General features: G+C 34.0%; 1 protein-coding gene across 2 annotated transcripts; it reads right to left on the bottom strand.

The window, feature by feature from the left end:
- Window positions 1–10,670: 10,670 nt before the first annotated feature.
- LOC143229827 (uncharacterized) lies at window positions 10,671–66,334 on the bottom strand. Of its 2 annotated transcripts, XM_076462637.1 has the most exons (10): window positions 66,017–66,323; window positions 64,248–64,290; window positions 53,875–54,846; window positions 21,742–21,844; window positions 19,308–19,451; window positions 16,885–17,012; window positions 14,968–15,117; window positions 13,862–13,963; window positions 13,549–13,620; window positions 10,671–12,141 (listed from the first exon to the last, which is right to left on the bottom strand). In XM_076462637.1, the coding sequence occupies exons 3-10, from the start codon at window positions 54,778–54,780 to the stop codon at window positions 11,938–11,940; spliced, it is 1,809 nt and encodes a 602-aa protein (XP_076318752.1). In that variant the 5' UTR covers window positions 54,781–54,846; window positions 64,248–64,290; window positions 66,017–66,323; the 3' UTR covers window positions 10,671–11,937. The 2 variants fall into 2 exon arrangements, with proteins under 2 accessions (XP_076318752.1, XP_076318751.1); XM_076462636.1 differs by lacking the exon at window positions 64,248–64,290 and having other exon boundaries at window positions 66,017–66,334.
- Window positions 66,335–71,323: the final 4,989 nt, after the last annotated feature.

The raw sequence follows: 71,323 nt of genomic DNA, 5'->3' as shown, positions 1-71,323 counted from the left end.
AGTACATCCATACATCTAGATGCGAAGCACGTTTATATGACAGAAAAGAAGAACCATGAAACGTCAGATTCACAATCCGAGCATGTTTCATCACGAGACCACACACGGCTCAACTGATTTGAGAAGCTCGACAGTGACTGACTAAGTGGTCAGAATAGCTGAAACTCGATTCAGTAAGTAGCTACGAGATGATTTTAGGCACCATATTTTCTGCGGTAATCCTCTGGTAACATCTGTGAAACCAAACTTCTTGGCGAATACGTGCAACAAACAATAACTGAATCGAAGCTACCGTTGCAGGTCCTAATACGTTGATCTGTCAATAGTTTGTTTTGTTTGGTATCACTGTCTTGCTTACAGATGAATGCTGCTTAACAGGTCTTGTTTGTTTTGTGAATTGCACGCAAAACTATTCGAGGGCTACCTGCGTTAGCCGTCCCTAATTTAGCAGTGTAAGACTAGAGGGAAGGCAGTTAGTCATCACCACCCACCGCTAACTAATGGGCAACTCTTTTGCCAACGAATAGTGGGATTGACAGTGACATAAGAACGTCCCCACGGCTGAAAGGACGAACAAGTCCGGTGTGATGGGGATTCGAACCCGCAACCCTAAGTTCACAAGTCGAACTAATTAGTCAATATGTAAATGACTGCTTGCTGTTTACACTACCAACTAATTATATTAACTCTGAAATTTTCTAAACTAGCGCTAATTTGGGGAACACATCCACACAAAAGACTTTATCAGATAGATATTTTAAAACCGAATCCTAAATATTTTTATGCACTTTGGTATTTGTATTTTCCTATTACACACAGATAGATTTAATTTATAATAATATGTTTGCATGCATATTCAGTTTTCCTAATTTATTTTTGATTTCATGTGTCTTACGCAAAGCACGATTTTCTTTTCTATTTTTCTTGCGTTTTGAAAATATAGACTGTAATTAAACTGAAAGTAGACACAGTTTTAAGCTACGTTTTTCCGTAGAACCACTTACAAAAATATAACGAGAGACAAAAACAAATAAAGAACCAAGAATGAACTCAATAGAAACTAATATTGAACCTGGCTTTGCTCAACACATTGATGATTCTGGTGCATGTATGTTAAGAAATATTCCCAAGAGCAAGTTACTATGTACGTCTCTGCGATTATAGGACTACCGGATACATTCTACTTTAAATTCTAGTGTTAATTTTTGTGGGTGTTTTAACAAAACAAATCACTTTTTATCTATATACACGTGTTGTTGTTTTATTCCGCTTTCATTTCCTTTTCGCCAGGTGGTTCGGACGCTCGACTAGTACTTTGAGAGTCGCGGGTTCAAATTCCCGTTCAAACACGCTCATCCTATCATCCGTAGGGGCGTTATTAAGTTACGGTCAATCCTATAATTCCTTAGTAAAAGAGTAAAGCAAGAGTGGGCGGTGATGACTAGCTGCCTTCCCTCTAGTCTTACACTCCTAAATTAAAGGCAACTAATGCAGATAGCTCTAGAGCAGCTTTGCGCGAAATTAAAAACAAACAAACAAACGCTTCCTTTTATTTAGTAGATTTCCCAAATGTTTAAAACAAGTCACACAATGTGGTACTTGATATAATTTAAACAAATATATTGACCTAACGAGATTACCACAGCAGATATTCCTACAGAAACAATTATAGAAGAATGAATGTTTAAAGTTCTGGAAGTGTCGTATGAATTTGGATAACAAATAAAACAGATAAAAATGGAAAAGAAAAGAATAGCAAAAATTACTAAGCATGTTAATTTTCGTTCTCCGCGACTTGTTTGTTTGTTTGGTTGTTTCTTTTTTGAATTTCGCGCAAGGCTACTCGAGGACTATCTGCGCTAGCTGTCCCTAATTTAGCAGTGTAAGACAAGAGAAAAGGCAGTTAGTCATCACCACCCGCCGCCAACTCTTGGGCTACTCTTTTACCAAAAAATAGTGGGATTGACCGTCACTTATAACGGCCTCACTACTGAAAGAGCGAGCATGTTTGGTGCGACCGGGATTCGAAACCGCGACTCTCGGATTACGAGTCAAACGCCTTAACCCACCTGGTCATGCCGGTTAGATAAAGTAACAATGAAAATATACGAAACGAAATTCAATATCTCTGTCCTGGTTTCCTCAGTGATACCTCTTATTTACAAAGTTCAGTGGATCAAATTGTTACATAATTTTAACATTCTAAGTTAACATGTAAAACCAACTACAATAGAATAAGTTACTGTATCTTGCCACATGTATATGTAAAGTCTCTTTAGCTATGAGATAACATTGGCTTAATATTTCAGAATCACGTCATTTCAAATAACTCTGTAAGGTTTACTTTCAAACCAGGTAAAAACATTCGCCTTTACTTTTCTTGCTGCTATCGATATGTTCAAAATTTTTCCACTTTTTACATAGAATAAACAAATATAATGTAGAAACTCGATTTTTAAAAAATGCCTTCTTATATCTTTACCACTACAACATTGTAAAACATAATATAATAACGAATAGCTCAAGTTATTCATCAGGAAACAAGAAAAATAAAATGAACAATTAAAGAAGCCTTTCTTATCGAACAATTTGAATAAATAAACATCTTAGTGTCTCACTTCATATTTCACAAAAAATTACAGTGCTGTTTATTTTAATTCTCTCTTACAGACCATTGCTAATGAAATCATCTTGTCCTTTGCTAAAACGGCTCTTTTGAATATTTTTTTGCATGTGCAAAAATCATTTTTGTGCACAACAACAATTTTTCCAGGCAAACTGTAAACGTCCGCCATTTTGTTCCTGTTTACCTCATTGACGGGTTAAAAAAATCATATTTTTACGTATCTCAGTGGTTTAAATAACTTGTTTAATTCGTGTTATAGAAATATAAATAATATTATGTTATTTATCCTTGCTGTGATTCTGACTTGTAAATGATATCACAGTATTTCTCCCTGATCCAGAAGTGAAGAAATCTGGAATAAAGAGCATAATGTACATTTTCCAAACAAGAAGAACACTGAACAAGTTTATAACAACTCAGTAGAAGTCCTATTATTAATGGAAATGCTTCTTTTTATGGAGCCGATTGGTCTGTTACACGATCTTTCTTCTTCGCTCGTTGTTACATCTATTCTTCAGACTAGAGCCCAATAGATCTTCAGCAGATAGTTCCAAGCTCAGTGGTTGGAACTTTGATTATCTTTAACATTGCATCATTAATTACTATTATTCCCTTGATTATCTGCATGTGCCAGGTTACGAGTGAATGTTTGTATGTGCCAGATTCTGAATGATTGTCTGCATGTGCCAGGTTACGAGTGAATGTGTGTATGTGACAGATTCTGAATGATTGTCTGCATGTGCCAGGTTACGAGTAAATGTGTGTATGTGCCAGATTCTGAATGATTGTCTGCATGTGCCAGGTTACGAGTGAATGTGTGTATGTGCCAGATTCTGAATGATTGTCTGCATGTGCCAGGTTTCGAGATTTGATGCTGACAGACACAGTAGTAATAATAGTAGAAATATTCTGCCAGATCAGAAAACCAACAACAAGGTCTCCAATCTCAAACAGATAATGAAGCAAGGTCACATAATTTTATATATATATATATATAAAGCAATATATAATCGTATGTCTGACCATTACTGGTAAAGTGGTGAGTCTACTCTGAAATCATGTCTCTTTGACTGTTCTTAGTTCTCGACGTTACCATCATATGAATTTCATATTTGAATTCAACATATTTCCGACTTTTTAGAAAAAAACAATTATCGAAATTTCTTGTTCGTTGCTGACTGAAAAAAATATTCTATGTTGCTTAATATAGTTTACTCCATCAGATGTTTACGCATGCAACTAATAATATAAATAATACCTATACTACCGCTATGTAAGTCATATCCCAGCCAGCCTAATGAGCCCTGGTATTAAGTGAAAGGCTTCGTAGACCATAAATCTTGCTAATATATATATATAGTGTGCTTAACATAGTGTTACATATTCGTGTGACAAAGTACGGCAGAGACATCTCTTGACAGTTAAAATCATTAATCATATCATTCATCATCCAGGCCCGCCATCGCCAGGTGGTTAAGGCACTCGACTCGTAATCTGAGGGTCGAGGGTTCGAATCCTCGTCACACCAAACATGCTCGCTCTTTCAGCCTTGGGGACGTTATAATATGACGGTCAATCCCATTATTCTTTGGTAAAAATTTAGCTCAAGAGTTGACGGTGGGTTGTGGTAACTAACTGACTTCCCTCTAGTCTTACACTGCTAAATTAGGGACGGCTAGCGCAGATAGCTCTCATGTAGCTTTGCGCGAAATTCAAAAACAAACAGATATAATAACAATGAGCTCTATGACGTCATAAGCCCGCTTGACATCATAATCACAAGTCAGCATGTCTTTGTATGATAATAAAACTCGAGTGCTTGAACGAGTTTTCATTAAGAAGCTACTATGTGTCCGTGAAAATACTTCTGAAGTGTCAAAAATTTAAGAATACGTTTTTAGACAAATTAATAATTAATTGTCACCCTTATAATGGATAAGTGGCTGAATATCAGTAATAAATCTAGTGCGAGCAAAAATCTTCTTAAACCTAATACGAATTCATCGGCGTTTTCGTCGTGTGCAAATACAGGAACTAAGGTTTGTTTGTTTTGAATTTCGCGCAAAGCCACACGAGGGCTATCTGCGCTAACCGTTCCTAATTTAGCAGCGTAAAACTAGAAGGAAAGCAGCAGGTCATCACCATCGATCCCCAACTATTGGGCTACCCTTTTACTAACTAATAGTGCGGATTGTTCGTCACACTATAACGCCTTTACGGTTGAAAGGGAAAGCATGCCTGGTGTGACGGGGATTCGAACTCGCGACCTAGCCATGCCGGGCCGAAATGAAAAAGAAAATAAAGTATGACGAAACTTTAATTGAATATGGTTTAACATGAACAGATAATGAAGATGGACCTAGTGGGTTGTGTGTTGAATGTGGAACAGTGTTGAGTAACAGTAGTTTACATTCAGCAAAGTTAAAACGGCATCTAGAAACCATTCAATTAAAAAATCCAACTTCCGAGGATTTCAAAAGAAAGTGTTTGCAATTAAATTCAATAAAAGCTACATTTCGTTCGTTTGTCCATCAGGACAACAAAGGTGATCTTTTTGTTTCATATCGTATTAGTTACCGAATTGCAAAAGCAAGTAAAGCTCATACAATTGTAGAAGATTTGACAAAACCATGCGCAAATGATTTGGTAGAGTGCAGAAATGATGAGAAGGTTCTGAAAAACATTAACTCTGTGTCCCATTTCTGACAACTCGGTTTTTTCGAATAATCAAGGATATGTCAACAAATTGCTTAACGGAGTTAATAAGGCGAGTAAAAGCGAGTCCAACTTTTTCGCTTCAGATCGTTTGTTTGTTTGTTCGTTTTGGAATTTCGCACAAAGCTACTCGAGGGCTATCTGTACTAGCCGTCCCTAATTTAGCAGTGTAAGACTAGAGGGAAGGCAGCTAGTCATCACCACCCACCGCCAACTCTTGGGCTACTCTTTTACGAATAGTGAGATTGACCGTAACATTATAACGCCCCCACGGCTGGGAGGGCGAGCATGTTTGGCGCGACGCGGGCGCGAACCCGCGACCCTCGGATTACGAGTCGCACGCCTTACGCGCTTGGCCATGCCAGGCCTTGCTTCAGATGGATGAATCAACAGATGTCGCAGGTTATGCGATGTTGCTTGTTTTTGTTCGCTATATTGACGAAGCTAGTTTTAAAGAAGACAAGCTAACTTGCAAACCTTTGCCTACTCAAACAGCAGGCGAAGAAATATTTAAACTGATCGATTTATTTATAAAGAACATGAGATCTAATGGCAGCTTTGGTCAAATATTTGCACTGATGGGGTTACAGCTATGACTGGAAAATTTTCAGGCGCAGTGAAAGACATAAAAAAGAAAACCCCGGACATCGAGAGTATCCACTGCTGTCTTCTTCGTCATGCACTTGCAATGAAACCAATGCCAGAAGACTTTTAAGAGGTATTGGGTAATGTCATAAAAATATTTAATTATATAAAATTAAGACCACTCAATGTGAGGATATGGCTTTCTTGGGGAAAAGTGCTTGCTCGGTTTTACGAACTGCGTAAAGAGATAGGTTTCTTTTTATTTGAATGCCATTTTGAACCTCCATACAATTATTAAGGAGAAAAACCCAAATACAGAAAACGGCTTACCATTCGGACGAACACACAAAACCTTGAACGTCAAGAGGCACTCATTGAAATATACAATTTATTATTTTCTGCCTTAAGTACTGATTGCTCCATGAGCAAATTGATAGTACTTTTCAAAGATGTGAAAGAATATTTCAGATATTTTACTAATAGTTGAAGGAAGTACTGGCATTATGACCAAAAATATTCTTAGCAAGAAGAGTATGCCCACGTAACGTTGTTTCTTTCATACAAGTTTTCAATCAAGATAAATACACAGAGTGGAAGATTTACAACCGTATCTCTCAATTTCTGTGACACAGTTGGAATCTGCTGTCTCTCATATCTGAATGCCATGATATGAAATTAGGGTTCAATATGGAATCTGGTCACTAGATATTAAAATCTAACTTTCTATGAGCCATTACTATCACCTAATAACTTTCTCTGAAACTACAAATTGATCTTAAGAATAGGGAAAAAAATAAAAATCTAAAAATAAATGATTTATATAAATGGAAAAGTTGTATAATTAACAAAAAAATAACGAATTCATATCAGCTGTTGAATGCAATAAACTCTCAGTGTAAGTAGTGATGAACTAATCCAGTTATGAATCAGCAATTTACCATGCCAACAGGGCATGTTAGTGACATACCAGCTGCTCCTAGATCTAGCAAGACAAATTTAACACTTCTCTTAAGTTGTCCATGTGTCATAACCTAACAGAAGCAAGACATAACCTTATGGCATTAATATCAAAGCAGGGTCATTAATTAAAGATTTCTAAGTCAGTATGAACTCTAGCTGATATTACACCCTGCAAGCTAAGAACTTTTATTTGTTTATGGTATTTCTAAGTACACTTTAAAAGTAATGGCAAAATTTGCATTTTATCAGTTTTTTTCAGTAAATAACACTGCATTCTTTAATTAATATTTGATAGGAGACAAACAACCACTAAAAAAGGGACTTTGAATGAGTCTTACCAAGTCTAGACTTTGGTTATTCATAAAACTTTGCCTACCAGTGTAAATTCTAGAGATTGCATTCTCATGTTTGACAAATAAAATGGTTATGTTTCCTACTACAAGGTTTGTTGTCTTATCTTTCTAGCTTATATTTATATCACTGTAACTGTTTTAATGTCATTTATATTTTGGTTGATGCATTACTGTTTAATCACAAAGATAACTATGTTAAAATCTGTTGTGATGTAAACCAACATGCAAAGTTAAATCAATGTTTCTCATCATTACAATTCTATAATATATACACATTGTAATATAATACGTAAAGTACTTGTTTGTAGTACTTTATTTTACAGTGAATCACTACAGTAATGTCAGGTTAAGTCTTGAAGTGTCTATAATATTTTACATATTAAACATTTTCAGAGGATTTCAGTGTGTACTCTTTAAATGTACAGACAATAAAAACTGGTTATGCTACCACATCAGTTTGATACAACCCATAAAGCAAAAGTAATGTAGGAACAAGATATAATTCTCAGAGAGAATGTACTGGAATAGTTCCTGAAACTCTATACAAAACATTCATTATATGTCTGATGTCTGGCATTAGTGGAGAACTAAGATGTTCTTTCTGTAAAGAGATGAGTGAAAACTGAATAATACAATAGTGACTTTCAAACTGTTTGGTTAGCTAGATGGTGATGGGAAAAACGAACATAATCTGGTGAAAGGATAAGCAAATATAGCTAGAATTACAGTATAAGAAGTAACATAACAAGGTACAATACTTGTAGTCACAAGACACATGAAAATCACCATTAGAGGTTGAATGCTTACAAAAGTAAATCTCACAATATTAAGTATATATGTTTTACAACTGAAATAATTTTATGTACTAGGTATGAAAGTTCTATGTTAAATTTTTAGGGTTTTCACATACTTCTAACAAGTTCTGTCTTCTGGTGCCCCCCAGTGGCACAACAGTATGTCTACAAACTTACAATACTAAAAATCGAGTTTTGATACCTTTGGTGAGCAGAGCACAGATAGCCCATTCCATAGCTTTGTGCTTAATTCAAAACAACAGAAAGTGTCTTTTAGTGTACACTGATGTGTGTGCTTTGTGTTATAATAGGTGGTCTAGATGATTAGTAGTTCATAGATTATGTTTATCTAAAACTATTATTGAGAACTTCTAATCAAAAGCAAGCTAAATATACAGATTATAACCAAATTCATTTGAAAGTAACTTAAATATTACAGGAAACAATTTTGTATAATTATTCTTCCTATTAAAAATTGTAAATCAAAATATCATAAAACTGAAATCTCTAATGATTAAAATGCACTGAATTATCTGATTAATTATTTAAATCACTTGAAACTTTGTACAATCGGTTTTGGTTTATGTTTTATTGAATGCTTCAGAAAAAGTTGCAAAGCCAAACGTTTTAGTGTTAAAAGATCATTTATTTCTAGTATTAATACTTGAAACAGTTTGTACCTAATAACACCATTACTGACAAAACCATGGTCATAATAAATATTTGTAAAATGTACAGTTGTCTTTGTTTTCATCAATTCTGGAATCTAACTCTTAAAGAAATAAGGAAAATTTATTACACACAAAACATTGAAAACATCCATCATTTCTTTTAACATCCTGGTATTTTATAATAATACCTGAACATATTTAAAAATATTCTCGTCTTTATGCTGATCCACAAAGAATATTTTACAAACGTGGGTGTTACAAAACTCACTAAAATTCATAACCAAATGCACACTAGCTGCCTCTCTATGGAACTACAACAGTGTCTTCAATTATTTAAATAATCATGAATGTATGTTTGGTAAACATAACTCAGGTAAAGTATTGATTTGTAGTAGATGTTACTCTGTATTTGAGTAGAGTTTGCACATGCTGACAGATAAAGAAAAATTTGTAGTAATTGCTGCTATGTCGTTACTATTGTTCATATACACATGTTGACAGACACACAGTAAAATGGTGCATCATGTCTACTAATGGTTGCTATGTTATCGCTGTATTAACATATACACGTTTACAGATAAACAGTAAAATATTAGATTGTTTATTACATCTAGTAACTGTGTGTGTGTGTGTGTAATGGCTTAAGACTGTACATACATAACTAGTGTTTCATAAAATACATCTCAGCATATCTGTTGCATGTTCTTTCCATCTTCTAATTTTAGTGCTAAACTAATCCTGCAAGCCTTGTTTATAACTTCACAAATGTTAGAAGACTGTGGCAGCTTCATCAGTCAAAGCATCATATAAAACATTGGGTTAGTTGAAAATACATTACTAAAACTATTATAAATTGTACGATACAAACGTTTGAAAATTATGATTGCTACTTTTAACTTCAGTAAGTTTTAGAGATAAAAACTTTAAGTTCAAATGTGCTTAATAATTTACAATTCAAATTTTATCTTTGTCTCAGAGTTTAGAATCTTTGTGTTAATCCATTACTTAAAATGCTCTTCTATAAACATGTAAAGAAACACTATTTTGAGTTTCTTCTAATGCAGTTTGACTCCCATCTTGTGGAACTCTCATTTAATGTATATAAACTAATGTATAATGTTAAAATTAACAGCATGGATACAAACTTTATTGTCCAGCATAAAATGCTTTTGTAACCAAAAAATTTTTATATCTTCAAATATAAATGCTCATTGTTGCTTAATGGTATTGTCATGGCTTTGTTGGCTGGAATGCTCATTTGTTAGTTGCCTGTGCTGTGATTCACATTTAAAATATTGTACTTATACATACTTTTAAACAGTTTAAGTTTTTTTTTACCAAACCCAGTACTGCTTAAAAGTGTTTGTTTGTTTGTTTTGAATTTCGCACAAAGCTACATGAGGGCCATCTGGGCTAGCTCTCCCTAATTTAACAGTGTAAGACTAGAGGGAAGGCAGCTAGTCATCACCATCCACCACTAACTCTTGGGTTACTCTTTTACCAACAAATAGCGAAATTAACTGTCACAATATAATGCCCCCATGGCTGAAAGGGCAAGCACGTTTGGTGTGACGGGGATTCAAACCTGCAACCCTTGGATTACGAGTTGAGTGCTTTATCCACCAGGCCATGCCGGGCCTGTGTTATTGTTAAAGATGATATAGAAATACTGTACTTTAGATCATGATCAATGTGCCAAAACATTTCCTGTATAATACTTGAAAGGCAATGTTTTTGTTACTGGAATTTTCAACTATCTGATACTGCCAATATCCACCAGAAAACCAGTATTAAAATATTTTACTATATAAGTATATTATTTCCAAGTTGCAAACACAGAGGTAAATTCAATTCTTCACCTATACATTCCTATAGACGTTTTTGATTATTTTACTCATTATTTGTTAATGATAATGCTTCTTTCAAATGTTCTACACATATGAATTAACAACACATTTGCTACACATACTTCAACAGAATTTATTGCACACATGTACAAGACTAACAAATAATTTTGTGTCAACTTTATAACAAAACATCACACAATTTCAAGATTTATTTCATTTTATAAAATCAAGATATTCCAAAAAAAAGCACCTTCCATATGGAAAAAGTTTCCATAGTGTTAGAATTTTATTATATTTCATACATTTGAACAGTAGTATAGTTATAAGTGTATTCAAAAATTTACTAGAAGTGGAAATATAAATCAATGTCTCTTATTTTGTTACACAAAAGCTTAAAAAACGTTTTTAGAAATTACTTTACAAAAATAGCACTGTTCTATAAATGGAATAATATTTGATAAAAAGAAATTGTAACTGTACAAATTCATATTATAAATGAATATATGATATAAATATATATTGGCACTTATCACTTACTTCAAATTACTTAAACTGATGATTATAAGAAAAAAACCAAGTCACCAAAGTTAATTTTTACTCATGTTATATAAAACAAATTAAAATGTTTAAATTGAACAGCAAGTCTATAGTCAAATATTGAAACAAATGTCAACTCTAACTTTGTCCTATCTGTTAATATTAACCAAACATGCCTGGCTGTCTGTTCTGAAGCAATTTATTTGCAGTGACTACATATCAATCACTAAAAACAGGGTGGTACCCTGAAATACCTCTCACATGCATTTACAGTTTAATATTACGTGACAAAAACATTAACCATAATTTTATCATTAAAAATAAAACAGCATTTTTTTTTCTGTTAAATCATGTAAGATTGTTTGTCAGTATGTACATTATGTTTCTATAATAACGTCATATATGATGATTTTCATTACGTAAAAAACTGGAATATTTTGTGGAAATTAGATTTATAAAATTCATGAAACAACCAGAAGCTACAATTTGTTGATCATATTACCAGTAAAAAAACTAGTTCCTTGAAAAACATGAACCAGCACTTTTTAAAAAAATTCTAAATTATAATTTCTAAAAGCATTGGTAGTTCCTTATACAACTTAATTTTTACTTAACAAGACTGCTTTACACATACAGATAGTTATTTCAACATTTCACAAGGAAGTAATCAAATCATTACTTCCTTTAAAAATGCAGTCTATCACATCGAATTACCAAGATTTAACTGGAAAAGTAGCTTGCATGTGTTAACATAACACTGTTCAACAGCCCAGATAAAGATGATTGTAACAAACATCATGTTTCCCTTTCCCTGAGACAGATTTATAAGTTCAGGTTTACTAATTTAATTCACTTGTTCTCGTGAAGCATTTGAAAGAGCTGTAAGAGATTTTTGAGTCCTAAAAGAAACCCATCTTCATGGTTGCCCATCTGCCATGGATCATGATGCGAGATGTGTACTTCTGGTGGTAATGGGCGTGTTTTGGCAAAATCAATCAACCATATGCCAGCATTCTTGGTGTCATGAACAAACAACAGAGAACTTCCAATAAGCTGTTATAACAAAACATTTATTAGTCACCTTTCTGCACACACAATAATGGACATGTTTTAACAAAATCCACTAACTGCTACATGTAGCATTATGTCAGAAACAGGAAATTTTCAGTAAGCTCTTAGTTTCATGAATTTTTCTTAAATAGCAAATACACAAAGATACTTCACAATACTCACTTGGAAGACCAATCATATTCTAACTGCTCTTGTTTAAAAAATGTTACCAAATGATCATTTTCAAACCACAGAAATTGTTCCTTACTAATTTCTTGCTGAACTTAAAAATAATCACTTTTTTAAATGCTATGAAACAAAGAAACCATCTTATTCTTTACAAGTATAATTTTCATACACAATGACTTTATCACTTATTCAGTCAATGTAAAACAAATTTCTGAGTATCTAATAAAACTTGAACCATGTAATTACTTTGAACAATAAAATAAATAATTTCAGGCCTAATTTCATTTATTGACATTTCACTTCTTTTTTTTTGACCTTCAAAGCATCATGGCCAGTGAACCACAAAACACTTGTTAGTGTATTCACCAGCTTTCAATTCACCTTTACTTCTTTACTATTGAACTTCAACTTTGTAGCAATATGTGCAAAAGAGGTATCCTACATATGTGTAGAAATTACTACAATTATTACAAAGATAACAGAAATCCTGTCCCTGAAAAAAAAAAAAAGACTGAAAAGTTACATCTTGATTTTAGATAGAAGTTAAAAATCTCATTAGGGTAATTACAGGCCATAAATTTCTAATTTAATATTCCATGTTATTTTAAATTTAAAGCATGCATGATTTACAAGTTAGGCCTACAGCAAATTGGTATGATGAAACTGGTCAATACTGAACTGATAAGCATAATTATCTAATGCATGGTGGACAACTATACCCCATACTGCAAAAGTTTAAATTTGGTTTCAAAAACTGTGAAATGTCATGAGAAATATGTTTGTGTATGCAATTCCTAGCTTTTAAAGTAAGAGTTTTTTTATTATTGACCTGCTGACACTGTTAATGGTTTCTTTTAGATAAGTCAAAACTTATAATTTTGTTAAATAAAAATATTTGTTTATATAATGCATTAGAAGAAACAAAGAATGCAATCAAACAGCATAATTAATTTAACTATTTCTGTAATAATCTTAATTGTACTTTAAATATCACTAGAGTATAAACAAATTTTGCTTATATGAACTTTGCATTTCAGTTACTGAAGGTTATATGTGGGTCATTACAATGGAACAGTTCAGTATTCCAAATTCCCTCTAATAACAACATCACAAACACATCTAGCATAGAATTAAACTTCTAAATTTCAAAATTATAAATAAGAATTATATACTAGCACAAAATTACATGAATAACAAAAAATCTGATTAAAAATTACCAACCTCATGACTTGCAAAGAACTTAGATTTTTCCAGAACACTGTGTAGGTCCTTCAGGCAGCTTGAGTACTTGTTCTTTGGAATATACAGAAAGAAAAAAAATCCTCATTTTTCTTTTCCAAAGTCACATAATCAAATTATTATTTTTTTATAATACAACCAAAAGATTAAATATTTTAGGAATTAAAACCATCACACAGGAAAACAAAAATTTACATTTTTTAAAAAATTAAACGTTAAAATTAATTTACATCCCATGTCAATTATGTTACTTAAAATTGAGAGTCTGTGTTATCAACATCATGCAGAAACTCACCACAACATCAGAATAGCCATCTGTAAATGTCTTTAATACTGCTAAAACTTCCTCTTTAGTTTTGGTTTTCTTGAAATCCTTAGTAGAAGAACCATCAGCTTTCTGGGAATATTAGTGTAAAATAGTGAGTTTCTATAATTTTTGTTTCCACTATTTTATGTCATACAATGTATAACAATCCTAAATGGTATTTTATGCTCTTCTAATCAAATGAATGAAAACCCATTACAGCTTATAGTATCACAATTTGAAGGTAAAAAGTAATTTAAAAAACTGCCAAATGTTGTAAGTGATATAACAGAAATACAAAGTAGTGAATAGTTTTGTCACCATTAGATATCCTAATGTACCACAGGAGTTCTGATAATAAGCAACTTACTGCCACTAGTAGTTATTTTGTCAGCACTCAGTGCAATGTGTTACCTTCTAGATTGATTGGTATTTCATTTACAAGTTTTGGTGTGTTATGTTTTATTTGTCGTTTACTTTAATTCATTTCAATGCTGGGGAACAGAGTAGTGAAAAAGAAGGGTAGTACTATATTACTAGGTTTTGCACTACTCTTGTCTGATGGAATAGTGGAATTTAACCATCACTCCTATAGAATACTCATAGCTCCAAAGTGCTAACATGTATTTGTGGTACTGGGGCATACATCATGAACTTTTGTTGCTTTGAGGACTATTACAACTCCCTTTCTTAAAGCTACATTTCCACGTTTATAATGGATTTTCTGTTTTCATATGTGTTGGTTTGGTGGTGATCATTTTGTTATTACAATAATTACATCAAGGTTTTCAAACCTTTCATACACTATGTACATTTACTCTAATAGTTTCCACCTTTACCTTTACTTTCTACTCTGGGGATCCCTCTCTCACACACACACGTTATTTTTTATATCTCCTACTTGGTATACTCACAATTCCCAATTGCTTGAAGAAATTTCAAGGGTCTATTTAGACATTAAAATAAAAGTTGGAAAAAAACCACTAAAACAAAGCAGTACATCTTTTTCTGTATTTCCAGTAATGAACTCAATTCATTCATCATTTCTTTTACATTCTGCATGTTATCTAGAGGTTAAAAAAGCAATATAAGACAACCTTAATGCCCTCCACTCTAAAACCAAGTGTAGTTGTTGAACTGATTGTTTCTCGCCAGACCATGTAACGAGGTTTAGTGACTGCCTTCAGTCTCTGCTCTTCTTCTGATGGTTCTGTGGGATCAATGTGTACCATCTTTTCATACATGTCCTGAATAAACAGTAAAAGAAAATATACGGATTTTCAAATTTTTAAAAAAGGCATAATATATCTGAAATAATTTCAAATAAGTTCTTAAGAAGCTAAAGAATCAGTTTTATAACTTTTCTTTTACTGAAAAATATTATATGGATCAGTTTGAAATGAGTTTTCACCTTGTAGACAAGGGTTAGAACATCATTACATTTCAAACATATACATTTTAATGTTTGATTAAAAGATTTTATACATAGAAACATTAATATTAGGTTGGAAAGGAAATAACATCATTATTTTAAAAAACGTTGTTATTGGTTTTGAAAAAAACAACTTGCAAACTTATGTATTCATTAACCTTACCTCTTGTTTTAAAATAAATGGGAGACATTTGGAACAAAATTTTAACCTTATAAACGCCTAAGAAATTATTACAAATGGGACACACATACAACACTGTATACTATATGAATTTAAAAAGATTTGAATGCTTCAGAGACTACATAAAGCATATATACAATTTATATAGAAAATGTGATGAATGTTAGTAAGCATTAACCATTGTTCACAAAGTCCCGATTGGGAGAATTTGATCTCATCAATTCTCCATGTTCTGGATGGCCAAGACCAATCAATAAAGATGCCCTGAAGGCCATAGTTGAAACATATCCAAAGTTGACCACACAAGAAATGGCTCAACAGCTCCATACTACAATTATTTACTCACTTCCACAAGCTTGGAAGAGTTTTGAAACTTGTAAAATGGGTTCCAAATGATTTAACAAACGATCAACATGCTCAGAGGTCACCATTTTTTCATTTTTGAAAACCAGACATGCTAATGAACCAGTTCTGGAAAGAATAATTACTGGCAATGAAAACTGGGTTCTTTATAAGTACATTCAACATAAGAAACAATGGTTGAATCTTTGTCAGATACCTGTTCCAACACAGAAGAAAGGTTTATAACTAATAAAGGTTTTACTCTGTATCTGATGGAATCCAGATGGTGTAGTCTATCATGAAATTTTGGATCCAAATCAAGCAATCACAGCTGAACAATACCTACGTTAGTCGTAACTCCTTACACCAATCAGTGATAAGAAAAAAGAACTACATTAGTTAATTGAAAAGGTATAATGATTTTGCATCACAATGCAAGGCCACACACACTACAAAAATAACCCAAAAAAAACTTCAAGCCTTGAAATGGTAAGTTGTACCTCATCTACCCTATTTGCCAGTTCTTACTCCATCTGATTATCATCTTTCCAGATCCTTACAGCATTATTTAGATGAAAAAAGAAATGCAAGTAACAAGGAACTCAAAACTGACTTAAGATTGTTTTTTGCATCCAAACCAAAGGAATTTTATTCATGAGGAATCCATAGCTTGCTTAAAAGATGGAATTATGTCATAAAAAGAGGACAAATGTTATCCTGATTAAATTTGTAATCAGTTTATTACAGTATTAAAAACAACAATACACTCTTTCAGTCTGATACTTGTTGATAAAAAATGCTAAAATATATTGATATTACAAAGAATAATGAAAACATAATAATGAAATGTATACACACTACATTTATATGTATATATTATAGATTTTTGTGACTTTGGATTGTTATCTTAGAAGGATAAACAACTTTTTAAATAGTTCAAAATTACTGATATAGTCAAGTATCAACTATCAAATTATGAACAGAAGTTGCCAACAAAGTAATGGCATAATGAATATAAATAAAATTACTTACTAACTACTTTAATTAACCCTGTCATACCTTCCTTAATTTGGGTTCTGCTTTTGCCTTTACAAGTTCATCTTCTAAATATGTGCGAAGTCCAATTTTAACATCCATAACACAAGCTTTTTCAAATCCAGCTAGGAGATCTTGCAGCTCCAAAAAAACTATGATTAGATTTAAGATAGATTAATTTTAACTTTTTTTTAACTGTTCTTACAGCACTAATTCACTTTTGTGAACAGTTTCCATTGCAAACTAAACATTATTTGTTGGGAAGATTTATAGTATCACAATAAACAAAAGTGTTATAAAAACATAATAATTTGCAAGAACTTTGAAGCTAAGAAAGAAGATTAAATGAATATAGGTAAATTCTTGAAAAGCAAATAAAAGAAATATGTTAGAGCCAAGTTTTTATACAAAAATCTCATCTCTCTTAAAATTGATTTTCTTATTAAATTCAGAATCAATAGTGTTTACCATTAGTTTCACCCTTGGAAACTTCTTACCTATAGATTACTGGTTTATAAACCTACTACAACAACCTTTCTGTGGACTATAAGCTTTTCATACAAATATGAAAATACTATTCTACAAAATAATACTGAAGTATAATCTTCCCAGTGTTTAAAGATATACAAATAAGCTATAATTACTGCCATAGTATTTATCATTGGAATACAAATTTCTCTGTCTACAATACACAACTTTAATTTGTATCAATAAAAACTAAAATAAAAATCATTTATGGTGTATAAACTCTTATTGAAAAACCCATGAGGAACTAAATTAAAAATGTAGCATTAAAAAATAGAATTATCTTAATACTGATATCTTATGATGAACAAAATTAATAAAAACAACCAATATTATTGGCTTTTTATATTTCATTAATCATGGATCTGATTATATTGCTATTTATATATTTATGGTTAACCACTACAGAAGGTTATATTACATCAAAATTGTTTGGAACATCCAAATCAACAATTCAAGTGACAACTACAGCCAATACAATGTTGTGGTAGAATGATAGGTATCAGAACTATATAAATCATAGTTGTTTGGGAGAGAAGTACATAATAGCTCTTTCCAATGCAAAATATTCATACATTTAGCTTATAACAACATATGCAGAACAAGGATTTAGAATATCCATGATGGAAGATAACCCTTGTAGTTAATGGCATTGTAGAATGAAGAAATATGGATCAACCTGGGATACCAGGATTATCTAAAGAGATACCAACTAATAGTCATAAACCAGTTGTGGTAAAGTTCAAGTTTTTAACACTGTAATAGAATTTACTGCTATACATTTATTTTAATATCTATGTTTGTGTCACTTTAATATATATTTAAATATGTATGCAACAAATATTGTTAAATGTATGTTGCTAAAGTCCCATCTCTTCTCTAAATCTGTAGAAGATTCTATGATGTGTGTTTATAAAATACTAGTGGTTTCCAGTATTATTGCCAACTGAACTTTCAAGAACCTCACCCTAAGCATTTCTAAATTTATGCACCAATTGACAATTTAATACTGTTGGTGTGCTACAGCTAGTATGCTACAGGCCTCATAAGTTGTGATAACTGCTCAACAGTCAGGAAACTACAGATATTTGACTAGGAAAATTTATAGATTTAAAAAATTATAAACTGTTCAACTTCAGATAATTCACTTTGGATGTTAGTACTTCTACAAGGAAATTAAATATTTTTGTGGTGAAAAGTCAGCTTGTAAATAGCTTGAAGTCAGCCAAGAAGAGAGTTAGCTAGCTACCCATTAAGTGAACTGTACTGACATCAACTCAAACTAATTCACTCATCGTGGACTGTCAATAAAACATTCAGTTCCAGACGAGATAGAAGACTGAATATTGTTTGTAAGATTGTAAAAATTCTATATATAAATCATTATTTGTAATAACCATTAATATAAATTGTATTGTTGTTTGCATATTCAAATATATTTGTATTAAGAAAAAATATTGTATGTATCAATATTGGCAAATAACATAAGTTTAATACATATTAACATTCAATTAACTTCTTAATTGAAATTAAAATTTCAGCCTATTTGAAATAATAATATATAAATACACAATATTGAAATTTATCAAAAGTGCATATAAAGGATTTGTTTGTTTTGAATTTCGTGCAAAGCTACACGAGGGCTATCTGCACTATCCGTCCCTAATTTAGCAGTGTAGGACTAGAGGGAAGGCAGCTAGTCATCACCACCCACTGCCAACACTTGAGCTACTCTTTTACCAATGAATAGTAGGATTGACCGTCACTTTATAACACCCCCATGGCTGAAAGGGCGAGCATGTTTGGTGTGACAGGGATTTGAAACTGAGACCATCGGATTACGAGTTGAGTGCATTATCCACCTGGCCACACCAGGCCACATATAAAAAAAGCTGCAACTTTAACAAAATTAACTATATTACCTTCTCCTTCAGCAGTCACTACTCTTCCCTTGAATTCTGGTACAAAGGGTTTAAGACTATCATTCATTAATTTCTTCAAACAAGCTTCTTCTTTTCCACACAGTTTCTTTAAAATTGATCCCTTGTCTCCAACCTTGAAATTTCCTATAAAACAAAATCCATAAAAAGTTTCAAGTGTAATCATAACCATTCCAAAAACGTTTGCTATAAAAATGTTCTGAAAATAAGTTAAAACAAGGAATTTACCCACTGAATCATATTAAAACTAATAACATTAACAGTTCTGATTACACTTAATAAAACTAACTTTAACTTTAAAATGTATGAATCTTATGCAGAATAATTAACAGTGAAGATATAAAGTTAATGCAATATAATCAAAGTTCCAAAGCTACTGTAGAATAAGAGTTATGTATTTCTAAAATATGATGTAATATAATCAGCAATAAAGCTTTAAATATGATTTAAAATAATCAGCACTGCAAAATAAAATGACTGAATATCATTATGGAAAATAACACAATAAACTGGCTTTGAGCTCAGTTCACAAATTGGCATTTATCACATTCAGTGAAATCCAATAGTATAAAAAATGTCTTCTAGTAGTGTATATACATATATATCTTAAGGGACAATTATCACCAATGGGCTTATTAACTAAGCCTACATGATATAACCTATGCTGTATATAAAACTGTAGTTGTGCATTACGTTCATAAAATGCAGTTGAAGCAAAAATATATTCATCCATAAAGTAATTAGAGCTGGATTACTTTTTTAACATTACTTTACAAAGTGAAACTTTGCAGTATTAATAAAAATGGTGTTGAAATGACAATATTACTGGAAGTAATATTAATACCCATTTCTAACTATATTATTAATTTATAACAAGTTAATATGCAAAAGAATTTCTAACAAGTTTTTTTTTTAATTTTATACTACTGAGGGTTATAAATATTATTTTTATTAAATATCAGAGATCACTAGACCAACTAGAGCAAAGTTCCAAAAACCTTTGCATTTATTTTTTTATATCAGACATGAGACTCAAAGTAGTGTTATATTATGCTGAAATCTGAATTACACACAATGTTTGTTTGTTTATGAATTTTGAGCAAAGCTATCTGTGGTAACTAACCCCAATTTATCGATAAAGGTAGCTAGTCATCACCATCCACACCACCACCTCTTGGAATACTCTTTTACAAATGATTAGTGGGATTGACCATCATATTATAACACCCCCATGGCTGAAAGGGTGAGCATGTGTAATGGAAAGAGAATTCAAACCTACAACCCTCAGGCTGTAGGTCAAGCTTCATAACCACTTAGACATGCCAGGACTATACAGTATAATTTTTTTTTTTTTGTAATATGCTTATTATTGTTATTTTGAAATTCTAGAATTTCACTGTATAAACTAAAAGATCTAACAAATAAACAAAATAACCATCAGATAAAAGCACATGGAATTAATCTCTCGGTGAAACACAATTAAAGCATGATGTCACATGTATTTATCTAATAGATAGGACTGAAGAAAGCAAATCAAGTCACAACTTAAAAAAAAAAGTTAATAATATAACTTCCCTTGATATCATGCAACCAACTGAAAAATATTGATATATTTCTTAACTAAAGAATTTTAAACTGGTAATTTTGCAAGAATATTAATAACATTAGCTACTTATCTAATCAATTCACAGCCAACACATCTTAAATCAACATTTCTCGTCAGAGTGGATAACAGAGAAATTTTTTTTAGAGTTACACTGAAATAGCTTTTTAACAGAATAAATTATAATAACACCTTTTGCCACTTACTAAATAACCTAATGTTTATTTAGTCATGTTTTGAAACCATATCAAAAGTTTATTAAAAGCTTATATAGTTAAAATAATAACAAGTAAAATAAAAAATCTACCCAAGTTGTCTTGAACCTATTAAAAAGAAAATTGTTGCCTCTGTAGATACCCAATGACTGATTAGGTTAAGAACACACAGCAGAAAGAGAGTTAGAACACTGTTTTGTTTTGTGTGATCCTCCAAGTTAAATTTAAAACAACCATATAGGATAACAAATTATACACATAGAACTCCAGTGAGGTAAAGAGAAATTGGAAAAATTTATGGTTTCTGAGTGAAACAAAATAATATAAAGCTAAAAAATAAGATAAGTGGCAACTATTTGAACATTTAGACATAAAACAAAATTAGCATGTAACAAAATATTCATTAATCTTGATAATCGAGCAAGTTATATCCAGTAATAATATTTTACATCCTACAAATCTGACTATATAGCTTAAACGAAATAAAAAAAAATTGCACCAATACTTAAAGCTTATCAGTTAAGTAAACAAAGTATATTTAGCCTAACACTTGTAAATATGTTTTAAAACTTATGTTAGTCCAAAAACCTCTACAAACCTTGATGGCCAGCTAGTTGAACCCAAGGATATTTTTGCTTTCTATATGTTTGAAGAAATGGGCATAAATGTACAATATTTCTCACTTTCTTCCATCCTGATAGCTAAACAAAATAAATAAACCATTATCAGTTGAATTTACAAAAGTAAGAACAGTTCCTTTAAATAAAATTCATATTTGGTAAATTTAATTCAAGAAACATCGGTACAATAGTAGTGAGTTGAATCTTCTGTTAATCATCTGCATATTTAGTTGGTTGTACAGTTATATTCTTCATTATCAACCCAAACAATTCAAGAGTTAACTGCATACCAATACTTGATGTATCTCTGTAAAAACACTTTTACACAAAAGAAAAATGCATAGATAATGACTTAGTCTTTTAGCTTTCTGTCCACAACATTATAAAAAAACTAACAGTTCTAACATTCATATTAACTGCCTTTTATGCTGCAAGGTAGTGTCTAAGCATTGGACCCTAAAATATTGTAATCTTAAATTATTACACGTCCAGTGACAGAACATAAATACTTGTAAGTTTATAATCCTATTTCATTTCTTAAAATATTCAGAAAGATCAATCCTGTTTTAGTCCTATCTTTATCCATAATATTTTAAACTATTATCCAATTATTATACAAAAACAGAAGTAATTAAAAAAACAAGTTGGCTTTTAAATAGATAGTGTCAAAACAGATTTATCCATAATTATCAAAATATAACTCTGACCCAGATTTGAAGTAATATTTATATCAATTAATACCAAAAACAGAATCAAGGATAAATTATCCTTGAGCGAATGAAGTCAGAAGTTATTCATTTGACGAATCATTGGAAATGTTTTGAGGTTGTTCTTTCGGGTTACTGACCATTAAAGAGGCGAGTGTTGAGTCAATACAGTGACTTTGAAAACTGAATTGTTAAATCACTTCACTATGACTGTACTTAATATTATAAATAACAATTAATTCAATTTCAGAATATATTTTAGCTAAGACTGATGTGAAATTGGCACTCCTATTTTATTTGGATTACTTTACATTAAAAAAAAAAGGTATATTCCTTCTATAGTTAACAACTTAGCTCTAGCAGTGCTTGACCTGAACAGGAACACAGTACCCACTTTTAAAATAAATATCAATTTTGTCCACTTTTTTAACAAAATTATACAACTTGGTAATGTTTAGAGAGTGAGATTTCACCAACTGCTTTGCCCCAATGGAGGTATGTGTACAGTTACTTCTATCACAGATGCTTATTTTCTTACTACAAAGCTTTACATTTGGCTATCTGCAGTCTACCTACCATGGGGTAACAAGCCCCAGGTTTTTCACTGTAAGTCTATAAACTTACAACTGACCCACCAGGGCATGCTCTCGGCCGTACTAATTCTTTCTCTGTTGAATATTATCTTGATACATAAACATAGATTGCTTCATATAAATACAATTTCAATCTGAATATTTAATTAATGAATGATGTTAATTTTAAACCCACACGAGACTACTAGTCAAATGTACTCTTCTGACGTCATATTTACGGAGCTTCCAACTACAATTCGAGCGCTGTTCTCCAGCTTGCATAAGTAACTAAATTTTTTTCTTCTAATTTCCGATCTTGTTGTTCATATTTAAGTTTGCGTGAAAAGAACAAGTTATTTCAACGTACGTCATCTAATCACAAGCTCAAACGCCAAATTTCAAAATGTCAGAAAGACGTTAACTTTAATTTAAAAAAGTGAGGGGGCGGTCACCAATTTTTTTATATAACAAACAGAAGAAATAAGTCATTCTGCTTTATACTACGTTTGTCTATACTTTATACATGTATGGCAGTTGTGATATAAGTGCAACCTCCTATCGAATGTAGACAGGTGCTTCGAAAACCTTGCTAAAATACTGTTAACCCGGAAAGGAAAAACTACCGCGTGTTTATTACTAAGTTAATGTTTCGAAAATTCCAATAAGAAAAAGTTTGGTGAATATTTTGAGAATCGAGGAAGAAACTGTCTTTAACATAAAAACGAGTATTTCAGCCTCACATATTAAGTTGTTTTTTCCAAGGTGAGGCTACAATGACAATTTACAACGAAACGTAATTTTTTTCTTCAATCGCTTTTTGATGTAACAATAAACATGATTTACGTGGAAATTTTATATCCTTTGAAACACCAGGAAAAAGTTTGTTTTATTCCGAGAAAAGTCAATAAATGTAAAGATTGTGAAACTGCAAATACGTTATAACACCAGAAAGAAAATTTATTAAACATAATTTCGAAAGCACAACACAGCCCAGCATACGTCTACATATTTAAGAAAGAACGTTATGAAATGGAGCTCGCACTTAATGATTCATTACACTATTTCACAATTATAAATATGGTTCATTTTACCACCAGGCTGCTACAAAAAACGAACTTGTCTCACTAAATGATAAATGGACTAGCTCATAATAGACGTGTTTGTTTAACTAACAACAGCTGAGATTTTGTTAGGTGAAATTCATTTGTACCACTAGTATGCAAGATGGGTCCACTATATAAGGGGGGGTTCGATCAGGAAATATTCTGTAGCAATTCCAATTTGTTTTATATAACTGAGTTTACTCGAAAAGAAAGAGAGAACACACATGGAACTTTCTATTCAGTAAAACAAAATAACAGTACGTGTATTAGCACAAATGACAATCGCTTTTATTGGATACAAACTACTACTGTAAAAAAAATGCTGTCATCTTTCATAGATCATAATTGTGCAGATATCTTCCCCATAGGTAGATAAAGTGTTACCTTTTGTGAATGACATAGAACCATACGTAGCTACAAAAGAACTTTTCTCACCGTGTGATAAGAAAAAAGCACGTACATAGAATAAATGAAAAATTTCGAAAAAATCTATATTAATAAATAGGGCAGCAAACATACACCACAGAGCCAGTTCGAGGTATATTTACTCACACTGGATATTTCTGATCAGCCTAGAATAACAGTTTTGAACTGTCAACTGACATCAGATCAGATAGACTGATGATGTTGAATATTCTCAAAATAATTTGAAATAACAATAACCAGTGATAAGTGGTATATATATATATATGAAGTTATCCATAGAGACTAAAACTGTTTGATCTCTGCAACTGGTCACGAACTATGAACCCTTTACTTCACACATTCAAGTGATGTCACGTCTGGTTTGGCCTACAGTAGGAACAGCCATGGTATTACATCAAGATTAATTCAAGACAGCGGATGCTTATTGGTAAAACTGTCTCAGGTGATCCTTCTGAAAGTGAAACACGTGGATAAGATAAACATAAAAAGACACCATTTTGGATGACGTCATATTCACTAAGCTCAAGGTAAGCAGCCATGACTGACTTCCAGCTGACTCTACCATCTCTATAAGCACAGATATTTTGGACAAGATGGTACTCTCCTATAGATATAGCCATCTTGGATGAGATACTCAGTGGTGAGCATGATATAACAGCCCATAGAGGTGTTTTCTTTATCTCATTTAAGTTGAATAAACAAAGTGTAAGAGATTGCCTTTCCATCAGTCAAATTTAATTTAAAGCCATACCATCACACCAAAGTAACATATTTTAATAGTCACCTGGTTTTTCTTTTATTAAACGTCAGTTCAAAAGTGGAAGTTCTTAGAATAGACAGTGATCAACAAATTACAAAAGAAAAAACGCAACTGACCACACACTGGTTTACGAGGCTTATTTCACTCTATGGACTTAGACCCATCCAGCACACACACACTCAACCATTTTCGTTTTGCACTAATCCAGTATTTGATTAAATCTATTCAATAAATACTTTACTTTATTCAATCCAGGTTTTGAAGCTTCCAAATCATCTTACTCACCTCATCCATTGCTTCTCTTTTGGTTGTTATGATGTATTTGTGAATGGATTCGTGTCTATGTTGTAGATGATTATTAATATTTTCAGATAATCTTCTCGAATATTTTCATTATTGTTGTTAAAAATCTGCTGGATGCAACATGCTTAGCACCCTTCAAGATATATCAACTAGATATTGCTTCTTTCTTTCTATTTTATCAGCTATAGCTTGTCAATATGTATAAAACATGGGCCACCATGAGTAATAACATATCTATTTTTAAGAACAACTTTTGTTTAACACTATTTACTCTCAGAGTATAATCATCTTCGTAGCTAGCCTTCCCTTTGGATCTATTAACGTTCAAATAAATTTCCATGGTCAGTTTATCTCCATTTTCGTCCTTGTGTGTGTGTGTGTGTGTGTGTGTGTGTGTGTGTGTGTGTGTGTGTAGTAACTGGAACTAATTTCACTTTGTCTTCCTCATGAGGTAATTTTCTTACTTATTCCAGTTCATGCATAACACGTTTACGTATCTTTTACATTAACACTCCGAGAAGAACATTTCATACAAAACTTACAATCTGGCATAACTAAAAAGCCTTAGCACACAGCATCAAATGACTAGTAACAGATATGCAAGTCAACTTTCAACTTATAGCATAGGTTAGCGTGTCCAATTCTCAGTAAATTACAAACATTTCAAAGCACATGCTATTGACTGACGAGAGACTAAGAGCATCTTATTTGTTTTTGTAGCGCAAAGCTACACAATGGGTTATCTGCGGAAAAACGGATTTTAGTGTGTTTGTTTTAATTTCGCGCAAAGCTACACGAGGATTTTCTGCATTAGCCGACCCTAATTTAGCAGTGTAACACTAGAGGGAAGGCAGCTAGTCATAACCACCTACCGCCAACTCTTGGGCTACTCTTTTACCAACGAATAGTGGGATTGACCGTCACGTTATAACGTCCCCACGACTGAAAGGGTTTTAGTGACTTAATCTATAAATATGCCGCTGAGCCACTAATAAATAGTCAACTGGATGTGGCGATGTCACCCACGAGTGCTGCAGACAATGGGAGCCACCATGTCCGGGTTAACCTAATATGTCGTTACTTGAACCGTCGCTACGGTGATGCCAATATAACTACTAATAGCTTTGACGAACATTGGTGAACATGCTTCATATTTAGAGAGGAACTCTTCATGTTGTTCGATAATTTAGATACAAAGTTTACAATCATCATACAAAAGTCATTCGACTTTCAGATATGTAGCTATTACAAGTTGAGGTGCGTACATTTAACTAAGTCGTTCCAATAAGAATATTGAGAATGAAACAACTGTATATTTAACACTTCTGATACGTTTGTGTTCTTCAAACTTTGAAAACACAAATGAATCGGTCTCTTAACGACGATATTTAGATTGTCATTCTTAAAGCACAATTTAAGGGAAATATCCTATCCTCCCCATATATTATTTTTTTTAAGAATATCCAAATGAAATATACATACAATGCTTAATTAACTGAGCGACTAACATCTTAACTGTATGTAACGAATATGAAAGCAAAGTTTATCAACGATTTAAACCATAGTTTGCGGCTAACTCTGCTTTTTCAGAGATTTTACAAAGTTCACTTTCAATTAAGCAAAAGTGAGGTAATTTTTACCATATGTGTGTGTGTGTGTAAAAGTTGCATGTTTAGAAAAGCACGTAAATAACTCCTTATACAACTTCAAACTACTCTGGTCGTTTTGTTTTATAATAATGTTAGCTACATTATTAAATACTAAGGTAAATCTATAAATCATTACTATATAATATTTCACGAATATTATTACAGGAATTTTTTTCTAAATAACATCAGTGACAAACATTACAAACACGGTAATTAAAAAAAATGTTAATAAGAACATTTAGGAATTTTCTTATATTCTATCTTCAGCGTTAAAATCTCAAAACGTTCGTTCAATTCTTCTATCAATAGACGGCCCGGCATAGCCAGGTGGTTAAGGCACTCGACCCATAATCCGAGGGTCGCGGGTTCGAATCCTCCTCACAGCAAAACATGCTAGTCCTTTCAGCCATGGAGGCGTTATAATGTGACGGTCAATCCCACTATTCTTTGGTAAAAAAGTAGCCCAAGAGGTGGCGGAAGGTGGTGATGACTAGCTACTTTCCCTCTAGTCTTACACTGCTAAATTAGGGACGACTAGCGCAGATAGCCCTCGTGTAGCTTTGCGCGAAATTCAAAAACCAAACTGTCAACAGTTTTCTTCGACAGCAACGATAAGCAGAAGAGCCTTTGAGATTTCAATTAGTCGTCTTGAAGTTCAAGAATTCTGGAATAACTTCATGGTGTTTTAATGTGGTTACAAACTGAACATCAACCAATACCTTCAGAAGTTTCAGATAAAGTTTTTCAATTGTACTAAGTAAATATAACCCATCATATCCACACCACCATGTTAGAATATTTAATATTGGTTCATCTGGCGGAAAATGAAACTATTGGTAGAAGAATTATGCTAGCTTTTTTTTTTTTTTTGTTTTGTTTTTAGATTTTTACGCTGAAGATGGAACTTGGTGTTAGGGAAATTCCGAAAGGTCTGTAATTAAAGACTTTTTTTGTATCACTGTGTTTTTAATATTTATAGCATTTCGTTTTGCACTTTATGGATCAGTTATTAATGACATATTATGAGAAACTTTAGACTCATAACAGGGAAAACCATAGGGGAAAAACGTTTAAAATTGTGGATCATTCGCGTTCCTTTTCAGTCACAGCATATCGGTTCATAGAACGGTCCTAAGTTTTTCATAGATTGCTTCTAAATTTTCTGTTGTTATTTTTTCAAATGCAATCTTTCAGCTCATAGATCCGTCAGCTCTTCACCGATTTAATATCTAATTACAGTTTTGGACTCAGGAAGTCAAACCCTTTTGGCTCTCCAGTGGCACAGCAGTAAATATGTCTGTGGACTCGAACCACTAAAAACCGAAATTCGATACCCGTGGCAGGTGGGCAGAACACAGATAGCCCTTTGTGTAGCTTTGTGCTTAATTACAAACAAACCCTTTTGACTGATGTTGTCAACCAAGCTCAAAGTCTCATAAATTAATTTACTCTTAATCCTGTCTAAACGAATTTCAAACACCGCGGCTACTGAGGGTTCCCTTTTATTTTATGCTCCTAAAGTACCGTTTGTTAACCAGAAGACAAACCTGAAGATGTGCATATCTACCTTCAAAAGGTTAGTAGGAACACACAGCCAATGAAAATAAAACTTTGTTATTTTAAAATAAATTTCCACATGCACGTTAGGAAATTTATGAAGCCATGTGTAAAGAAAGATAAGCCTAAATTCATTTTCACCCTTATGATTTGAATCACCTCTGTTGGAGCTGATATTTCCAAATATCTAACAATGAGACTACATCTCCTTAGATACTTACAGCAGGGAATACCTGATGAGATGGATGGAACGTCCAAACCACCAAGCAAAAATAATATTTATATTATAAATAGTTTGTATTTATAACGTATCCAAATAATTCATATTGGTAAAAGAAATGGTTTGCTTAAGTATTTTTTTTTTAATTTCTCATGCCAGTTTATATTTCTAACAAACCCAAATAATTCAAATGGCTAAAAAAATAAATTACGCAAACGTGTTGTATCTTCTCTTGTCAATAGACGATGAAAAGAAACTGTGTTGACGAGATACGTCAAAATCAATATATCAAATTATTGTATATATTACAAATTAATATCTGATTAGAGCAAGCTATGTAGTGAAAGCAAAACTAGCAATCAGTACAGTTAACCAAATACACTATTATTATATTTCCGGTTGGTTGTTTTGCGTTTATTGGCTCAAAGCAACTAAGCTATCTGCACCAAACAACCAGTAAAAATAAAATAAAAGTAACATCGTTAAAAATGTAAAAAAAAAAAAATCAATGTAAATAAAACTAAATAAGCTTCAAACAGTTGAGGAAAACTTAGAATTAAAAAGGCCAATAGATTTTAACAGTTTATAGTAAGGCGAACAGAGTCACCGTCGCCAATGACACCGTCCAACGTCAGGGGTGAAACTATGGTAAAAATATGTCTAGAACACTGCCATCCCTCAGGGTTGTAACAACGACAGAACAGTAAAATGTGGACTATTGTGATTTAAGTGTTTGGAGAACTTACAAAAGACCCTGTGCAGAGCTAAAGCCCTTGATGGTGAACAGAGTCCAACATCTTCAAGGCCGAGGTCCTGGCAGAGCCATATACCAAAGACCCATGGTTCAGTTTCAATCTTTAACACAGAACATCGATCTGCTCCCAAAGAGGTAGAAGAGAGAACACAATGTTCAGTGCCCTTGTACACTTGACGCATAACTGCTTGATGTGTGGAATGAAAGTCAACGTACAGTCAAATACAAATTCCGGGAACTTTGCCCCAGGGAAAACAGGAAGCACAACTTCTCTGAGACGGAGCTCAGGATCGGGGTGAATGCCCTGTTGGCAACAGAAGTACACGCAAACAGTTTTAAAGCAAAAAAGGTAAAACCATTGCTGTATCCCACGTCAGTAAACGATTGTAGGCAGTCTGTAGCTGCTGCGCAATAAACCTCATGTTTGATGACTGACACGAGAGGTAGAAGTCGTCGACATAGAGACCAGTTGCATTAATCTTTATGATGAAAATTGTGAGATTCAAGACACAGCCCTGGGGACTCCAAGCTATTGTGTAAAAGAACGGGAATGTTTCGAACCCACACAGACTTGGAATCGTCTGACCATTAAAAATGTTTAATAAAAATGGGCAAATGGTCACGCAACCTATACGAGTGTAGGTCTCTCAGGATGCCATACCTCCACATAGTATCATAAGCTTTCTCAGGGTCAAAACATACAGAAAAAAAAAAAGATGTCGCTTGAAAAAGGCTTCCCTGATTGACGTTTCAAGCAAAATCAGGTGGTAGATGTTGGAGCACTGTCGTTAGAGCCCACACTGGGTAGTCTAGAGAAGGTTGTTTGATTTGAGTAATCAACCAAGACGAGTATTAACCATCCTCTCTAAGATCTTAGAGAGACAGCTCGTTAAAGCAACTGTACGATAGTTTGAAAGAATCTTGGTATCATTTCCACGCTTAGAGAAAGGGAGGACAATAGCATGGCACCAAATATCAGGAAAACCACTCTCCTGCCAGATCCAGTTAAAAAATAGCCAGAAGAATAGCAAGAGAGGCGGGAAAAAGACAATGCAGCATCTCATAGTGAATATCATCAGGTTTGACTGATGTATTGCCAGACTGATGAAGAGCAAGCTTGAGTTTCGCCAGTGTAAATGGACGATTATACTCATAGAGATGATCAGCCAAAAAGAAGAGGTAATCTCTCTGCCAGAGGTTTGATGGTTAAGAAGATGAGGAATGAAGTAGAAGTGCTAGATGCACGAGAAAAACTTTTGCCGAGAGTATCGGCAATACTCTGGACATCAACAATTGCCTGGACATCCAAGAGCAAGGTCGAAAGGGAACAGAAATACATTGCCCACTAACCTTTTGAATTTTGTTCCATATGATTTTGTAACTGGTAGCAGAAAATATGCTAGTAATGAACTTAATCTAAGATTCCTTCTGGCTTTGACGTCTTACCTGGCAAGCATGTTTACTGGTCCACTGGACCATGTGGTTTGAAGTATGGGTACTTAAAGAAGCTATCCCAGGCCTGTTTTTTAGTTTTCCATGCCATGTGACAGGCTGGTTCCCACCACAGACGAGGACACCATGAGAAGCATGTCGAGGTTTTAGGAATACATCTGAGCAGCTGCTTGGACAATACAGTCAGTCACTGCTGCCACACAGTCGTCTAGCGATGGTTTACAGACGACAGCAGGATCAAGTTCCGAGAGAGCAGTGAGAAAGGGCCAGTTGGCCTGGTCCAGCTTCCATAAAGACACACGAGAGTCAGATGGCATCGCTCACGGGCAGTCTTTCTCAAAATGATAGGATAATGGTCACAGCTCCGTGGGTCACTGTAAACCCTCCAAGAAGTGAAAGAAAACAAAAGAAATCAACAACAGTAAAAGACTGTTTAAGTGCATGAAAGTAAGTATACACCCGTACAGAAAAGAGAAAGGCTGTGATCTAAGAACATATGCTATATGGAGAGACCACTTCCATCAATATCAGCACCTCCCCAGCGGATATTAATGTCCTTCAGGATTAGAAAGGAAGGCAGCAACTGTTTAATAAGAGCATCAAGGTCCATTTGATCATGTTTCTCCAGGAGACAAGTAAAGACAGTGATGGTACGACTCAAAGAAACACAGATAGCTATGGCTTCCAAGGGTGTATTGAGTGGCAAAGATAGAGCAGACATGTACTGGTCAACCAGCTGTGCCACACCTCCATGCACTCATTCATCACACAACCTATCACTGTGACATAAAGAAAACTGCTATAAGGTGACTATATTAGCAGGTTTCAAAAATATAAGAATCAATCAGCTCCTTAATGTCATATAAATTAGAACGGAAACCTCGACAGTTCCACTGTATCTATGTAGCCATTTTTATTTACGTGCAGGGGAATTGGGCAGAGAGCCCTTCTATTTTTGCACACATCTCTTCTTTTTAATAGAAAGAGGTCTATCCACTTTCACGGATCCTGCCCTGTCTCTGTTAGTAGATGAAGATTCCAGTGACTGAGGGCGTGAAAGAATAACCGTTCTAGTGTATCTCAAGATGGCTGGTATGGATATTAAAACTTTTATTAAAATAAAGTAGAGAACATTTCAACCTTTTTGGTCATCTTCAGGTTAACAAATACATTTTTAATTCAAGTAGGTTTCTCGTCATCAGGAATAATCGTTCTGCATATCGGAGCCGAAGAAGAAGATGGACTCGATAAAATACCAGAAGCTAGAGACAAAGGAAGTGTATCCCCAAGAGCCACTGGAAGAAATGACGAGGATAGAGATAGGTGTTGACGTTACCTCGTCAACTTTCTTAACCCCAACGAGCAAAAGATTATTCACGTGGTTTGAAAACCAGTCTATCTGAGACATGGAGAGATTTGTCTGCACTCCCACTGTAGCAGTAGAATGAAGTGCAGCACCATACATCTGAAATAGAGTGGTGAGCAGTAACTTTCGAGTCTCGAGTATGAAATTTTGTGAACCGTTTTCAAACATTGTACCTATTTTTCTTCCACCCACCTAGGGCAAGAATGAAAGTGAGAGGGGTGAGAACCGCTACAGTCAACACAAAAAGGGTCCATTTTGCACTCACAGGCGTCATGGTCCCCGCCACCACAACACATGATGTCACTCAAAGACTGAACTATTGACATTGGAAACATCCGAGATGGTTTGGAATATATGGTCATACTTTGCAATTTAGATAACCTGCCTTGATGGTGTCACGTGGACGTGGTGATGTAAACGTGAAAATTAGAACATTGGTCAGCAGCATAATTCCATCTTTGTAAATGGAGATACGCCTCACTGCAGAAACTCCTTGGATGGAGAAACCAGCAAAAATCTCTGACTCGGAGATGTTCTCAAATCCCTCTTAACAATAACTCCTCGTGACGAATTCAAAGTTGCATGAGGAGTAACCTCAATGGGTGTATCCCCAATGGGCTTCAAATGCAAGAAGAGTTCACTGCGTTTTATAGTGGATTTTCCACCAACATGATCACAGAACATAGTTTTTAACTGACTTCGGAGAGCCAATAAGCCCCTCTAGTTTCTTGTGAATAAAAAGGGAGGCATTTGTCCTAAAACTTTGTCTGATAAAGAATATATAATATTACAAAATGAGGTACGGGTGTTGAAGTTTAAGATTGCTGTTCAGAATCTTCAAGAAGAGGTCGTTTACCAATGGTCTGTTTTTTCACTATTTTATTTTTGATTTAGAAACTCCATAATAAAGAAAGAATATTTTGGTGCCCATTGATCCCACCAACCATAGTGCCCTACGAGGAGACACTCTACAATGCCAAACAAGGGTTTCGTCAGGGTTTCGTGAGCACTACACTCAAACACGATGTCCATAACACAAGTTGGGAACGTCCAACACTGGTACCCAGTTGGTCCTGACCCAAGTGTACCAGTAGATTAACGCTGGGGACACCTCGAAACCGCCCGTCTACAGGAATACAAGGCCAAAGTGGTATGTCAGGGTTGGACCCCCTCAACCACCACAATCCTCTCCTCCCCCCTTCACAGGTCGCCATGCACGACAAACACGAGTGGATTTTAAATCCCAGAGGAGGTAAACTGAAAGTACAGAACCTTCTCTGGGAGGTCCCTTCACCACGTACAGGAATCCACATCGAGAAAATGTATTGTTTAACAGTTGAATAACTCCGCTTTAAAAAATTTCTGTCGTAATCCCAATAACATCTTACCAGATTCGGCAGTTTGGGAGATTAGTCTTAAAAACATAGACTAAGCTAACAGTGTAATCTCTTTCGTCAATAAGATTATTTTGGGCCAAACACTGATACTTTTATTCACATTTTCATGATGACTATATACCATCCAAAAGCGCGACTGATACACAAATGTGGAATATGTTTCGTGTTACTGCCACGACATTTCTGGTTTACACAACATATAGTCAAAATATATTGGAACTAAACAGAATCATAAAGTGTAATATACAAATATATGTGGATGTTGCTTTGGAAGTATTTAAAACTTTGTGTTAGATCAATCAAGCATTTGGAGTTTCAAACCAAGTGTTTAAATTAGAATTTAAAACAAAACTGTTCACTTTGGTTAACTCTAGAATTATTGAAGTCCTTACAGGTTACCAGCTTTTCAACACTTTTTTCTAAATCATTTACGCACCAAATTACTTATGATTTCATGATTTTGTTGGCTACACAACCCCTAATAACTTAGGAGTAACACAGACACACAAACCATTAACACTTTAATTAATTCAACTAATTGCTGCTGAGGTACCCAAAGGCTGACATCAAAAAATAATGTTACTCGATGTTTTTTGGTCAATTCTTTATACCGAGTGTTGTAACAAATAAAAATAATATTCAAACAAAGCATATGCCAATAGAAATGTCTTATCGGTGACAACATCTCTAACGTGACACAGACCCTGTCATAAAACCTTTTTCCAGAGGATTAATGGTGGTTGTAAGTTACAGCTACGAAGGTAAGTTAAACGAAGATATATTGTTATAGTAGTACTATAACTGAATCTATCAAATAAAGCCCAAATTCATAACCCTCCTTATTAAATCTTGCATGTATTAACGTCTGCTGATGTTAGATATCCAATACCTCAAGGTCCATTGATCTACAGGTAATATAATCCCCGTATTTACTCAGTACAGAATATATATATAAACATAAACACACACATGATGGTTAGACAAATCTTTCTTTCTTCTGGGTCGGGATAGTTGAGTGGTTTGCATGGCTGAACTGTGAACACAACACTTAATGGTTCAGATCCGGTTGTGAATAACAAAAACAAGATGTGATCCAGAATTGGGGCTGTGTATACATTATACGAACGAATGCTAAATCCAACTGTTCAGTCGCATAAAGACAGTAGTCCAAGAGGTTCAGTGGGTGCACGCATAACGTTAATCCTCACATGAATGAGTGGAATAATTCAATAATTTAACTTTTAAAATTAAAAATTACAAACCTAAATTTTCCAATCGTGGTTTTTTCCCACAACATTTAGATGGTACGCTATAATAATGACAGTCACATCCCGTCATTCGATCAGACAAGAGTAGCCTAACAGTTGGCGGTGGATGCTGTTCACTAGTTGCTTTCCCTCTCGTCTATCAATTCAAAATTAGAGATGGCTGTGCGAAGATAGCCCTTGTGTAGTTTTTCGCGAAAATTCTATATACAACAACTCTTTCTACTTCGCAAGCTTACCTCATGTAAGGTACTACAAACTTCTAGCCGAAGAAGTTAAAAACTATAAATAGTCATCTACGTACTAGCATGAAATCACGTGAATAAAACAAAGATACACTATGGTACTCAACCAAGGCACTGTTAATTATCACAGTGACTTTAAGATTAGCTAAATTATGATCCACAATATTCATATAATTCGCTACACTTGGCCGTTTATGCCTCTGTGATAATAACGTAGTCTTACATATCATAAGAGCAATCACACTGAGCAGAGTGTATCTTCTATGTACGGTACAAGTACGTGCTATGTACGTAATGACAGTAAGTGTGGCGAATTTGTATCGTATATAAACTGTCTTTCATCTATATAATATACTATTATTATTCAGAATGCAGAAATGTTTCTGTATATAATCTCTGCATTCATCAAAAACCATGTGTAGTCCGTAACGTCTGCTTCATGTTTAACAAAAAAACAAAAACAACGCTGTTTAAAACTTACAGAGTAACATTATTGTTTTCACCGTGCAAATGGTGCACCTATAATAACAGCCTTTATTGAGTTAATAAATATATGAATGTATAATATAAGCAAAATATACACTGACATCCCAAACACTACACCATGTGATATAAACCTGTTCCTACATCAACTGTTTGACGTCACTACTAACGTCAAAGTTTCCACTTCTCGCACAGTTTGAAGGACACTTTTGCGAGGGAAGGAAATGAAGAAAGGAAAAACCAATCGCAAGATTACGTCCGTCCGCCTCCATTTTGGACATAAAACACACTCTTGCGGATACAATACATACGCACAAATAAAATGCTATCAAGCACAGAACAAATAACTGTAATAAATATGTATTTCTATATATGAATAAACACACATCACAGAAAGGTTAAAGGTTAATTTTACAATCTTTTAACTACAACAAAGCAAAATCATAAGTATAATGTGATCAGCACTTTTCTCGCAGTGTATATGCAAATTAGGAATATAATGACTGGTCATGTACTCTGACATGTAAATAGCTGATTATTCAGTATACAGTCCAAAAGAACTTTTGGAAGAGGTGGCTTACAGTCCACGATTAATATGTAAGCCAGTACAAAAAACATGAGCAGTCTCATAGTGATGTTATATGCAGTTTGTTATTAAGGTTGGCGGTCATTCTTTGAAAAGATGTGTTCTCAAGGCATCTTCAATGTTTGGAGCCACTCGATGAAATGTGAAGTCTCTCCAAAGAGCACACTGGAGAAGTTTGTTAGAACTTCAACGAAATTCCGTTACTATTTTCTTTTCTGCGAATGTGTCAAAAGTTTATTTGCACGATGTGGGTGGGAATTATAATTCATAAGGTTAAAGTCAAAACCAGTTATTTCAGCAAACAGGAACAAAAACTGTCGTAGGATGTAATTATATGAACGGCATTAATGGTACTGATCTGTAGGATGTAGAGGTTGGTGAACTCGAATACCAGTGACTATTCCTGCCCACATCAAACACCCTCTCACAGTAGCACCGTCCTATACAAAATAAGGTTGGATATGGTTCTTAATTGTCCCCAAACGATTACATTTGTGGTGCAGATGAAGGACGACTCATCTGTAGAAACAATATTGCTCTAAATGTCGTCGGTTTACTACAGTGTCGTTGTCCTTGCAAGTAAACTGGTTGGACCAAGGCTAAGAGAACCTATAAAACATAAGTCGGTCTTGTGAAATCTGTTACAGCTGTTTGTGCACTGACTCATGGCTCAGTGCTTCCATTTCGAAACAGTCATCTCAGGATTGTGGTGGAACAGAAACTAGCGTCTGTTTGCTTTTGTTAAAGACAATTTACCTCCAGTAGTTGTCCGAAAAATTGTACTATTTCTATGGTAGCAGCTTCAATATGCTAACAACACTTGTAATTATCGTGTGATTATCAGACTTCATACGTCCAATGGCTTTCCAGTAACAGCAGAACAATTCATAGCGTTTTCTATTCTGCGATTCACTCCATGGTGACAATCGTTACTCATACCACTATATATAACATTGACTGAATATTCAATAGCTTACATTTCAAGTAGCATGACTCGTCGTTAGATAGCTGCCCGATTTTCAGAATATTGAATTGAAGGGGATATTTCATATTATTTTTTAAATGTGATTTTTCCTTGTCATACATATAATATTACAAGTTCAGGTTCATATTATCCGTTGTTTTGTGTCTTGTTTGTTTGTTCTGAATTTCGCGCAAAGCTACACAAGGGCTATCTGCACTAGCCGTCCATAGTTTATTGTAAGGCAAGAGGGAAGGCAGCTAGTTACCACCACCCACCGCCAATTCTTGAGGCCATTCTTTTACTAAAGAACTGTGGGATTGACCGTAACATTATAACGCTCCTATGATATGAAAGATGACCCGGCATGGCCAGGTGGGTTAAGGCGTTCGACTCATAATCTGAGGGTCGCGGGTTCGAATCCCGTCGCATCAAATATGCTTGCCCTTTCAGCCGTGGGGGTGTTATAATGTGAATGTTAATCTCACTATTCATTGGTAAAAGAGTAGCCCAAGAGTTGGCGGGGGGTGGTGATGACTAGCTGCCTTCCCTCCAATCTTAACACTGCTAAATTAGGGACGGCTAGCGCAGATAGCCCTCGAGTAGCTTTGCCTGAAATTTATGAAAAACACAATTAAATGAGCTGAAAGGACGAGCCTGTTTGATGTGGATAAGAATTCGAACCTGCGGTCCTCAGATTACGAGTCTAGCGCACTAACCACCTGGCCATGTATCTACAGCAGTATGAATGAGTATAGATTAAACATATTTCTTGTTCATTGTTATTTTAATAGCAAAACTTCCAGCTAACTTATGTGAGAATTACTATTCTCACACATTTCATTACTCTATGTTTCCTTCTAATGTTGCGTGGTATCGTTTGTGGAACTAGAAAAATGCAAAATATTTATCTGTAAGCACTACTGATAACTGCTGACAATCCCCGTCTGATACCGAAACTAACGGCGTGACGGGTTATCTCTTGCTCTGTTTGCAAGTAGGGCGAGGAAGTTTACAATGATTATTTCAGTAATGTATACAAACACACACGTATGCTCTGTGCACATGTTCCATCGATAACTGAACCTAAGTTTCGTTTGTTTTCAAGATTCGAGTGAAACTAAATACCGAACTGCACTAGTCAATCTTAATATTAAACTGTTAAAACTAGACGGAAGACAACTAAGCAACAGTATCCACGTTAATATAATCGAATAAACGGATTTTATCGCCACTCTTAAAATACATCCATGGTTCTAACGTGCAGATCGTTTTTTGTTGTTTTTCCGGAAGTGAGTCCCAACCTATGGACTCTCCGGGTTAATAGTAACGCACATTAACCATTAAGCCTCTCGATAAACTCAATAAACTGCAGAGCGTGTTTTTTACGAAAACAGAACACGAGCCACGATCTTACAGATTCGCAGTTCGTTACATTAACAAATTTCCCACGTCCAGCTGTACTCTTAGAAATCGTCTATTTTCTACGTGCGTTTTTCATAATACATTATTTTTATATCAATCACATGGAGATAAACTGTTTGTCGTACTCGTGATTATCACTTCCTCAACTCCAAAGGTAGATACTTCATTATTTTACATATGGGATTAGGGCAGAGCATGTCCTAGGCAAGGTTGTAGCCTGGGCGAACAATGTATGTGGCGCCCCAGATCCTGCAAAACTGACAAAAAGTCCGCAACTGGTAGGGTGTGGTCAGAATGACCTACGCCGATTTTTTAAGTATTGCTGTTCTATACCCGATATTTTCTGAACTGTCATCTTCAATCACTTCTTGAGTGTTGAGTAGAGTGAATATGCTATCATAGTTATCTTTGTTTTTGTTGTAATCGTCTGCGGGTCATTCTGACCCCCATTGTATTTATAAGGATAATATATTTAATGCTTATTACACGTGGGTCATTTTAATCCATCCTACCATTTATAAAACAAATATCTTACTCCACCATTTGAATTTGAGGGGTAAAGTAAAAATTGCGAGCATTTACATATATCTGAACGTGCATCAGTTATATAACCGAGGTATATTAACAAATGTTTAAGAATTAGAGGTAAAACAAACTTATTGAACTGATGTACAAAATACGTTGTAATATAGAGGTGTAACAATGGTAAATAAATTGGTTTTGCTGGATTTATTTATCTCATAAATACGTATTTATTTATTTACCTTTTCTCTATAAAAGTTTAGTGCATAGGTACATGATATTTGTAGAAAATACAGACTGTAAAATAATACACAGCACTTGAAGCAATACACTTAACAAGTGTAGTACCAAAACTACATAAATATTTACTTTCTTCTACGACATATATTTCCTTTCACACGAACGTTTGGCGTGGGTTTTACTTTCGAGTTCACTTCCCTTTATTTAAAGAATTTTCTCGTCTGTGTTACAGGCAAACAAATTTAAAATATCGCTTAGTAACAAGCCAACATGTATTAATGTACGTGTAAGCTCATATTTTATACTAGTAAAAACTGTAGATAAAAAAAGAAATATTCTCTAACATTTAGAGCTTTTGGATTAACGTACATTTCAAACGTTTCAAAATTAACAAAAACTGCATCCCCAAATGGTCTCTTTTAAACCAGTGGGTTCCCAAGCTCTTTAAGTCTGATGGTCCGTAGTTGTGAATTTAAAAATAGTCCGAGACCTCTAACCTACAACTTTAGCATGATGACTGAAAAACAATAACGTCTTATTTCAATATACTGTATCATTTAATTACCTGAACACAATGTTTTATCGACATACTGTTTATTTAAAATTAAATTTATTTGGAACACACTGCTTAAACAGTAGCTTCATTTCTTTATTTCAGGTACACCTTAGTGATATATTTATTTTTGTAGATTCAAATCAAATATCAAAGCAAACGTTTATTATGTAATTAAAGAGGAAATTGTATTACAAAACTCCTTTGTATCAAAAGCACCAATTTCCAGAATCCTACAGATTTCTTCTGTGAAGTGTAGATATTCCGCTAACATGGAGATTACTTAAATTGCATAAACCAGGCTGTATCCAACCAGTCTGTAACTTTGTAAACATTTCCACATCTATATAAACCTTATCACATGATGTCACTAAAAACATCAGAATGTTGATGCAAGATATTTAACGGTTTTTTTTTTCTTCAAGAAGCAGTTATGTTATTCACCTTCATAATATTTAATTCGATTTCAAATTTCCTGTAATCGCTGTTACGTAAAATATATTAGTTACTAACGTATAGTATAGTCACAGCATACCCCTAACCTCACATTTTACAGCTAACTGAAATATATAATTTTATCAAAATCAAACTTGACCAATAAAAAGGTATTAAAATCGAGGTATTAAAATGTTGGTAAATTCATTTTTGAGCCAATCAAAAATAAGATAATTTACGATATGATTGTTTGTTTGTTTTGAATTAAGCACAAAGCTACACAATGGGCTATCTGTGCTCTGCCCACCACGGGTATCGAAACCCGGTTTTTAGTGTGCAAGTCCGCAGACATACCACTGTGCCACTGGGGGACTTTACGATATGAATTCAGGGCGGATTTGTACAATAATTACACAGGCTTACAATGGTGTTATTGTTTTTAAAGAGCGTTATAGAACGAGAAATACACCGATAATATATAAATGGTTAACAGGCTATATGACTTGTTATTGCTGGATAGTATTTGTTTGTGCGTGCATTTTGACATAATTATTCATATTATTTATTCGTCACTAAGGCAACAAAAAGCTGCATAAATGCCCAAAACATATTCTATTTGTGGAAATTTGATCCGAGTAGAAGTTTTTCTTCTTTCTTCTCGATTTCAAAAAAATCTTTCCGTCGTAAAAAAAAAAAATCGAAATCTGCGTAACGTGAAATCCGTTATCAAAACCAATAACTTTATGAGGTTTAAATTCGCAAGCCTGTGTTATCAGTAAAAATCTGTTAGATTAACAGTTTCTAATATGCAAAAAAGCCAGTGCGTTTTGCTAACACTAGGTCCCGATTACGGCTTTTATTTTATGTCGCTTAGCAACAAAAATATAACCTAATATTGTAGTTATTCTATGTACCAAAAGTACAAAATCAAATGTACTGATAACAGAAGCGGGAAAATGATGATTTCTTAACTTGCAGTATCGTTGATTAAAATATATTTGTTTCTTAATTAAAAACATTGGTAATATAGCGGAAAATAGTCTTGAGCAAACTGCATGAAATTTATCATGAAAATAAAAATATCGATTGTACTTTAATCTTAAATCGTTTCTAGATTAAACTAAGTGACCCCACACTACGTCTTTACTTTAGGCTTATTATAAAAAAAAAAAAAACAAGGTTTCACAGCCCCCTTGCACCCTCCGTCACTAAAATCATAACGAGCAGACAGTAATTAAACTATTCTATTTGAAAATAGATTTTGGCTTTTATGACTCCCATTACGAGAAATCGAACATGGCGTGACATACACTGGCTTTTATATAGGTTAGATTACAGTTTTGTTTATGTCTCATTCAGTCTTTTTCGACAACAGTTTTACAAACAGATCTCTGGTAAAATGTGCCTACGAAATACATGTTACAGATTCATTTTCTTCTCACCAAAGATAATATTCAAAAGAGAATCATAAATATTACACACAAATCATCATTATAAGCCTAACTGTATTTTTTTGGTTTGCTAACCTAAGCTGTGCTAATGAGCTTTAAATAGGCTAAAATGCAGTCCATAGCAGACGGTTTCACTAAATAATTAGAGCATGAGGCTCTCACGTTACAATTTTACCGGCCCGGCACGGCCAAGCATGTTAAGGCGTTCGACTCGTAATCCGAGGGTCGCTGGTCCGAATGACGGTCGCACCAAACATGCTTGCCGTTTCAGCCGTGGGGGCGTTATAAAATTACAGTCAATCCCACTATTCGTTGGTAAAACAGTAACCCAAGAGTTGACGGTGGGTGGTGATGACTAGCTGGCTTCCCTCTAGTCTTACAATGCTAAATTAGGGACGGCTAGGGCAGATAGCCCTCGAGTAGCTTTGCGCGAAATTCAAATTCAAAAACAAACAAAAACAATTTTACCTTTAGTGAGAAAGAAATGGTTTGTTTTTGAATTTCGCACAAAGCTACTCGAGGGCTATTTGTGCTAGCCGTCCCTAATTTAGCAGTGTAAGACTACAGGGAAGGCAGCTAGTCATCACCACCTACCGCCAACTCTTGGGCTACTCTTTTACCTACGAATAGTGGGATTGACCGTAACATTATAACGCCACCACGGCTGAAATCGCGAGCATGTTTGGCGCGACGGGGATGTGAACCTGCGACCCTCGGATTACGAGTCACACGCCTTAACACGCAAGAGAAAGAAACGGTATCTGTAACACATAAAGACACACATATATGAACATTACATAATTGGTTCCATATATAATATAGAATGATGATTTTGGCACAAGTCATAACATTAATCACACCTAAATCATTTTTGGTTACCTTACTGGTGACTGAAAACGATTTTAAAAATTCATAAATGGCATAAATAATTTTTAAAGCGATGCCCAACTTTTCCATGGAAGAGTTGGAAAACTTTACCAAAATTCTTATGGAACAGGAATGCCCACGAGACATTTATGGTTTTTAATCATTTAATTGAGTTATATACGCCCGCGTGATTTCGCAAAATGTTCAAGAAATTTAACCAAGAAATGGAAACAAATATCATCCGGATATTCTAACATTAAAAAATCAGGGCAGATACCTTTAAACCAATAATTTATCCAAAATTAAATCTAGCAACAATCGGCATGAACATTTCTTCTTTTCTTCACCTTTTGATAATATAACAGCCGCAATAAAAAACTTGACCAAGAACAAGAACTCCACCTCATAACAACAACAACAAAAAATAAACCGACGAAAAATTCGTTTGTAAAACTTAATAATCAAGTGTTACCATCCTGGATGGTGCGTTTCCCAAAACTATAACAATGCGCTCTGTCATCTGCGCCACCCCCATCTCAGTGGCTCAGCGGTATGTCTGCGGACTTACAACGCTAAAAACCGGGTTTCGATACCCGTGGTGGGCAGAGCATACATAGCCCATTGTGTAGCTTTGTGCTTAATTCAAAACAACAACAGCTATCATCTGAGTTCATGGTTATGTGAAAAGAGTGACGGTCATACCCAACTATACAGTTAAAGCATCCCAAAAGTTGATGATAGATGTTGGCCAGTTGCCTTCCCGTTATAATTTATCAATTCAAAATTAGTGTCAACTACAGCAATTTAGCCCTTTTGTAGCTTTATGCAAATTTTCGTAACAAGTTGAGTTAAGCATTATAACCAAGCATATATATAATTATTCCAGTTTCTTTAAGTATTAAAATTAAATGTATGTCACTAGTTTTGTTATCAACCAGGTATAAACAAAGCATGCAACAAAACAAGTAGCCACATTAAAAACTATAAATATCACACAAAAAAAAAAACATAAGAAATAACACGAGTTAAGATGACTGCCAAAACCTATTTCAATACCAAATATAAAAACTTAGATGACTTGTTACATAAAGCTTGTCAAAACTACGGAATGAAAATTATACATCAGACTAGTCTTAACGCAGTTTTTTTTTTTTCGCACAAAGCTACACGAAGGCTATCTGCGCTAACATTCCCTAATTTAGCAGTGTAAGGCTAGAGAAAAGGCAGCTAATCATCTCCACCCACTGCCAACTCTTGAGCTATTCTTCTACTAACGAATAGTGAAATTGACCATAACGTTATAACGCCCCCACGGCCCAAAGGGCGAACATGTTTGGTGTGACTAGAACTCGAACCCGCTGTGTAGGTTTTTTCCGGTTTCCCTTGTGTACGTATGATGGTAGATTTTACATGCAAACTGGTAAACAACATGGAAAATAACACACTCAACTTTAAATCGCAAACAAGTTTGTTTGCTTTTTCTAAGGCAGTGTTCATTATTACGTTGTAAGGTAATGGTACCAAGATTTTGAAACTTGGCATTTCAGGGTTGGACCTGGCCGTTCTTTAACTTTAATCGACAATTCATATTTCCTCATTATACTTTTTATTTTAAAGGTGTTATTAAATCAATTTTTTGTGTTGTCTTGGAAAATAGGTTTTCATCCTCCTTATCTATCTGTGCTTTTTCATGTTGGAAGTGCAATGCTAATTTTTGTACGTCATAGTCTTTGCATATTTATTCGATGTAAAAAAGTCGGTAATTCGTTGTTCAGAAGTGATTTCTAGTTCAAAGCTTGTAGGCCCGGCATGGCCAGATGGGTTAAGGTGTTCGACTCGTAATCTGAGGGTCGCGGTTTCGAATCCCCATCGCACCAAACATGCTCGCCCTTTCAGCCGTGGGGGCGTTGTCATGTTTCGATTAATCTCACTATTCGTTGGTAAAAGAGTAGCCCAATAGTTGGTGATGCGTGATGGTGACAAGCTGCCTTCCCTCTTGTCTTACACTGCTAAATTAGGGACGGCTAGCGCATTTAGCTCTCGTGTAACTTTACGCAAAATTAAAAACAAACAAACAATCAAAGCTTGTATTGTTTTTGTTGGGTTTTTTTCACTACAGTTGCAATCGATTCGCTTTAATTCTATAATTTTTGGAAGCTATGGGCTGATATGAATTGAAATTAAGAAAGGTTTAACTACTTTGAAACAAGTAGTGTATTATTGTTACTGTCGATCCTTTGAGTGACGTTAAGAAAACTGAACCTCTTCATATCCAAGAGATTCAGTATAAATTGGATGTGGGGTTAATGAAATTCAGAACGTCTAAAATTTGATTACTGTGTCTGAATTTCCTGCAAAGCTAAAAGAGGTCTATCTGCGCTTATTTATTGTTTAGTTTACAGCAAAGCCACATCGGGCCATCTGCTGTATCCATCGAGGGAAATCGAATCCCTGATTTTAGCGTTGTAAGTTCCAAGATTTACCGCTGTTACACCGAGATACAAAAATGTGGTTAGAGAAGGAAGACCGTGGTTTCATACTCCAAACGCGTCATCGATGTATTTAAGCCAGGAATCAGGTCCAGTGTTGGTATTTTTACGTTACTTGTCAAGTGTCATTGTTTCAAATGCATGCATAAATATTACAGCATAAATAACAGCGATGCTATTATCCATTGAGAACCACTGAATTGGAGATACACTGTTCTAAAAACGAAAATATCCATTGTGAAGGATGAAACGCAAGATTTTTCTTACAGTATCTGTTGTCAGTCCACGTATGTACAAACTCTTTATGTGATTCGGCATTAATTCACTTACTGCATTGAAGGGCGTCCTCTGTATAGACACGTAAAAAGCTTCGACGTTCAATGTAAAGGGACGAGCATGTCCAGATGGTTAGGATTCTAGACTCGCAATCTAAAGGTCGCGGGTACGAATCCTCGTCACACCAAATATGCTCACATTTTCAGCCGTGGGGGCGTTCTAACGTGAAGGTCAATCCCATTATTCGTTGGTAAAAGAGTTGGCGGTGGGTGGTCATGGCTAACTGCCTGCCCTCTAGTCTTAGACTGCTAAATTAGGGACGTCTAGTGCTGATATCTCTCGTGTAGCTTTGCGAGAAATTCAAAAACAAGGCAATCTAAACAGTATTGTTATGTTGGTCACTAAGAGACATATCCTTGATTTGCGATAGCAAGTCTTAGGTATTATTTAAAGTGCACTAGAATGTAATTTAGTAACGGCACCAAAATAATAAGGATAAACCAAGACAGACTTTCAGTAGCATTTTCACATGTTGAAACTATAGGTCTAGTGGCATATCCGGTTTACATTACTTTGGTAAACCGTGTAATTCTGGGATGCGGCTTCTAGCAGGTTTTAAGTTCGTCCAGTAACTTCTTAAAGGAGTTCGCTTGTTTTGTAAGTTCATAGTCAATCTATTTTGCTTAAAGCTCAACTTTTTTTTTCGTAGGGTCACTTGTTAAATTTATTATCAACATTAAGGTGATCGAATATTTTTTGTTCATAAACGTTTCTGCTCATAATTACAAAACCTTTACATCTGTCCGATTATTTGATGATGATGTTGTTATCTAAGTTTTTTTTAAGAGCTAGTAGCTATTGGAGATTTAAGTTAGGCTTGATGATTTCTATGTCTTTGTCGGACATTCCTGACCTTTACGGTCACATTTTTGTTTCAATATCTTTGTTCGCGTGAGTTTGGTTGTCGCTTGTTGGTATCGAAAAGGCGTTTGGTGAGACATATAGAAGTTTCATGATTTGTTGAATCCGTAGTTGAACAAATTTCAGAAGTGGAATTAATATCTGAACCAGTGTTCACAGTTTTAATGTTGGTTTCTGTTGAGGTTGAGTTTGCGATATTGTGCTGAGTTTTGAACGTTTCTGTATTTTCAAAGGAATAGTTCCATCGAATAAGATACAAAAATGTTTCAGAGAAGACATGTTTAATCAGTCTTGGTTGGAAAGTTCAGCTGGAAGGTCATTTTCTAGTGTTACTTTTTTAGTTCTTGTCATGCTTTTTTGATTGTTATTAACATTTGTAACGAAAACCTCTGGTGTGATGGTTTGTTCGAGACAAAAATCCGGTTTTGACCAATAGGTGACACGATCAAAATTCGATTTTAATTTATTATTATTTAAATCAGTTGAAGCTTTCTACTAACAGTTACAATTTGTTTTAACAAAACGCTCCTAAATCAGCTATAAAGCAAAACGATTTGTCCAATTAAAAAAAATAGTTCTATCGTTTATTTCTAGTATTAAAGTGTATTCTATACACAAATATACACTACGGAAATTAAAGAAAATAGATTTCATAAAATATTAATAGATTCATATAGCGTTACGCACAACCTTAAATATGACAGTAATAATTAATATTCCCCAATTGTGATGTTACATTATGTGTCTAACATTACATCATGTAATTGAGTTACTTGTCATTAAACATTCGTTTTAAACATATTTCAGTACTGATTTATATATACAGTCCCTTAGTGAATTTTGAGAATAACAGTGTATAAAAACAGTAGTGATCCAAGCACACCATGTTCACGTTGTAGTCAATAGATACATCCAACATAGCGTAGTAGGAATGCCATTATTATACGCTCGTCTAATTATTGAAATTCCTTGAGGGACTACATATAGAATGCAGCCTTATAAAATTTAACAGGCCTTAATAATACTGTCTAGTGAAAAGTGACGTAACCATGCTTCGCAAGTTTGAAAACGGGGTTCACATCATAAGAATTGTTGCACATACGTTGTAAATATATCCGTGAGGAATGTTATTTTAAGTACGTTTATTAATATAGCAGTAATTTACAAACCCTATCAAGAGCATAATAAACATGCAAGTCTCTGTAATACCGAACTACTTTAAATAACCTATCATTCCAGAGAATACCACACGATAAAATAAAATACTAAAATATGAATGATACGTGGGGAAAATAAACCTTAAAAGGAAGGCTTCCATAGCAATCCAACTTGAAAACACACTCGGTAGGCCTAGCAGGGTAACATTTGTAGATTCCTATTGAAAACCTTCAAATAATTGGTAAATTAAAAAGTCTTAATGTACTATTAACATTAGGCCTAAGCTTGTCCACACGAAGTCACTAGTTTACATGATAAGGAAAACTTGTACGCTAATTTCAGCATCATATAATTTAAACCTAATTGTACAGTTAGAAAGCCAGTTGCAAATTTAACGGACTGCTTCAAAGACTCGCAAACTTGTTCAATAATAGCACTTCGTGATGTATTTTATACATAAAACGTTCTCTGAATAATACATCTTTAAGAAGAAAATATTTCAAAAACTCGTACCTATCAACCTTATATCATAAAAATATATTTACATCATGAAACGTATTTCTAATTATTACAAAAATAAATTTACACGCAATGCCACTCTATAATAGTCAGTACACAATTTCGCTTTATATGGCGTTCATATAGCTAACTACGTTTTTTTTTCTTTTATATAACATATTTCATAAATACTAAAAAGTTACCAGCATTACCATCATTAATATTAATATACACTTACCTTATTTGTATACGACTATAAAAAAAAATGCAAACAGTGAAGGCGGAGACAAAAATCCGGTTTTGACCAATAGGTGACACCATAATTAAATAAAACTTTAAAAGCTCCAAACCATGGCAGTCCCAATATCATAACCGTTACGCATATTTGATTTCAAGAAAATTAACAGACAAAACACGCGCCTGAATCATAACTACCTTTGTTGTATGTGTGCACACACACACATTTGATTACGAACAGTTATGACCTGCAGCTTCCTTATACTCAATATAATACACATTAAACCTAATCATTTGCTGTAGTTTGTAGCAAGTTCTAACACTAATATTACTGAATAGTTAGGTAACTTCTATATCATTTAAAGGAAAACGTACACAGTTAAACACATGTTTTTACTTTTATCTTAATTAATGTTTATTGTATTAGATTTTAGAATAACTGAATTGAGTATACTATATCAAAACGATTTTAGGTATATAACTCAGCAACTCGCGTGAAAACCACTAAACGGATGAAGGAAGATTTACATGGAAGTGTGGTGTACATTGGGCATGACAGCCTAACGTCGAGGGTGTTTGTTTGTTTTTTTATAGCAAAGCCACATTAGGCTATCTAATGTGTCCACCGATGAGAATCAAACCCCTGATTTTAGCGTTGTACATCCGGAGACGAGGTCGTTTGGAATAAAAACTACCCTGCCGAGCTTTTTTTCAAAATGTAAGGTCGTTAGAACTGGCATGTACGGATGTGGCGGCATGACCTAAGGACGTGATGCAGCCTCAAACTCGTTCTAATATAACGTGACTTCAGCAGAACAAATTGTAATATTTTTATAACATATGATTTACCCTAAACTCATAATATGATTTCACATGAATATTCCTAGAATTTAATTAGATTTATAGGCGGCTCTGTTTGTTCTTTCAATTTCGCGCAAAGCTACTCGAGGGCTATCTGCGCTAGCCGTCCCTAATTTAGTGGCGTAAGACTAAAGGGAAGACAGCTAGTCATCACCACCCACCGCCAACTCTTGGGATACTCTTTTACCAACGAATAGTGGGTATGACTGCACGTTATAACGACCCCACGGCTTAAAGTACGAGCATGTTTGTTGCGACCGGAATTCGAACCCGCGACCCTCAGATTACGAGTCGAATGCCTTAACCCTCCTGGCCATGCCGGCCAAGAGGCTCTGTAGTGAAACTACAAAATATTTAACTAACATTAAATATTGTTATAATTAAAATGTAAAAACATAGCAAATGTACACTAAATATTTAAAATTATTTAAGTTATACCTGAAATAAAAATTTCACCATTGATATAGTTAAAATTTTATTCTCCATGGAAAATACGAATCCCTGAGGGCACTTGAAACAATTTCTTTCAGTATTGAATGAATCTGAACCAATGAAACAGTTTATTATTAAGAGTTTTAATTTAGCAGCAGTTTGTAACAAGTGAGGGTTACTAATTTACTAAACATGGCGAAAAATAACCTGTTCTGGATGTGGAATTGAACTGAATAAATTGTACATTGCATGACCAAAGATTATTGTAACCTCATGATATTTTATTGTTTATTAGTAAGTTAGTAGTTTATCAATACCAATATTTATTCTAAGGGTTTTATAAGGAGATCAGTTGCAAGTTACATGAATTACATTCTCGCTAAACTTAAGAGCTTCCTAGGCTTTGAGACTTGTACCTACCAACAAGGTACTTTCCAAATAATTTTAAATTTAGAGCTATGCACGTTTTCATGGCAGCACTCTGGAGAAGAACACACAGTTTCTATAGCAGTGAGTGAAAAAATTTTATTTAGATCATGTAGTGAAATTCGTGCTGTTACATTACTGCTGAAGTTATGCTATGTCTTTGTAAAAATACTAACGTCCGACGTTAATCTGCTGAAATTATACAGTTTTTAATGTTCGAAATCTATAAACGTTCCTGGTCAGATATACGCAATTTCCCAATTACTAAGCGTTAATCAGAGTCATAAATTCCAAGGTTTATGGTATACCAACTATAGCAAACCAACAACATATATTGTCGGTTTATAAAAGATAAGGCGAGATCCTAGAAATTTCAATTAGCCCAACAATACGACACTACTTCGTCAAATACATATAGCTGATTCTTACACTCGAAAATTTTCAACAAATTTAGGGAATAGGATGGAATTTCGCAATACACATTTAATAAGTTTTATGTATTTCTATGTATAGATTAACTTGCACAAACGTCGATATTAAAGTAAATATATATAATAAAAAATCCGTTAGAGTGCGTCACGATAATTGTTAGAAATTGTACCATTTCTATGATATAAAATGTAGATGTCAATATTTCAACAATATAAAGAAACGTGCGAGACAAGCTGAAGGTTTGTTGTTTTTTAATATAAATACTTGAGCTTCTAAGTGAACTGTTGCAAATCGTTCTGCTGGCTTAATGAATTTACAAAAACTATATTGTTAGTACTCAATTATTTTCATGACTAATAACTCGCCAAGTTTATATGATTATTAAAGGCTGTCAGTCATCTGCCACTTACTTAACCCATTAGACAGCCCGAGTCATAACATTACTTTCATACAGCTTAAACTAATAAAAATGACCCGAAGTAACTGACAAGGATAGCAAACATTTACAACTGCAGTTTGAGATAAATTATTTAAAACCAGAAACTATATCTTCAATCCTCACATCAACATAACAAAGAGAGTCTGGCAAAAAAACAAAAACACAAAAAAACTTTGTTCTAATCAATGCTTATTAAAAGAAAAATTAATAACAACTGTAAAAAGCGGTAATTTCATAATTTCAATGTAAACTATTTTCATTTGAAAACTACAGCAGTTTTAAAAGTTACACAATGATAAATACACACAATAGGATAGTAATACGTTATCGAAATGAAAACTTGTACAGCCATGATGTAAGAAATAGTATCGGTCCCTCTTTCTTCCTCTACAGATGTATGCTAAGTAAACAACAATAATTACAATGCTGTAGCCAGAACAAAGTATTTCTTAATTTCTTGCTTATGGTTTGTTCAATTACTCATAAATTTTGTGCAAAGCTGCCCAAAGAGGGCATAGCCGTCCCTGATACTGAACTGATTAAATACAGGGAAGGCAACTAACTTGTCATTATCAAGATATCCCTATAACTTTGAAGAAAATGATAAGGGATCACTCTATATTACCAACCTCGACATGTGGCCAAACACGGGCACTAGCAAAAGAGATAAGGAAAAAGATACACTCCACACAAAGAACTATATAAAGCAAAATATTTCATATACCACAAGACAAATGGAGAAATAACAGAATAAAAAAAACAACACAAAAACAGTAAGGTTCATTCTAAAAACTAAATGGAAATGGGTTGAGCATGTAGCAACCTATTAGAATAATAAGTGGACATTAATAAAAATGAAATGAAAACCTAGGATACAAAAATGATCTAAGGAAAGGTAAAGAAAAAGATGGAGCAGCGGAAACAGGAATAAAATGGAGACAGTACACATGAAAAACTGGACTGATGGGAAGCTATATCCATGACGGACGACCACAGCTTAGATGGACCTTGTCATTAGCACCCACCTCACTACCTTTATTCAACTGAAAGGTGGGATACTTAGCCGTCACTCTTATTGTGCACAAACAGGCTCAAGATGTGGAGCGCGCTTACGCGGTAATGGAATGCGAACCATGAAACCTTGGATTCAATGTCCAGGCATGCTAACTACTAAGCCACGAAACTTAGTTCAGTCAATTTTGGAACAAAGCTATACTGACTTCTACTGTATTCACTGCGGGAAATAGAACCCCGCATTTTAACGTTGTAAGTCTATAAACTTACCGCTGGTCCACCAGGAGACACCACCCAATAGATTGTTTGTTTGAATTTAAACAAAACAATTCTGTCCACCACGGGTATCGAAACGCAGTTTCTAACAGTGAAAGTCCGTAGACGTACCGCTGTGTCACTTCTGGGGGAGGGAGCAAGACCAGTAGAAAGAAAGGTTTGTTTATTTTTGAATTTCGCGCAAAGCTACACAGGGCTAGCCGTCCCTAATTTAGCAGTGTAAGACTAGAGGGAAGGTAACTAGTCATCACCACCCACAGCCAAATCTTGGGCTACTCTTTTACCAAAGAATAGTGGGATTGACAGACACATTATAACGCCTCCACAGCTGAAAGGGCGAGCATGTTTGGTGTAACGAGAATTCGAACTGGCGACCCTCGGATTATGAGTCGAGTGCCTTAACCACCTGGCCATGCTCGACCTAGAAAGAATGGTAAAGAAAATCACTGTTTATCTGATTATTAGTAAACGAAATGAAACTCCTGTATGAACGTACAAATAATGTATTCGTCTTACATTCAGAGAGAAATGAATTTCTTATATATATATAAATAATTGGTGCCACTTTCTTAGCTCCATCTACATACTCAAAATAAGGTACTACCATTTTTTATTTACTTTTTTTTTTCATTCTTTTATGTTTATATATTTTTTTTATTTTAACTTGGAAGCGCAGTCACGTTCCCACAACTGTCTGCAGACAGTAAAGGGTTATATAGATGTGGGGCATTGTAGGCTTTTGCACCCGCATTTCGTTCTCCTAATTTCTAATTTTCTCATGTGAGACCAGCGAAATGGAAATTAAAACTGATAGACGGTGTATCCCCACCGCAATTTGGGTCCTAATTCCGCAGTCACCTCCAAAACCTAGGATACATTTTATAATCCCACATTGTAGCTTGTACCCTAGGATCCCTTTTAGCAATAGGCAACGTATTTTGTTTCATGTTAATGTGTTTTGTTTATGGCTTAGAAATTTATGGTTATAAGGCCCGTTCCAAAGAAAACAAATAGACATAACTGATTTTACTAGCGTTAAAATTTGATCATAACGAACATTTCCGTCACCGACCAAAGGGTTAGATAACCAATAGTTTTTGTTGTTTTCTTCAAAAGAATTTCCTGCCACTGTTTTTTTTTTTAAATACTTAATTTCATTTTAAGGAAAGTAAATATAAACAATTATGATAGTTTATTCCACTTTACAGATCCACAGGATAATCCCTCCTGCAAAGCATACATGCTAAAAACATTTTCAGTAGTTCAGGCACTTGAGCCACTGTCTCAGTTTTGGTACCGTATTATCAACTAAAAATATACAATTTATAGATATTAAAAACATTCTGCCCTTACCTTGGAACTACTTGCTACCGAGGTCTCGCTGACGTCACTTTGACAAGCATCATCATCATCCAATGAGACAGAAGAAAGACTGGAGATGAATGAACACGTACTGGAATCCGACAGACGACGATTCTTAGAGGCACACACAGCTATATCGTCCAACGTGACCTGAAGATAATCCTGAGAAGGTTTCACGTACCCGTCCGATATTTGAATATCCTTGTCAGTGAAACTGCTATGGTCACTTACGACCACCGAAGGCATTGTAAGCATTGGACAAGAAACCGACTGCATTATTGTCACAGATCGTTTTCTGTGAACCTCTTCTCGGGTTTTCTCATCGTTGCCTGACGTCATCACACAAAAAGTGTTCCTATGGGTTTCAAACGGAAGTGATAAACGTGTAAAACCTTCGTTACCCTGTTCGATGGCAGAGTCTGTACTGCAAGACCTGTGTGTGCGGGCAGTAACTGTTGAAGAAACACACCTCGGAGAAGAATAAATTTGAATACATTGTCCAAAGGATTCTGAAGTCCCCTTTTCATCCAGTGGATAGCTACTACTTCTCAGAGAATCGGGAGACATCTCGCTGTCAAAACTAGCATGACCACTGTCAACACTACATCTTTGAAGGTAAAGATCACTTATTTCTAACGACCTACGAAACATTTTGGTCACATCTTCAAAGTCTGCACCTCTATTCATTTCAATAGCATTATTCCGTGTTTCAAACGTCTTTGATAAAAAGCAGTCATTACCATCCCTGTCTGAGTCGCCCATTTCCACAACTTCCTTGAAGGTTATTTCATTTGTTTTCTCGGATTTGTGTATATTCAACTGCTTTTCGAGTCTATAGTTCCTGGGTAAACACTCAATTGAAGAGGAGCGACCCCACGAAGAAATACGAAGAGACATTGGGCAGTTTTTACACTTTCCTTTCAATTTGTCGATTCCACGTTTTTTTCAAAGACAAAAGATTATCTGAACAAATTAATAAATTGGAATTAGGCACGTGACATTAATACCACTGTTTATAAAGTTTAATTACAAGAAATTACATGAGAATTTGTAACGTCAGCCCTGATTAATGTTGTTTCTACAAATACGAAAAAATATTAACCCCGGATTTCAGAGTTATAAGCATTTAAACTCTGAGCTGAGTCACAGTTAACCATTCAGTAACCGTGTCATCGTGTCTCTTGCCAAGGTTAGATATATAGGTTATACAGGTTCGAAAATTAAACAGCTGAATACATTACATTTTAATGGAAAATGTATTTACAGAAAGTATAAAATATTTTAACATTCAAAATTCAGTAAATGTACATTTCATTCTTGAGGCTTAGCTGTAGAGGAAAATAGGAAAATTGTAACAGTCACGCCACTTGAAATTCTTTTAGGCAAGATTTGAGTAAATTAATCTACGAGGCATTTTTCCCCTTTATATTAGTTATATTTTTGTGTTCCAGCAATATCAAACGTAGGACGCACATATATCCGATTAGATTTTATAACTCATCACGACCTCTACAAACTTATCCTCAAACTAAAATTATTTAAGCAGGATCAAAGTAATCTATAATACACTGAGCGTAGTCAAATATATCAATCTAAAGGATTTAACCAAAGTTTAAGTCCAAAACTGTAATTAGATCTCAGATCGATCAAGAGATGACGGAGCTATGAGCTAAAAGTTTTTACTTACAAAAACAAAAGAAAACTCAGAACCATTCTATGAGTCGCTTAGTCACGTCTTATTTTTAAGAAACAATAAATAGCTTAATGATACAATCACACTTCTTTCATTCTTTACTACAATCAACTAAAGATGATGCATTGATAATAACATGAACACTGTCCGGTATTTGGTATTTCTTCTAACATACTGGCCAGATGGTCTGGTAAGAGGTCCCATGCTTCATGCAGAGTTGTCCATAATTTAGAACTGTGACCTCGTGAAGGACAACTAAGCAATTCGTTTCGCCCGCCATTTAAATAGCTACTTTCAGCCACTTACAGGTTGGACTGCCACATTTTTTTTTTTTAATAACGTCAAAGCTGAAAATGAGTAACGTGTTCAGTATCATATCGTCGGCTCGAACTCTGAAGCTTCCGATACGTAGCCCAAAACATTAAACATCATTTCTACCAATGTGTATTAATTCATTTCCGATAATTTACAAAACTGATGTTTTTAACCCTACCCTTATTTCACACCGTATATTTTCCGTCTGCCCAAGAAAGGCCATGATCGTCACTATGATTTTAAGTTCTTAAATTACAATCCGAAAAATCACAGAATTCGAGTCAAGACGCTGTATATATCCTAGAGGATTAGTACTATAGAATAAGATTTTTTTAAACATTACATATCCCTTTAGTCTGAATGAATAAAATGTGAACGTGATATTAAGCGATGGAAGACAATCATATATAGCGATTCACTGATTAACATTCAAGTAATTTCAGTAAGCCACCGTCTTACAATATGTTACAACAAATAGGTTTCAATTTCAGCTTAGAAACGAAAAACACCAATTTGTTTTTATATCGCTTTGAGTAATTTTGTATTTCTACCAGTTACAACAATCAGTGTACATACACTGCAAAAAATAAGTGAAATAATTTATTTTCTACGTAAAACACATGCAACATGCAGTACTTAATTAGCGTGATTAATATAAAACTAATGGTATTTTGTGTGACTTGTATAGTATTAGGGGCAGTATAAACAATCAAGGTTAATATAAAACTAATGGTATTTTGTGTGACTTGTATAGTATTAGGGGCAGTATAAACAATCAAGGTTAATATAAAACTAATGGTATTTTGTGTGACTTGTATAGTATTAGGGGCAGTATAAACAATCAAGGTTAATATAAAACTAATGGTATTTTGTGTGACTTGTATAGTATTAGGGGCAGTATAAACAATCAAGGTTAATATAAAACTAATGGTATTTTGTGTGACTTGTATAGTATTAGCGGCAGTATAAACAATCAAGGTTAATATAAAACTAATGGTATTTTGTGTGACTTGTATAGTATTAGGGACAGTATAAACAATCAAGGTTAATATAAAACTAATGGTATTTTGTGTGACTTGTATAGTATTAGGGGCAGTATAAACAATCAAGGTTAATATAAAACTAATGGTATTTTGTGTGACTTGTATAGTATTAGGGGCAGTATAAACAATCAAGGTTAATATAAAACTAATGGTATTTTGTGTGACTTGTATAGTATTAGGGGCAGTATAAACAATCAAGGTTAATATAAAACTAATGGTATTTTGTGTGACTTGTATAGTATTAGGGGCAGTATAAACAATCAAGGTTAATATAAAACTAATGGTATTTTGTGTGACTTGTATAGTATTAGGGGCAGTATAAACAATCAAGGTTAATATAAAACTAATGGTATTTTGTGTGACTTGTATAGTATTAGGGGCAGTATAAACAATCAAGGTTAATATAAAACTAATGGTATTTTGTGTGACTTGTATAGTATTAGGGGCAGTATAAACAATCAAGGTTAATATAAAACTAATGGTATTTTGTGTGACTTGTATAGTATTAGCGGCAGTATAAACAATCAAGGTTAATATAAAACTAATGGTATTTTGTGTGACTTGTATAGTATTAGGGGCAGTATAAACAATCAAGGTTAATATAAAACTAATGGTATTTTGTGTGACTTGTATAGTATTAGGGGCAGTATAAACAATCAAGGTTAATATAAAACTAATGGTATTTTGTGTGACTTGTATAGTATTAGGGGCAGTATAAACAATCAAGGTTAATATAAAACTAATGGTATTTTGTGTGACTTGTATAGTATTAGGGGCAGTATAAACAATCAAGGTTAATATAAAACTAATGGTATTTTGTGTGACTTGTATAGTATTAGGGGCAGTATAAACAATCAAGGTTAATATAAAACTAATGGTATTTTGTGTGACTTGTATAGTTTAGGGGCAGTATAAACAATCAAGGTTAATATAAAACTAATGGTATTTTGTGTGACTTGTATAGTATTAGGGGCAGTATAAACAATCAAGGTTAATATAAAACTAATGGTATTTTGTGTGACTTGTATAGTATTAGGGGCAGTATAAACAATCAAGGTTAATATAAAACTAATGGTATTTTGTGTGACTTGTATAGTATTAAGGGCAGTATAAACAATCAAGGTTAATATAAAACTAATGGTATTTTGTGTGACTTGTATAGTATTAGGGGCAGTATAAACAATCAAGGTAAAATAAAACTAATGGTATTTTGTGTGACTTGTATAGTATTAGGGGCAGTATAAACAATCAAGGTTAATATAAAACTAATGGTATTTTGTGTGACTTGTATAGTATTAGGGGCAGTATAAACAATCAAGGTTAATATAAAACTAATGGTATTTTGTGTGACTTGTATAGTATTAGGGGCAGTATAAACAATCAAGATTAATATAAAACTAATGGTATTTTGTGTGACTTGTATAGTATTAGGGGCAGTATAAACAATCAAGCTTAATATAAAACTAATGGTATTTTGTGTGACTTGTATAGTATTAGAGGCAGTATAAACAATCAAGGTTAATATAAAACTAATGGTATTTTGTGTGACTTGTATAGTATTAAGGGCAGTATAAACAATCAAGGTTAATATAAAACTAATGGTATTTTGTGTGACTTGTATACTATTAGGGGCAGTATAAACAATCAAGGTAAAATAAAACTAATGGTATTTTGTGTGGCTTGTATAGTATTAGAGGCAGTATAAACAATCAAGGTTAATATGAAACTAATGGTATTTTGTGTGACTTGTATAGTATTAGGGGCAGTATAAACAATCAAGGTTAATATAAAACTAATGGTATTTTGTGTGACTTGTATAGTATTAGGGGCAGTATAAACAATCAAGGTTAATATTAAACTAATGGTATTTTGTGTGACTTGTATAGTATTAGGGGCAGTATAAACAATCAAGGTTAATATAAAACTAATGGTATTTTGTGTGACTTGTATAGTATTAAGGGCAGTATAAACAATCAAGGTTAATATAAAACTAATGGTATTTTGTGTGACTTGTATAGTATTAGGGCAGTATAAACAATCAAGGTTAATATAAAACTAATGGTATTTTGTGTGACTTGTATAGTATTAAGGGCAGTATAAACAATCAAGGTTAATATAAAACTAATGGTATTTTGTGTGACTTGTATAGTATTAGGGGCAGTATAAACAATCAAGGTTAATATAAAACTAATGGTATTTTGTGTGACTTGTATAGTATTAAGGGCAGTATAAACAATCAAGGTTAATATAAAACTAATGGTATTTTGTGTGACTTGTATAGTATTAGGGGCAGTATAAACAATCAAGGTTAATATAAAACTAATGGTATTTTGTGTGACTTGTATAGTATTAGGGGCAGTATAAACAATCAAGGTTAATATAAAACTAATGGTATTTTGTGTGACTTGTATAGTATTAGGGGCAGTATAAACAATCAATCATGGGCATTTGCGCAATTTGACGCATAAATAATTTCGATGTGTTTTAAAATATTTGGTATTTACATGGACACCCAGAGGTCATTCCAGGATTAAACTGGATTACCGTAAGCACAATCTTTCCTATTAACAGTACTATTGTCTATCTCCATACTGTTTTGATATCTTATTCATGCACATGTGTTCTTACACACACAATTTTTTTTTTTTTATAATTTCACACTAATATTATAAATGCTTTCAATTTCAAGAAAAACGTGTATGGATCTTGAACTGTGCATAACACCTAACATGTGTTTAATATAAGAATAAACATTATATTTCAGTATTGTGAAAAGCATCGCATTCAGACTTATTGTGATGTAATACCACATAAAACACTTGGGCCCGGCATGGCCTAGCGCGTAAGGCGTGCGACTCGTAATCCGAGGGTCGCGGGTTCGAACCCGCGTCGCGCTAAACATGCTCGCCCTCCCAGCCATGGGGGCGTTATAATGTGACGGTCAATCCCACTATTCGTTGGTAAAAGAGTAGCCCAAGAGTTGGCGGTGGGTGGTGATGACTACCTGCCTTCCCTCTAGTCTTACACTGCTAAATTAGGGACGGCTAGCACAGATAACCCTCGAGTAGCTTTGTGCGAAATTCCAAAAAACAAAAACATAAAACACTTATTAAATCACGCTTCGCCAGTCGGAACTGCATGGCTAGGTGGTTGGGGTGCTCGACTCATAATCTGAGAGTCGCGGGTTCAAAGCCCTGTCACACCAGACATATCCATCCATGGAGACATTATATCGTTACGGCCAAACACACTATTCATTGGTACACGAATAGTCTAAGAAATACAGTGGATGGTTTTGTTTTGTTTTGTTTTCAATTTTGCGTGAAGCTACACTAGGTCTGCCTGTGTTATTCGTCTCTAATTAAGCAGTGTAAGATTAGAGGGAAGGCAGCTAGTCATCACCACTCACCGCTAACCTTTTGGGATACTCTTTTACCAACGAATAGTAGGTTTGATCGTAACATTATAACGTCCCCACGGGTGAAAGGGTGAGCATGTTTAGTATGATGGAGATTCGAGCCCGCAATCCTCAGATTACGAATCAAGAACCTTAGCCACCAGGCCACGATGGTCCGCAATGCTAAATTGGTCTGCTAAATTAGGGGCAGCTACGGTAGATAGCCCTTGTATAGCTTTGCACGAAATTCAAAACAAACAAAGCCCCACCAGGATAAGGTGTTCATTTTTTTTTTAATCTTCATACTTGCAATGTTTTTTGTTGTTTTTTTTCAAATTAGACTTGGTTATTGTTAGAGATATTTCGTTTTGTATAAAACGAACCAAATTATATGTACACTACAATATATTTTGAGATACTTGGCATTTTATACCTGAACAAAACTGAGTTCTGAGGTAACTACGTTCATATATAACCATCCATAATTAAACTTCTCATCGCGAGGAGGGCAGCTGGTTTGCAGTACCCACCGTCTTAGGGCTAGTTTTAACAGAATATGTGAAGTGAGTTGCGTTTAAAATTTGCCAACCCCTATAAACTTTTTAGCTACTTATTGCAAACTCCAGCCTGGAACTTTTTTATCCTTAACCACTAGGTCACGCCTTTTACCTACGACTTTTACGATATATTATCTTTCTAACTTTAAACATAGCCCAATTTTTTTTCTGAAATAGTTTATCTTTAAGCATAACTTCCAACATAGTTTCAAACCGTAAGAATAAAAAGTGATGCAACTCTAAAATAAACGTCTTTTTCGCATTGCTAACTAATGTCTTACTATACGACAGGCCCAAAAGTCTTAGGTAAATTAGTTCTATTACTTATAAACTGGAAGGTTGCAAAGATGGTTTCGTCACACTTACAGACCTAGTAGATTGTCATCACAAGATTTATTATTTCAAAACAACGGAAGAATGATTACATAACCGACTTCAGAACTCACAGAAACACAAAGGCAGAGGAGATTTAGAAAAGAATCAGATATTTTGAAAAATGTTCATACATAAAAAAATATATTAACCTCAAGCCCAATTACGGTACTGTTCACATTTTAACCTATATTTTAATACAACAAAATAAAATCAAAAGCTCATAATTTCTTTTTTAAAGTACTAAAGTTGTCAATAGAATTATACATGAAAATAAACAGCTGACGAGTAGGTCGAGTTAACTTCCCACGAAGTGCCATAGTTGGGAACAAGTTACTTCTAAGAAAGTGACGTTCAGTGTGGGTCTCGGACATCAACTATTTACAAGAACGCCTTCAAATGTTTATCACTACTTTCAACAATTTAATGTTCTGGGCTACAACCGTTAAGGGAATAAAAACAAATGTGTTTCTAATCAATGTTAATTCAAACGTGGTGCTCTTAATAAATTCTCCCTATATAAATATTTTGCATTCACAGAGAGCTTGCAAGAAAAGGCTTCATAGTATACAATCTAGACCGTAATGGCAGTTACAACCCACAGTAAAAAATACGTAATAATATGAAATAGGAGGGCTCACTGGTCTTCTACCTCCCTCAGCATCCATACCTTCATGCATTTTGTAAAGATTATCGGTGCAAATCATATACGTGAACAACAACAAAACAAAAAAAACAACATTTTTGTTATCTCCTGGTAACATAAATAAACTCTAATGGCATCGTACTTGGTCACATGACACTAGTTACACCTAAAGCGGAACCTTTACGAAGTGACGTCAGTTTGTGTGTGTGTGTGTGTTTTTTTTATTTAATTATTATTTGTTAGTTTTTGCCAGCATTTAAGCTTGGTTTGTAGAAAGCTATCTTTATAATTTTGAAAAAGAGTCTCTAAAACGCAATGTTACACAACAATTCTTGAGACTAAATAGCAACTTGACGTTTTCCTTTATAAACAAAACGCTATATATAACATGGTTTTAACTGAAGAACTCGTGTTGGAGAATAAACTATATATAACTTTCATACTCTTATATGCAGTATAAAAATGAACTACACTTATTACTTATTACGTTTAATATTTATTCTTACACCATGCTACATAAATAATTATAAATCTATGGAAATAAACCCTAGCAACGCTTCTATTTAAATACAATGAAGTAATGTTCGAATTTATTGTGTGAAACCAACTGTCCTACAATTTTCTACTCAACTCGTATGATTTCTGGAGGTATGTCATTATCCAAGTTATATGGTCTCAATGGGGATATATCAATGTCTAGTTTGGCATTTTCTACCCAACTCATGAGGAAGCATGTCAAATTACCCAAATCATATAATTATTGAAGCTATATCATTAGCCAAATCATATTATTGTGGAAGGTATATCATTACCCAAGTTATATGATCAGCAGGGATATACCATGACTTAGATGATATGATTGCTGAAAGTATGTCACCACCCAAACTACATGATAACTGTACATATATCACTACCCAAACCATATGACTGCTGAAAGTATTTCACCATTCAAGTCATATGATCAATGGAAGTATGTTAATATCTTGTTTGGCATTTTCCACCCAACTCGTATGAAGTTAGGTCACAGTGTGCAAATTATTTGGTCAATGGAAATATGTCACTATACAAATCATATGATTGTGGAAGGTATATCATTCGGGTAATTATACACCTTCAGCAATCTTATGATTTGATTGATTATGTATCTCCAGTGATCACGTAATTTGGGTAATAATAGCAATGATACACCTTCCACAATGGCATGAACTGTTTTAATAGCACATGAACATAAAAACTGAATAGCAACTCCAATTAATGCAAAACAAAAATCTTCTTTCATATAGTTGTATATAACATAAAATTTGAGAATGATAAAAGGTATTAACTATATGAATTTTTTTTTCAAAATAACCTCCCCACAGAGTTACAAACTTTTATCTACCTTACACTATAGTTTTTAAAGTTAAAAAAAATAAAAAAGTAAAACAGTGGCATTTAGTAACTTTGTCATTATCCTTTATGATATTTTTAATATGAAAATTATTTTGAATAAGATACACCAATGTTTAATCATGTAAACATGTAAGGTACATGTTAGATCTCAAAATTATCCAACCCCTCCTCCAAAAAATGCATGGACTAAATGTGTATTATTCTCTAATGATGAAACATTGTAAGTTATTACATGAAGATGATGTTAAAGTTTAAGTATTAGATTTACAAAGCTGTTCCTCCCTATGTACATTTCATAACTTACATATCCAGCACAGGAGCAGCAACAATGCCAGATATATCCAGCACAGGAGCAGCAACAATGCCAGATATATCCAGCACAGGAGCAGCAACAATGCCAGATATATCCAGCACAGGAGCAGCAACAATACCAGATATATCCAGCACAGGAGCAGCAACAATACCAGATATATTCATTTAAACTACATCTTTTATTCCCTAATTACAAGTTTATTATTTTTGGATACTTATATAAACTGATGGTATATTTAAACAACATACTCCTATAGTTATTGTATTTATGTTATTCTTTAAAAATACAGTAAAACTGAGCATGAACTGCAGACAGTATGTAATAGCAATATATTGGTTGTTTCCATTTCAAATCTTTAAATATTGGTACAGATGCTTCACATCAGTAAACTGTTTCACATTAGTTATATTTGGTATTATTATATGTCAAATTAAAAACTCTTACTTCACAATAGACTTTACACTGCTTACCTACAAGTAAACTTAAGCCTATAAAGTAAACCTCAACAGCTGAGAAGAGAGATTATAAAATAAAATATTAATATCACCAGTTAGTGTGATACAAAATTATTAAACATGTTTTCTGTACTTATAACCTAAATGAAAGTATAAAACCAATATGAAATAATATACTTACTCCAAATTTAAACCTCTGTGCCACTGCAGTTAAGTTAAACAAGCTGTAATAACAAATACATTATGATATTACATTTTGGGGAAGTAATCTTTACATAACTTGGCCAACTACCATATTCCAACTCATTGGGAATTTAATTAACAGAAAATTGAAAGAGTACACTGTAAACTTACATCTTGATAGCACACATGGGCTGCTTCTTGTGTGTAATATATGGAATAAGGTGATCATTCTGTTATTTCTTGTGTGGGAAAATGTATGTATTTTTTATCTAGTCTGTTATCTTTAGTTTCTAGAATGGTTTGGAATATATTGGTTGAGAAACTATAAACCTGTACAAGCAATACAGTCTTAGATCTTGTTATGTTTGTCATGTTAAAGTGTTTCTACCCTATACTACACTACTGATCTTCCACACAATATATATATCTCATACTCCATAACTATCTGGCTTGACAAAAATCAACTTTCAGACAGAACAACAGAGCACTGTTCAGAGAGAAAAACAGCCTATCAAGATTAGAAAGTGAGGCTGTATAAACAAATAAACAGCTAAAACAGAAACATAAGATGAGTCTGATCAGTATGAGCTTTCAGTTGATACATTTTTAAAAAACAAGTCTTAAACAGAATATTACTTGCAATAAAATATACAAAAGATTCCTCTATATAAAAAATAACTTTTGCCTAAACACTTTACAAAACTACTAGATATTTAATTATTTACCTTTATATTAGTCAAATGAACTGGAGAAAGCCATGGGTTTTAATAATAATAAATTTAGTGGTCCAGAAATAATCAAGTTTGAAGAGTACATACAATTTTTATAAATTCACATGTACACATATAGTTACATCTTTTTTTTTTTATCACAAAGGGCCAACAGTGGCTTTAAAATCTAGAAAACAACCTTTGGTGCAACTAATAATTAGTTTTTTCTACAACAAAAGTAATATCTAACAGCATGCAGGAAATAAAAATACAGATATGGATACAAATATAAAAGCATCAAAATCACTTTCTCTTTCATACACTTGGAAAATTTTTCCTTATTAACATTTCCCACTGTATATGGTATAAAAACTACAATTCACTGCTATTTCAAAATTTTATTGAGCAACTAAGAACGTTAAAATTAAGATTTCTTTATATAAATATATATAACTTGTAATTAAAAAAAAAAACTCTTCATTAAGAGGTATTAGTGAAATATTAAATTCAATAGAGGTAAATAATATTTAAAAAACAATTTCTTTAAGTAGTAATAGAATTATTTATTTCAGGTCAATTTTAAGAAATTACTAAAGCAAATTTACATACACACTTCAATTATAATATGTAATTTGCATAATCACATATTAATAATGTACATTTTTTTCAGAAATGTGTTCGAACTAAATGTTCTTTGCTCAAGATGCGTTTCAAGGAACAAAAGTTACACCTGATTCTAAATCTAACTTTAGTGCAATTACTTTGTGTTGTAATTCATTATTTTTGCTTTTTAATTATCACCTTTATCTTTATAATCTTTTTTAAAAATGCTACTCAATATAAATTATTGGAATATTTCGATTTAGCCCTACCGCTCTCAGTATTATACATATAACCTAGTTAAAAATAAAATGAGCATAAAAAAAACTTCAAAGAAAATAAAATATTTGGGGCGATATGTTACGATTACGCTAACCTGATGTACTACTAGTCCTAGAGTCATACTTGTGGGTTGTAAAGCTTGTTGTGTGGTCTATAAAATTCAAGTTATACTTACTAATCTTTGCTTCACGTTCTAGTCGTACGAGGCTAATGCAGTAATGGTAAAGCCTACTGGCCCACTGCTTCAACTTGCACTTCTACTTGAGTAGTTCAGGTCATCATTATCATATCAGTGAATTTCATTCGTTTATAATAGTTAGGATTATATTAAAGCAGAAGCATGTCATCTGTCAATTTGAATTTGGTTCGTAACAAAATACCTTATCAAAACTAGTGTAAACACAGAACTGATCCAGTCCCTTCTTTGTTACGCTTCCCAAACGTCTAAGCCCTTCTGATCGTATTAGATGATAGTAAATAACAGCAACTGTAACACTAACACTACTATTTTAACTTTAGCTGCATGTGTCAGTGTCGTTAGTAATGCCATCTAGCTTCAATCTAGTAAATTATTCACTAAAAGTGGGAAACCTTTTTTTGCTTTCGCTTTTATGTTCAATCATCATCCTTCTCGTTTCTTTTTTTGTTTAGGGAAGGCTCATTTAAAATTCACCATAATGAATATTTAAATGCTATAAATCCACCCAGACAGTATTTTAAGAAAACAAAAATAACGTCACAGTTGGGAAGTTCTTGTTTAGGTAAATAAGAACTATCAAAACCAACAATGTCAATCTGTGTGAAAAAATTGCTTGTTTTTTGTTTATAAGTGCAAAGCTACATAATGGGCTATCTGCAATATATCTATCTGGGTACCCCAGTGGCTTGGCAGTAAGTCTACAAGATAACAACACAAAACATCGGTTTTCGATATCCTTGGTGGACAAAACAAGAACCAATTCTACTACTGTCAGTAGAACCTTTGATTTTAGCGGCATAAGTCTGTAAATGTACTTCTGATCCACAACAGACGTTAATATTAATGCATGTTTATTACGAGAGATTTTGTTTAATCCTCAACACACACAAACTCGAAGTCTTATCTGAATTAATACTGGCTAACTGCTGTGTATTGTAAAATGTAACCAGTGTTAGAAATTGTAGATCATCAATCAAATATTTAAGTTATAAACTGTCGTGACTACTGGTATAAAAATATTCAACTTGTAATTATTTTTATGAGAATAGGATGCGAAAACATATAAACGAGATTCACAAGGTAAATTACGTTGAAATATAGTACTGAAGATTTTCAACCTTTAGACGAAAGCGTAGCCAAGGGTGGGCTAAAGAGAAACTGGCCCCTCTGAGAATTCTAGGCATATTGATTACATTTTTCAACTTTTATATATAATAAACTTGTTTTGAATAATTTCAATTAAAAAATCGAACTTATTCAAAGACTATCGTATTTTATTAAACATTTAGATCAATTTCAGCTTTTTTAATTTATTGGCCTTCTCTTAAAAACTCCCCAACCCAGTGAAAATTCGCTACGCCACTGCTATAATGGGCTACCTGTATCCACCATGAATATCGAAACCCAGTTTCAGTGTTATAAGTCTTCAGACATGCAGTTGTACCATTAGGGCTTTTGATCGTTCCAAAGATTTGTTATTGTTTTTTTAACTTTGGCTACAGTTTTCTAAGATCACAGTTCATGTTCAAAGTGTTAAGTTTGGAAATTGTACTTGCAAAATGTTTCTTAATAGTACATCGTATAAAATTATCTTAACTTTCCAAACCTCTATACCTAAAATCATGGTATACCAAAGATGGATTGCCCAGTACCATTTAAAATTTTCACAAGAGACGATGATTTCTTAAAATTGGAAAATTAAAGAATCACTTCTTACACATAAATATAAATCAACAATGAACAAACATAATGGATGGCCCTTGTCGGATGTTAAGGTATGTGCTCGCCGTTTGTCAGTTAAGAGGTTTTTTATTTGTATTTCTTAATAGTGTAAATATATACTGTGTTGTTGTTGTTGTTTGCCTTAGGATTCTTCGACGGTAGGTGTTTGTGATTTGTTGGCGATAAATTCAGCAATATGTTAACATTACACACTTCACTTGTTCACAAAATAATATATATATTCGGAACAAGTTATACATATGTAAAATGATTTTCCTTGCATTATACAGAAAATAGGGATATTATAAACAGTATACGATTCTCTTCATATTGGCAACAGTCCACTTAAGACTGTTAAATTATTTTAGAATTTCGGTTGACATGAAAAATTACCTTTTCCTATTTTTATTGCACTAAATTCTGTGTAAAATTTACTTATAATAGTGAAACGATTTACCGCAGACGTATATTGCTCTGTCAGTAATCGTTTAAACTTGTTTCTTCGAATTATTTTCCGCTTCCTTTGTCAACGTGCGCTCAGGCTGATTAGTTGCTTTAGAACCACATTTCGAAGAAATAGATAATTCTATATATCTCCTTTTCTACTGTTAATCTCACTCTAACATACTAAAAATTAGGCCTATATTAATCATTAGACCTAACACTTCAACCGAAGTTAACTTCACGCACAACTTTTCCTTCTCGGTGCCTTTCCTCTCCTTTGTTACTGTCTGTGTTTTTCTGCTGTTTCCCGATTATCTCATACTATTTATATGTTTATCACTAAATTGTCTGCTTGCTATATTCTTAACATCAGCGAGTTACAAACACAATTTCCAGTAATTGTTTGCTTTGAACTCACTTTGTAATAAAAGCTAAATAATAATAAAATATTCACTACAGAAGTAAATTAATTAATTATATCTAAACAGTCCTTTATATCATACCAGCCACTTTTTTAAAACTTAACTAAATTTCTTGTAAGGTAATAGCTTATTTAGAGTGTATAAGAGCTACCTAGTGGTACAGCATTATGTCAGAACTTATAACACTAGAAATTGCATTTCGATATCGCTGGTAGGCAAAACCCAGAGAGCCCATTGTGTAGCTTTGTGCTTAATTACAAACAAATTTAGATAACTTTATTAAACTTCCCCGTTTAGGCTTTCATTTTTATCATGCAAATTTTCTTTGTTTATAGCTCGACTCGTAATCAAAGGGTCGCGGGTTCGAATCCCCGTCACACCAAACATACTCGCCCTTTCAGCCGTGGTGACGTTATAAAGTGACGGTCAGTTCCACTATTCGTTGATTAAAAAGTAGTCTGGCGGTTGATGGAAATGACTAGTTGCCTTTGCAATAGCCTTACACTGCTAAATTAGGGACGGCTAGCGTAGATAGCCCTGATATAGTTTTGCGCGAAATTAAAAACAAACGATTATTTTATTTTAACAGTTTTATATTTTATTAAAATGCTATAACAAATCACGAACACGTGTATTAACTAGGTTTTTATCAACATAACCATTACAAAAATTATCATTAAATAACACAGTGTACAAATTATGCTATACGTATGTCGTTACAGTGTAAAGCTGGAAGCTGGCGAAACTTTAGAAACTAGTGGGCTTAAAATTTTAGGCTCATTTGTTTCTAATGCTTGAACAGGTTTTTGAACTTAACGTATCGTTTTAAAGTATTATGTTAAAAACTAATAGAAATGTAAGCTGCATCTTAGCCTATAATGATGAAAGTCTACATAACATTAATGGCATCCTGACTACTGACTGGTACATGCAAATTCTTATCCATCGTTATTCCCTCTAACGCAAGACCTGTTGGATGAACAGGAATTCATCTTCCAGTAAGATATTTATCCCTACTATGCAACATTTGTTGTGCAAGATATCTTAGAGTAAAAAGACCAACGGAACATTTACATCCATGGTTTGATGGCCCGGCATGGCCAGGTGGTTAAGTCACTCGGCTCGTAATCTGAGAGTCGCAAGTTCGAATCCCCATCACACCAAACATGCTCGCTCTTACAGCTGTGGGAGCGTTATAATGTGACGGTTAATCCCACTATTTGTTGGTAAAAGAGTAGGCCTAGAGTTGGCGGTGGATGGTGATGACTAGCTGCCTTCCCTCTAGTCTTACGCTGCATAATTGGGGACGACTAGCGCAGATAGCCCTCGTGTAGCTTTGCGCGAAATTAAAAAACAAATAAACAAAAGTAAGACATGGGAGAAAGAAGAACACAAAGTATCCAACAATCGTTGATTTGATAGATGGACACTATTTGAGGCTACTGCAATTAAGCTTCTGGGACGCATACAGAACATGTTTCTGTATATCAACCGAATTGCCATTTAAAACTAAAATCACGTGACCCTTCTGCTAATAGGCCTCGTTAAAAATATTAGAAACCAATTCTTGGAGACTGATATGTCCGAATCCACGACATAAAGAAACAAAATCACCATTCACCAAAGTCAATAAAATCGAATGTACCATTCTCTTTACGGTATAATTATTTTCCAAACAAAGAATTGTAGTTAGAATTCCGTTGACTAGCCCAGTACAGAGTTAAAAGGTGAAAAAATTCCTAAAAACATGTGTGAGTATCTTACGTGACTTTTACTCAAAGATATAATACTTGAAGAAAGGTCAATAGCTTGAAACGTGTTTAAATAAATTACTATATATATATATGTTTGTTTGTTTTGGAATTTCGCACAAAGCTACTCGAGGGCTATCTGTGCAAGCTGTCCCTAATTTAGTAGTGTAAGACTAGAGGGAAGGCAGCTAGTCATCACCACCCACCGCCAACTCTTGGGCTACTCTTTTACCAACGAATAGTGGGATTGACCGTGACATTATACACCCCCACGGCTGGGAGGGCGAGCATGTTTAGCGCGACGCGGGCACGAACCCGCGACCCTCGGATTACGAGTCGCACTCCTTACGTGCTTGGCCATGCCAGGCCACTATATATATATATCATCAGATACTTGTGAGACTTACCGCGAAACCGTTGAGTAGAGAGTGTGGGGAGGGGTGGTAATGCGCAGGAGGATGTAGAATTAATCATTTTTAAGCACCCGACAGAATTGTTGTTTGAATAACTTAGGTGGCAGATCAGTAACATGTCATTTAGCAAAATTATAACACATGTAATGACTATAATTCAGTATTTATACTTTTAAGCAGCAAAGTAGAGTCAAAGCCCTAACTAAGAAATCCTCAATACAAATGACATAATATTCTACAATAAAAAATCCGATAAGGGTTGGGTGAAAAAATGTTAAATAATCTGGGTTATGTTAACAAAGACCAAACGATATAAATCATTCAGTTATAACGCTAAGTAATAAAATTTTTACTTTTTCTTGTTCATGGGCAGAAAGTGTTATTTCCCAACTGCTTATGTCTAAAGTAAATGGAAAAGATCTATTTTTATCTTCAAACTTTGCTTTTGTGACCTGGGAGCGTATAACGAAAACATGATGGGAGACTATATTTAGGGACTGATACGTGAAAGTGATTTACATTACAGTCGCA

The sequence above is a fragment of the Tachypleus tridentatus genome, chromosome 10 (genome assembly GCF_004210375.1).
Source record: "Tachypleus tridentatus isolate NWPU-2018 chromosome 10, ASM421037v1, whole genome shotgun sequence".
Classification (NCBI taxonomy): Eukaryota; Metazoa; Arthropoda; class Merostomata; order Xiphosura; family Limulidae; genus Tachypleus; species Tachypleus tridentatus.
The sequence above is the reverse complement of the archived record's forward strand: the minus strand, read 5'-3'. Positions and strand labels throughout refer to the sequence as shown.

What these genes read in the sequence shown, in the direction of transcription:
- LOC143229827 (XM_076462636.1), bottom strand. Translation starts at nt 54,780, where the DNA reads ATGTCTCTTCGTATTTCTTCGTGGGGTCGCTCCTCTTCAATTGAGTGT. An exon ending in CAGAACCCAAATTAAGGAAG is followed by an intron (nt 15,118 to 16,884) that starts GTATGACAGGGT and finishes CTGTTTATTCAG; the next exon opens with GACATGTATGAAAAGATGGT. An exon ending in TTAGAGTGGAGGGCATTAAG is followed by an intron (nt 13,964 to 14,967) that starts GTTGTCTTATAT and finishes TAATATTCCCAG; the next exon opens with AAAGCTGATGGTTCTTCTAC.